Consider the following 72,089-nt stretch of genomic DNA (forward strand, 5'->3'; position numbering starts at 1 on the left):
CAGATTAAGGCTAGAGCTATTTGCAAGAGTGAGTCTGTGTTGCTACAGCCGTCGTTTCAACTTCTGTCGACGCACTTGTTGCCACGCGAGTCTCTTCTTTCAGCCTTTTCTTTCGGATCTCTCCCAACTCACTTCTTTCTGCACGTGGAAGTGATTTTCGCTACTTAGCCGGAGTACTTGGTATCGAACCCGGCCGCTGCGGCTGTGTTTCGGTGGAAGCGAAGCGAAAAGGCACCCGTGGGCTGCGCAATGTCAGGCCTTGTGAAATCCCGAGGAGGTCGAAATGCTGTTGCCCTCCGATACGGCACCTCTTTTCATCTTTCTTCTTTCGCTACCGCCGTCGTCTCTTCCGTCACGGCGCGTTCACTGAGAAGTGGGAGATAATGAAACTTTCATTTCCCCAAACATAATTTCCATTTTGTTCGCGATAGCTTCTGAGTTGTGAAACGAAAACCCCGCGGAGGTCCGAGACGAAATTCGCTGGCATCCTGGCCATCGGATTATGATCAATCCGCGCCTCTACAAAGTTGGGAATAAATATAATGATTAGTTGTGAAAGGCCAGCCAACCTTGTCCTATCATCACAACATGCCCATGGAGTTCTGAGAAACCTCTCTTTTAGATACAAACCTAGATCGAAAGTCAAAATCAAAAACCATAAAAACAACGATGCAAACGTTATGAATCTAAGAGAAAGGCGGATATCTGCTAAGGCATCTAGCAGTCAACCCGCTGCGGCAGCTCAGCGCTTCGAGCACTCAGCTAGTGAGCCGGAGTAGCCGGATGCGATCCCGACCGCGACGGCCGTGTTTCGAAGGAGGCGAAACGCAGAGATGCCCGCGTGCTGTGCGATTTCAGCGCACGTTAAAGGTCCCCAGGTGGTCGAAATTATTCCGGGGCCTTCCACTACGGCACCTGTTTCGCTAATTCTTCTTAACTGCCACCTTCTTCCCTTCCGTTACGGAGCGGGTCCGGTGTCCATCGAAATATGCGAGACAATAACTGCCTTATTTCTTCCTTTCAAAAACAAAATTTTAATTTTTTTCCAGCAATCAAATAATGGCGGTTGGCGTGCCCACGATTGCAAAAGAAGCTGCAACAAATGTGAAATTTATTCCTAGCGCCTTCCACTCTTGATGCCACTTAGCGTCTCCATGGCTTTTTAGCCTTCAAACGGTTCGAAATGAAGTCACGCGAATGCCGCTATTTTGCGTCCACCATACCTCGCGCGTTGTACGCGGTATCGGCTGGTTTTCAAAGCACAATTTCAGCACCGGAACGTCTTCTGCTATATACCGACTCCACACAAGTGCAGTAATAGCTCTACGACGCGTAACCTGGCCCCTGGGCATTGTTTAAAGGAAATCCGAGAAAAAATCATCATTTCAATTTTCGTGCTTGCATCAACCAGGATCATGGCACCAGCACCTAGCTCGTACAGAGGCGATAGATGAAAGGAAATTTTTCTAGGCGTACGAGATTGGGACGGCCGGAAAAAGAAATTTGTCAGCACTGAACCTTTCACCTTTTGGATATTGAACTGCATTAGCTGGGGTCGTCATGCTGATGACAGGAGGAGGGTGCAGTTTTTTCTTTTTTTTCGGGGCTTTTGGTTCGTTTAGTGACCTTAAAACTCGTGATCACTGCGTGTTTCGGTTTATAAACTTTCTTTTTTCAAAGGCGTTAAGTCATTTGTGGGTCCGCGCTTCGATACTTGAGTCGTTTCATGCTGTTTTTCTTTTCTTGTCGTGGCAACCAGTGCAGTGCGATTCCCTGGACGTTGAACAACCAACCAGCCCCGTTTTTTCCTCTCTACCTAGATGAACTCAATAGCGTAGGCTCCTAAATAGTCAAGCTGTTTTGGGGGGCTCTTTTTTAGGCTGATGGGTGCCGCGACACGCGGTCGTTTATGCTTTAAGACTTACATGCTTTTCTAAAGACGCATACAGAGGTTACTGGCGTGCCCCGTCTGCAGACCCACATCGTTTTATGCGCATATTACAGCACTTACCAGTGATTTTTTTAGTGAATTTAACTAGAAGGACTCAATGAAATCCCTTCGACCTCCCCTCCCGATGCCATGTACTCGGCGAGAGAAAGTTTTTGAGAGCAGCTAAACAGCTCAACTGAATCACCTCCACTTAATTCGTGAGCATGTTTCACCTCATAGCAGAATGTGATAAATTCTTCGCTCATCACTGGTTAAGCAAAGTGATGCTTCTGCCAATTTGTCACCTGAAGCGGGAAAGTGATATGCTCGATAAATTTTGTTTTTTTCTGAGCGCGTGCGAATATTTAAAAAAAAACAATTTAAACAAGTGCCACCCAATTATATGCAGAGCCGTGCGGAGCAAATGACCGAAATGTAAAGCAAACTGCCGATGACTCATATTCTTAGGTACGAAGGGCTAGAAAGCCAAGTTATTAGGGTTCTCTAAGGGAGCAACGCTGCGTAAGCTTTAAGATGTACTTCGCAATTTCCACATATTACGAAAGTGAGTGAAATGTATTCACTTTAGGATGCTCGACAAAAACCAACTAAATGCAGATAATTTCAACTATATGCACGGAGAAGTACTTGCTCTGAATGTTCGGACAATGTTTGGCCACTTTCAAAAAAGCATCTTCAATCCGTGGTTTGCTTTACGCAACAATAGAAGTGCGATCTAACCACAGCCGAAAAGGTTTTTAACTCTCCTGCTGCGCTCGATGGTAACAGCTGCTCCAGTGGCCGCGTTGCTTATGCGTCCGTTAAGCAAAGCGAGAGGACAATGGAGTGGCTGTTTTCGGACGTGCTTTGTGCGAATCGGCAATGAATACATACGCTCCTTTCCTCTAGAAAAGATTTCCAACATCCATATGCTCGATTTTGTCGACGTATTTTATTGTTAACTCCAAACCCGCAGTAACCGTTAATTCTGGACAGTTTTCTACGCATATCCTCACCCATGTGCTAAATGCCTTTTTTTTTTCTTCTCTCTCGGCAGTGCTATTATATTTAAGCCATACCCACTTCCAAGGTTTAAATGTAATGATTGGTGTTCGCTGTAAAACTGCGTAACCTAAAGCAAACTCCCAGGTTTAAGTTGGTTTATGCGTGACAAGGCAGCTTTTAGAAGTAAAAAACCGAACCGTAGACGCAGAAGAAGGCATCTTGCTAACAATAAAGCTCAGTCTCTAGTTGTTACATAACGAACCAGTGACCCTAAACATAAATTCATGATTCTGAGCAGAATTATTCAAAAATATTGTTCACGCAGATTGAATCATGGCAAGCTCAATAATCTGCATTATCTGCTTAGCAGGTCAAGCTCATACAGCTTTCGCTAGCATGCGATGTTTAGAACCTGCTAGTAACGGCACCATGCATGGTGTCGCCATCGCAATAGAAGGCGACCAGTCTCCTCTCGTCGGTTGTTCATTTTATACAGCCTGCCCTTGAATAAACTTTGTGAAGTCAACGACAAGAGAGATTACCCAGCGTCGAGGCATGCTTCAAACTATCAAGTTTACTGAATTCAGTAATAAATGTACAGTAGAGGGCATGGCTAAGTCATATGTTGGCTTGCGTGCCGACGGGGGCAGCTGCGAATTACGGAAGTTCTAAGCTTATGTAATAGAGGAAGAATTTGTAGCTGATGGCGTAAATTTGCAAAATGCTTAATAGGCATGATACTAACAATGATGTGCCCTCATTTTACGTTTGAATCAGAACACCTTCTAAGAGACATCGTTATCGCATAGAGAAATGCACCTACATAAATTTCATCGCTAACAGCCATCGTATTTTAAGTAGAGGTGGTTTCCGTTTTTTACAGAGCCCTTGAAGTAGGATGTTTAAGTGCGTTTAAGTGGGCTCGACCGTGTCATGTAAGGTGCAACAGGAAAACTAATTGTGTCCATATTACTGACTTCGTTATATTTCTAAAATATCCATTTCATTTTTAATCTAATTGCTAAGAATTATCAATATAAATCTTAATCTACTCAAGTTTCTGTAAAGTTTCAAGAAAACTCCTCGTGCACAGAGTGATATTTCAGGGTATACGCGGCTTTATGCATGAACCGTTTAGCACAAAAATAGAACTTAATTGAAGGAGAAACATTACTGCCACATAAGAGCTCGAAATGTACTCAGATAAACGAGCCGATGCCAAATTTTTTTGCCCTGGACTGGGTATGTGGCGAATGCACGGTAGTCCCCATGTGGTGCGATTTTCTGATGTTATAGCCTTAAACTGATCTACTTGCCATGAAAAACCAGCTTTCTAGAGAATAAAACCTATGTGTCTTCTAGTGCCAGTGCGTTTGGCAATATTGTGATTTAGCGCGTCCGTTCTTGCATATTTTCAGTGCTTTCTTCCACATCTGCCGAAGGCCACTCCTGTTATCATTTCCGATAGATGTTTCGAGAGGTTGGTCCCTTTCTAAAGCGTTCAAGCAGGGGGACCACCACTGCCGCCGTCACACCAGCACCAGCTTACATTAAACAAATAAAAAATACAGATTCAATAAAGATGTGTTATGATTTTTTTATTTCGGATCACTTTTGTCCTCTGGTATTGATCGCTCCTGTTTGGTGACGTAGACGCGGCTTTCAACCGTACGTGGGATGCGACCAGACGATTGGCTTGTAGACGTCCAGACCTTATTATTGGCTGCTTACCGCAGTAAATGGGTAACTGCTGAGTTCGGTGAGTTGCATGGCATTCGCTTACTTGGACTCCGGCTACCTTTGACTTGTGTGAATGGTCGCTAGCCGCTTTCATATGATGCTGCTGTGAAGCTGAGATCGTTCCAAATGAAATGCAAAATGGATATCGATTTAAAATGAGTCTTTGTAGGATACGGCCCCAGAACTGCTAACAAGAGGCAGGAAGAGGCCGGACTGACAAACCGCTCTAAACGAAGTGGTGTTAGTCTAATTTTTTTCAGGGCAATTTGATGCAATGATAATAGAGGTGAAAGCGAAACAAGCCGCAAAAAGCGGCCACTTTCGTTCGTTCTATTAATGTTTTCCAGGAAACCTATACTTACAGTATATAAACTATGGCCTTTATTAGCGGCTGCAATTTATAGAACCAAGCTGTTAGAACGAGAGGACGGACCTCACTGCCAATCATCGTATCTGCTTTATCTCGGAATCTTTTCTGCAGCTTTGATTTAAAGAGAAGGCTGGCACATGTCACTCTCTCTGTTAGCAGAGGTGACAACTGTCGCACTTCGAGAACGCTCCAATTGCACCGAAGGGAAAGGCTTTCTGCATTGCATTCGATCGCGTTGTTGTCTCTTTTTCGATTCAGCCTTTGTAGCCGGATTCCTGCCCTGTTTAGGTCTTCATCAAGATGTTTAACGAAAATGATGTTTGGTTATTAATATTCTCCCAATTTTCTTTTTAAGTTCTAAACAGTCCGCAAACTCGTCCTGATTACCTTTTCTCTTGTCGTGAAATTTTAGTCCTAAAACTCTACGAAGAGTGAAGAATTTCCCTAATAAGATCACTATCTTTTTTAGGGGAGGAAATGACGAAATAGATCGCTTCACGCAGATATCTTTGATATTACCAGATGCGAAAGGCCCCAAGGGTCGACATATCAAAAACGAATATGACTTCGTAAAAATTCGAGCGTTTACAGATTGCCGCGACGCCCATGGCCAATACTGGTAACTGGTGAAGTTGAAAATTTTGGGATGGTTTCTAAACGCGCTACATGCATAAATAATTTCGGGGAAACAGATATACTATTAAAAATCTACAATTATAACGGCTTCATCAATGCATAATATTTTGTGCAATTAGAAGGAACAGGAATTTCTATGGGTTGAGGTATTTATTGGTTGGTGTTTTATTGGAGAAGAATAGATAGCTTCGGTTACTGTTGTTTATAACGTCACGTGGTCCTTGCTTTGTTCATTTCAGCTTTGTAACGAAATTTTTCTGTCACTTTCCAATTAACCAGACTGGCAGAAGAGCAGCCAGAGTAGCACCAAAAAAAAATTCGCGGATATAAGTGAACCCTAAGCTTTAGTTTCTTTGGGTCGTTAAACCCCCTTAAAACTAAAACCAAGCGGCACACATGAACAACTCATCTTAGTCACAAGCAGTGAGCCTCTGTTATTCACCGGTCGCACATAGAGTTGCTGATGTATGCTGACTGACCGTGTCATCTGCATGCCGTTTGGTTTAACTAAGCTGATAGAGCGACTGTCCGAGGAAGACGGTAGTTACGGCTGCGATTTCCGGGCGAAGATGAGATTTTCTTCAACTATATAATGTCCGTGAAAGCTTCAGAACTTTCTTTTGCAACTGTGTGAATGGTTTGGGTGAATTTCCATAAGTAGTTATTTCAATATTCTTTTTCGAAACCTACTCCTACTGAAGTGTTTTGATGAAAAAGTCGACAACTCTCAGTTTAATGTCGTTTGGTACTTCTGTAGCGGCGTAAACAGTAGTGCCCGGATTGCAATAGCCATTTTAGTATCTGTACCAAAGGTGCGTCAAGAAGCGCGATAAGGATCGCACTCAAACTAGGGTACCTTCAAACTCAGTTTAGTTCAGTGTACTGAAAACAACCGCTGGACTGCTGTACATTTCTGTACATGTGAAAAAAGCAAATACTTGCCTCAGGTGCTCTCTATGAGCGCTGGTTTGATAATCATTTTCAGTGCCATGGTCAGGTACACAATGCATAGCAAAATTTTCAGCACGAACGGCAGCTGGTAATTTTGCATCCCGCTTTTAAGCGCTAAGTTTGCGAAAAAAAAACAAGTTGAGTACAATCGTCGCGTTCATGTCGAAATTATATTGTTCAAGGGTGATTCCATCAGTATGTATACTGCGAAATAACACGTTATTAATATGCCACTGACTGCATGGGGCATTAACTGCAAACGATCAATTGTACACTGAAATCAAAAACAATAAAATGTACTTTATCAGAGGCAACCACTTGAGCGCCGGTATGCCTATATTTTTCCGTTATTTACTTTCATGCTTTTAATAACAATGGAACCGTGAGATAATTTACAATAGTAGGCACGAGTTGGAAAGCGGCTTGCTGACGTGCTTCTAAACCCCACCGGCTTGCTTCTTAAGAAAAAGTACATGCTATACGTGAACACAATTCTCAAAACAGCTGTTTAAAAAAAATAACCGAATCACGCGAAAAGAACAGGGGCGGTAGCTGTCTTATTTTTCGGTGGATAACGTTCGCCGTGAGGGAAGGAATGAAAATGGAGTAAAATAAAGACGAGGGCGAGGTACCGTACTGGAGGGCTTCGGAAAAATTTCGACCACCTGTGGAACTTAAACGCGTGCTGACATCGCGCAACACACGAGTGTCTTCTGTGTTTCGCCTGCATAGCAATGTGGCCGGCGCGGCCCGTCTTTAACTGGGATACTCAGGCTCACAAGTCTAACGCATTAATCAGACGCACCGCGGCGGGTAGCTGTTTAAAACAGTAGCCATGCCACATTAACAGAAGAAATGACCTCTGTTTTCTTGTATGTTGAGCTTGTTCTTATCTGTTGGCTATTGTTCATTTTTTACTGGATGTATATCCAGATTTAACGCAGTTATCTGCACGTTACTTTCATGACAATGTCTTCACACATATACATCATTTTCGCTCCTTTGAAGCCGTACTCAAGTTTATTATTTCTTCAACGCTGTTTAAATGGCGTTTTGAAATTATGCGGATTACAGCACTACTCTTATAGCTTGGCAAGCCTATACCAAAAAACACGCGTGTAAGGACAGCATCCTTGAGAGTCAGTGAGTAATGGCGGTGGAAACGGCATCAATTGAAATGAAAGTGCCTTAGAGGTACGCAGCAAGACAAAGGTTGAAACAAGCCGTTTGCGACAGGATAAAAAGTTTCTAGTGAAATTCCATGCTTGTCTTCGTCAGAGATTGAGATCAGCGCAAAAGATTTCCTGTCCGAATGAGTTGTGGTGAACTCAGTTCATTGTGATTAGAAATAGGGATAATGCCACTACAATCATGAGTGTGGCGCGATGTGAATGGCATTTCAACCTATAGCATTATGGACTAAATGCTATAAATATTCCTTATTTAGCGTGTTTGAGTCACGCACGTCCAATGATTTTATTAAATACTCATTAAACTCAGTTCAAGCTCGTGTTCATGTTTACCTTCATTCTAAAGAATCGAACCTTTGGTATATGTTTTACTGAAAGACGTCCCGCAGGGGAAAACTGTGTGTGTGTGCGGGGGAGGGAGGGAGGGGGGGTTGGCCTTTTATGCGAAATAAGATATAATAGTATTCATACCCATTAAAAAATAGTAAGCAACGTATGCAGCTAAACAACATCACAAAACCACAATAGCACAGAAAAACCCAGTAGCAATGAAACAGCTTAGGACACAGAAATACCGACCAAGCAAGGAAATTCTTACATCAGATGTTGGTGAGTAAATAGAAGGTGGTCAGTGAGGTAGAATCAGCTACAAATCAGAAAACGTAACCACCGTTTCAATTACTAAATAGAAGATGGGCATCTATTAGCGAAAAATAAGATATTCTGATGACTAACTGCAGAGAATCAAGGTCGTCTGCTTGCCGTAGTTGTGCTGCTTTTGTCAGTGTAAATTTGCTATGGAGAAGAAGTTGCGTTTGGTTATGAACACTGAGGGTAACTACTTCCATTGTATAGAGCAAATTACCAACAGAGAGGAACTGAAACGTGGTAATACCCAAGTGATATTTCAATAGCAAATTAATAAGAAAATTGTGCGAGCCATTTGCGTGAAAATTTTGAAATGCAAAATTTTAATGACCTGCTATTCAATCGCCATTGCTTATCAGCGCGTACAAATTTTTACGCGACGACGTTAACGGCCCCGTGTCGCAGAAAAGCCGTCGTCGGCGGCATTGGCCGTGAGCGAAAAATCCCAGAAGCATTAATAAATGAAACCTAGTATGAAATTCATAGAGTTGGGGAATGTACAAAAAAAAATGTGTTTTCTCCGTGGTGGCTGGTGGTCCATAAGCGAAAATGCCGAAACAGCAGAATTTTTTTCTTTTGCACGGCTCTTCATCGTGGCATATTCAGCGCGAAAAAGCCGTCCAACCATTGAAATCCTCGACGGCTGCCCGAGGGCCACCCCACTATCTTTTAAAACTCCCTAGGGGTATGCGTTAAAACAACAGAACAGCCAACTGTCGTATATCATTTTTTCGCAGTGCTTCAAAGAACAACGCTAAAAAACAGTCCCGGACAGAAGCTCAACTTAAATGCGGCAGAATATGCTTGCTCATTAAATTTTATTTCTGAATGTCATGGGCGAAAACTATCCCTATGCTGCGACAATTCTGCAATAAAATTTCTTTTTTTTTAGGTGCATGCAAGAATAATCTGAACTCATCGCTTAAGTTGCCGTTTAATATGCTTCACAAAATGTTGAGTTGTAATAAATCGGAGAATGTTAGGCAGTGTGCGGATAATGAAACATTGACGAAATACTGCGTTATTTCGGAGAAGGCTTTATAAAATTCTTCCGAAGACCATGTCCTTGTCCTCAGGAGGGACGCAGGCGAAGTACGTAACGTTCCGCCACTTTTCCCAGGGCTTGTCGTGAACAGTTGCGTTGCACACGCCTATTGGCTGGAAGAGGAGTTAATGCAAGAATTGCGTTCAATACTGCTACGGAAACGTTAGCACACGGCATACCGAGAAAATATTTTCAACAAGAACGCACAAAAGAATGCTTTTGCTGGTAGCTGGAATTTAGAGGGAAGACTGTTGCCGCGATGACTTCGTTAGACGAGGTCTCAAGAAAAGGGATTATTGAGAAAGGCAGCGACAAAAGCCGTCTTTCATATGTGCCTATACCTGCACGGCACCCATGTTGTCGCCTTGCAATACAACAGCCCTAAAAGGCGATAATCAGTGAATACAAAGAGTCCAGGCACTGGCGCCTTTGCTGCGGTAAAGTCTACAACACATAAGGTTAATAGGAATATTGGAAAATGATTTTTTTTAGGTTGTGCGTAAGCTGTCGGCGCCTATTTACAAACTATGATCGCCACGTAGTCAATACGCGACTCATCATTTACATCTGTGCACGCCGTCACTCGGCATCAGACCTAAAACAACGCTACCAGGATTCCACAACTACCAGATCGGATAGTGGACACGGGTAGCGTTCATGTAAAGGCACAATGTTGGACGGCGTCGCAACGCTCATTGGAACGCTCAACTTCGGTGTTCGCAGTAAGACTGCCTTATAGGCCTTATGTGAAATGCACTGCCATCTAGCGGTCGCCGCGCGTGATCCGCCAAGTTGGAGGATAGCTGCCGGATTCACAGCGCGTACTGAAATACGCTCGTCGCGCGCACTCGAGTTTCACCGTCCTCAGTATGCCCACATATTGCTTAGTGCCTTGCTGTACGCAGAAGGGTCACAAAGAGCCCAGGGAAAAAAGACGCTTGATTTGAGCGCATTTCTATTTTTGGACTGCGATCCCCGACATCCACGGCACAAATGTTGCAGAACCGTCGCGACATGTCGAGACATCGCGAAACAGATTTCGTTATCGCCATGTAGCAAATGAAATTAGAAATAAGCTTTGTACCCACGAAGAAAATATCCCAAAAAAGTAGTTTTTCTCCTGCGATTTCCCGTGAAGTGATTTCCCGTGAATTCCCCGCGATTTCCCGTGAATTATCGGCCTCGCAAGAGAGTAATCGTGATCAGCTGTTCAGTGGTACGGGTCGCGTTTTGTGCGAACCGTCGCTCCTAGCGTTATCCGCCGCAGCGGTTACACGAGTTAGTTTTTAGTGCGAATATTTGTTTCGACGGAAACACCAGCAAGGGTCAAGTGCCCGTGGCACGGAACGTTTGCGCACTGCAAGTCAGTCAATCGTTTCTCTTAGACCATGGAAAGGTACCTATTTTGTGGAGCGACGGCTTGTATGCATGTAACGATTTCACTTAACCGACCGGTTTCCACGAAACCGTGTGTTGTGTAAAAAAAAAAAAGAAAGGACCGTAAGGGAAGCCGCTGAAGCGGTACCATAGTTCCAACTAGTAGCGGGAAGCGTATTCGCCAACTGCAGCCTGTACAGCCACAAGGCTTGAAACCACGGTGAATTGATCGCGGTGACTGAAGATTGTCACAACGGCTTACCTAAAAGGAATAATTATTCCCTAAATAATGCTTAAACGGCGTTATATGGCACTAAGCATCACGATTTGCGACCTAAAAGGGAAAAAAATTAAGAAATGAAATTTAAAAAAAAATAAAATTACAGTGCAGAGAGCGGAGTCGAACGGCCGACCTCCCATACGCAACACGTGCCTCTAATCCACTGCGCCATAGCTTTTTTTTTTTTTTATTTATTGCCTGACTTCGGCAAGAACCACAGTACACAAATACACTTACAGAGCGCAATGAGCAATAATTAACAACACATCATATTAAAACTCCTTAAGCGTCACCAAAGGCTCGACTCTTTCGAGCCACTCGGGAGCTTCAGGAGCAAGTTTCTGAACTTCAATATACTTATGCATGCACTCCCGAAAATAGATCCGTGCAGGCCTTGCATCAGGATCGCAATGATATCCTGCCATTCTGGAGCGCCAAATACAATGGAGGCCCATTAGCATAATGAGGTCGAATGGTGTCCCATCCTCACTCTCCACAGGCAAGTACCGAATACCATGAGCGTCGAGCGGAAATTCCTTTTTTAAAGTCCGTTGCAAAATGTCCCAAAAGTATACCCCCTCCCAACAGTGCAAAAAAACGTGGTCTATTGTTTCTGGTTGTTTACAAATTAAACAATGTGATCCCCAAGGTAGAAATAACTGCTTCCTTTCCAAGAATTCCTTTACTGGTAGTGTTCCGGTATGTAATTTAAAGAAAAAAGTTTTTGCACTTGGCGGCACCTGCATCGCCTTCACACGCTTAAGTACGTCGCGTCCCTGGCCTCCATTGTATAAGGCCCTGTACATAGGTTGTGGAAGAACTACATCGCACAAATCTTTATACAACTTCTTCCTGCTAACAGAAGATAAATATTCATACGAAAATCGAACAGACAGGAATCGAACACTCACGACAACCTCTCTAAAGTAACCAAAAATACGTCCCGAGAACCTTTCGGTTGTGACAACAAAGTCCGGCAGTGCATTTCCGAGCCTTAATTGGCACACAGTGCGCAAAAACGGATCGCTTACATCGCGCACAAAACAAAATCTGCTTACAATCTGCCGCAGAAATAAGTGACCCAGACTCAGGCCGCCATCCTTCACCCGCCTAAACAAATTGGTCCGGCTACAGCGTTCCCAGTCCGCAGCCCACACAAAAACGGCAAAGATCCGGTGCAGTCTCTGTACGTGCATCCTTGCACAATGCAACACTTGCATCACGTACCACAGCCTAGACATAAAAAACAGATTGCACACTGTGGCCCTTGCGAAAATTGAAAGGTGTCGCCCTTTCCACCTTTCCACCTTTTCACGCGTGGCTTGCGTCTGTGCTTTCCAGTATGAATCGCTATCGCGATAACCATCCAGTGGAACGCCTAAGTACTTTACTGGGGTCGTCACCCAGGACACGTTTGCAAAATTGCCGGGCTTCGTTGGCCATTCTCCGTGCCACAGCCCCAGGGACTTTGACCAATTCACTTTACTACCGGTGATCTTGGTGAATTCTTTTACGCATGCCACGGCCTCGGTTATACCTTCCCGGTTCACTGTGAACACCGCGACATCATCCGCATAAGCCAGCAGCTTAACTTCTGCTGCCTGTAGCTGGAATCCTCGAATTTTTTCACTTTCCATGATATTCAAACACAACGCTTCAATGTAAATGCAGAATAGAAGAGGGCTGAGGGGACAACCCTGGCGCACCGAACGCTGCAGGCTAATGGGGACCCCCAAACTCTTATTTACAATTAATCTTGTCGTGCAGCTCCGGTACGCCAAGGCCACTCCCTCACAAATAATGGACCCTAAATTCACATGGTCGAGTATGCAGAACAGGATATCGTGCGAAACACAATCGAATGCCTTCTCAAGATCTAGCTGAAGGATGGCTACACAGCTATTTGTGTAATCACAACATTCCAGCACACACCTCGCTTTATGAATATTGGAAACAATAGAGCGTCCCTTGATCCCACACGTCTGGTGGGGACCGACTATATCCTGAATTACTGACTGTAGTCTACAGGCTAAAATCTTCATGAAAACTTTATAATCCACGTTTGTGAGGGCGATAGGACGATATGCTGTGACCTGCTTTAACTTTTCTGCGTCATCGGATTTAGGGATTAGCACTGTATGGGATTTACCATAAGACGGGGGCAATTCATTTTCTTTATAGGCTTCGTTAAAAACTGCTGTCAGTACTGGCACTATTTCGCGTTTATGTGCTTTGTAAAAAGCGGCGCTTAACCCATCAGGTCCAGGAGATTTTCCCAGGTTCAAATTTTCTATCGCTTGCTCGACCTCCGACGCAGTTATCGACAGCTGCAGCCTTTCTTTCTGTTCGTCATCTAATCGCGGCAAAGCGCCAAGAAACTTTTCCTTGAATGCGCTCACATCCACTTCTTGCTTTGCAAACAGCGCCTGATAATATTCAAGAAATGCCTGCTGGATATGCCTGCTTTCTCCAGATAACGCCCCGCCCCATTCAATCTGTTCAATGTGGTTTCGTTGAGCATGCGTTTTTTCCATTCCTAGCGCTCGTTTTGAAGGTGTCTCCCCATCAGCTATATCTTGCGCCCTAGCCCGCACCAGTGCGCCACGATAGCGTTCTTCTTCAAAGAGTTCAATCTTATTTTTTATTTTCCTAATGTCATCCATCCATTTGCCAGGCTCTTCGCTTTCTCTTTCGAGAAGTCTAGCTAGTAAAGATCTTAAATTGTCCTCCTCACGCTTCTCCTCTTGTCGTATGCAACTTGACCTTTCGATTGCTGCTATTTTTATTTGTTGTTTGCAAAGTTCCCACTGCTGCCATACTTTCAGTTCCCCGCTCGGCTTTAATTTACTGATTTCTTCGTTTACTTTCCTGCTAAAGATGTCGTCTGTAATGAGCTTATTATTTAATTTCCACATTTCCCAAGAAAACTGATTTCCTCGTTTCTTTGTCCCTATCCCACACTTCACTAAACAATGATCCGAAAATGATACCGGTACTACATTGTAGCTATTGCATTTTGAAATAACGTTCGGTGACACATAAATGCGATCTAGCCGTGCATGGCTTGACCGTTGAAAATGAGTGAGTCTCACACAACGCTCGCCTTCTAAACATTCGGCCACATCATCGAGGTTGCACGTGTCTATAATTTCTGAGAGTACTTCAGTGCTTCTGTCCCTAAATGCCCTTGCACTGGTTTTGTCACAGCCCCTCAGGACGCAATTGAAGTCACCCATTACGATCAGGCATTTCTCGCAACTGAAGTGCTTTTGTACGCTTTGAAAAAACGCTGTCCTCTCATCCACCGCATTTGGGGCTTACACACAAATGATGCGCCAATATGTTTTGTCGTACAGGAGGTCAACCAAAACAAATCGACCCGAAGGACACGCCGTATATGCCTGAACCTCAAGTCCCGGTACATTCTTTACAAAGATGACACAACCCGCAGACGTTCCTACAGCGTGGGCGACAACTGCAAAAAACCTAGACGTGAAACGTCTCACCATGCTCCCGGTCTCCTCTTCCCCGTCAATTTTCGTTTCCTGCACTGCCAGGACGTCAATGTCGTGCTCAGTTAAAAGGCGGTACACCTGGCTCTGCTTCTTCTTACTTGCCAGTCCCCTGACATTAAGTGTACCGACTTTCATGGGGAACGCAGGAGCCATTTTAATGCAGAAGAAAGAGGCCGGGAACATGGTGCTTACCCTTCACGTCTAGCGCTTGGCTAGACGACATCGTTGACACCGGAGCCATCCGGTGCTGGTGCCAAGCCTGGCAGCGGGGGCGGCTTGTCAAGGGCTCTCCTCTCCGTCGACACAGTTGATCGTGTCCGGATGGACGACCGCCGTCCTTGGGTCGTTTTTGCCGGCGGCTCTTCGACGCTGGGGGCTTCCGCCTTGTCGTCTTCGGTTCCGGTCTGGGCGTGTGGCCGCTTCGCTGGGGCAGGGACGCCGGTCGTGCGGGCGCCGCTCTGGTCAAGGTTCTCCTCGGTCAGAGACGCTGGCTCGGTTTCTTGGAGCGCTGGCACGCTTACTTCACCGCTCGACGCCTCCGTCTCCTTTCTAGTAGGTTCTGCCCCCTCAGGCTTGCGTCCGGCATCGCTGCGTCCGGCAGCGGCTTGCTGCGTCCGGCATCGGCTGGCGTCCGGCATCGAAGAGCCCGTCGATCCTGCTTGCGTTTCGGGTTCCTCTATGCCTTTCGCAGATTCTTCAGCCTCTACTACATCCATCAGGAGTTCCGCAGAGTCGTCTTTCGACGCCCCGCCCGTAGCCACCGCATAAGTGCGGACACACTCATTATCCGCGTGGCCGTACCGCCGGCATTTCGTACAGCGGGGAACCTTGCATTCACGCCGCACGTGGCCTGTACCATGGCAGCGCAAGCACTGCATTGGACGCCCAGGCGCTACGACAAGAGCCAACTCTCCGGCGACACGTACCTGGTGTGGCAGGTCATCCACTTTCAAGCCGGGCTTCAACTTCAGTAGGACCGTTCTTGTCGTTGAGCTCTTGTCATTGACGCCTTGTATCCGCCACCGCTCACGCGTAACGTCGGTCACTTTGCCAAACGCCGCGAATGCCGTCCGAATGTCGTCGTCGGCCACACCGTGAAGCATCCAGTGTAGCCGCAGCTTTACCTGCTGGTCTTCCGGGTCGATAATGAGGCAGCGGCGTTTTTTAACTTGCAGCTCGTTGAAGGCTAGCAACTTCTTTGCTGCCTCCGTGTTCCGCAGGGTAACCGCCCACACGTGGTTGATTTGGTACGCCCCCAACGCGACCACGTCGGGGAGCATACCGGTCTCGGCCAGGGCGTCTCGGAAATCCTCGACCCGGAACGGCCTCGCTCGCACGTCGCCGTGAAGAAAAACGGTGTTGAAAACAACACGTCCTGTTGGCAGTGTCGGCAAAATAATCTTATAATCCTTATCACCGCAGTCATCGATCCTGTTTCCGCGGCCGTCAAAGGCCGCTATCGCTGCTCCGCTGGAGCCCATGACCCTGCGATCCGTTCAGCTCGGCTGCCGGAAGCAGAATAACCACTGCGCCATAGCGGCGATGCCAAGCTGTCGTTCTGAATGGATATTTATAACGAGCCTTACTGGTGGCTGCTACCTGTCGGTGGGCGGCGCTGTCATCGCTGGCTGTACCGGCTGCATTTGGCGAACACGCTAGCGGGAATGCATATGCATAACGCGTGTAGAATCCTCCAAAAATCTCAGTGCACAACTGTTTGCTCGTCGTGGTAAAACTATAGACACTGCTGCATACACGGGCTACGTGTTTTTAACGGCGATAGTCCAAGAATGGTAAACCATTTGTGTAGTGGGGTCGTGCGGGGATCTAGGAGTCCATGTGCCCGGTAATAATAATAACGTGTTTTCTTTCTCTGTCTAGGGCACTAGGGCAAACTAGGGGCTCTGGGCACTAGAGCACTAGGGCAAACAAACAAAAGCTGTATGAACTTTTCAAGGAAAATAAAAAGCGTCGCATGTTGAGAGGCCACTTTTTTCGACACTACCAACATGAGCGTGAAGTTTACTATCGTTTGCTTTCGGTGCCGACGCAACACACAGAAAACTCTACCACAACAACAGCAATTCAAGTGCCACGCCCGTTCGCGAAAAGTATCAAACCAAATAAAAACTGACTCAAACTAAACCGAAATGCGCGCATTTTTAGCAGTAAACGAAAACTACACTTGCTTCGTACATTTCTTGGTGTTCAGCGTCGGCAAACTGACGTAGGACTCCATAAAAAAAATTGGCCATGGCTTAGCTTAGATTAAGCCTGGATATCAGCGAAAAGCTTCGGTGAGCGTCATACTAGGAAGCTGAGCGGGCGCCGTTGCACACTCGGTAAACACGGCGAAGGTCGACCGACGGAGCCGCGCTCGGCGGCGGCTCCGCTACCACGTGCACCTCTCCAGTGACGTGACGCGGCGAACTCGCGCACGCGCAGATGTGGCTAAAATTGATCACGGCGCACGCCAGAACCGGTGTCGACTAGCCTAGTGAAGCTTTTCGCTTCAAAACTTGTAGCTCCGTACCCGGTGGCATTCGGAAAGTGTTTTCGACGCGTAGTAAGCGTATGCGAAGTCACTTGGAAACTTGGGTAGCAGAAACAGGTCGACTGACCATTCAGTCATGTTTACAGGCTCAAGTGACAGGAAATAAGATTTTCGAGTCAGCACAGCAGTAAGGAAGTTAACGCAGGGCAAGCCTAAATCCAGAGAGCAGATATACGGAACCAAAGGCGGAACGAGCATTCGTCATCCTTCAACATGGCGGCTTTCCACTGGTTCTTCTTTTCTCCGATAGATCGCAGCAATTTTGCATAAGGTCGATAGTTGCAGCAACTACGTAGAAAGCGGTAATATTGAGGTATACTGAACAAAAAAAAACGACATAATCATTGCTCTCAGACCTTCACTGCACCGCAGAATAACGCTGAGGCATTGTTGATGGGTTTTAGTTTTTTTCGCAGCTAAAAAAAGCACGAAGGATGGCAAGAAAGCAACCAAAGCTGAAGAAAAATAAATAATGACTCAAATATGGCTCAGTTAACAGCGAGAAAGCGAAGTTACAAGAATCTTTTTGTGTTGGTCCGAGGAGTCTTTTCTTTAAGAGAAAGTCTCTGAAATAAAGTTGCAGTTCGCATGACTCGTGTTCAGACCGGGAGTGTGTATTAACCACCTCTTAAAAACATTTGGCGGAGTGTCACTGTCACAATAAACGTTTTCTCTTTAAACTTAAAATTTTGTGCGCCCAATAACAATCAGAACAAGAAAATAGTCGCAACAGACGGCCATTACATGGGTTCTTTTAGAGATGCTGAGTTTAGCTCGGAGCAGTTTGACTAAAATCATAACGTAATTTTATGCAGATAACAAGACATCTGATGACTTGGCATGAAAGGTGCTCTTGCCTTAATCTAGGCGATCAGATATCATAGTTGTTGCCGTACCCTTGAATAACTTAAAAATATAGTGAAATTCTAAAGTGCTAAAGCGCAATGCCACTGTCACCAATCAAACCGGGGAAAAAATGTCCTCAGTGACGCTGTTTTGAGGGAACGCTGGGGAACATAATTCAGTATTGCTAAATCACTGTAGTTCGAAGTCTTCGATGTAAATGGTTTTCTAAATTGAACTCCTAAAATACGCTATGTGGGTTGTACGTCGGAAAACAGTATAAAGGATACATCTGAAGCACATACTGTATTGATGATGGGCTTGCATACGTCGGTATTATATTTTATACGAGCGTTGCAGTATGTGGGAGCTATGGTAAACAAAATGGAATAGTGTTTCCCGGCGTATTCCTGAAATATCGAGAAGAAAATTGTTTTCTATTCAAAAAGAAGCTCTATGAAGCACTCGTTTACTGTGTAACAGTCCTTTTCAAAGAGAGCTTCCTGGATCCCGTTAAGCTAATTGCGAACCAACTGAAAAAGCGGCATGATGCAATAACCTCATAGAGGCCTTCTCATAGAATTATCATGCAATTTTAATAGCCTTGCACCCGATTTGTATGACAAATATATAATCATTTAAGAATATATGGCATTTGTTGAAGAAACGTGTATGTGGTTATTGCATGATACAGGTTTTTCACTGAGGTCAATACATAAGGTAAATAATATAAATTTAACTTGTTCTTCAGCTTTTATTGTAGACTAGATAGAGTGAGAGCTTTTTAATAAGTACTTTATAGCAAGTTAGGACACCTTAGGAAGAATACACAACCTATAATGCACCGCATAATTTCTGTGCATTTGCGTTCAGCAGAGGTAAGTGAAAACAAGGCTAATAATGAAATCCCTTGTCATCTAGTACCCACAGTATAAGTATTCGAACGGATATCGAAGGCACACACCTGGCCAAAGCAAATGATACGAAATGCGAAATATTTGTGCATACTGTGAAAACGGTAAATTTTAAAAACTTGCACGCTACTAGTGAAGAGGAGCCAAAGCAAAACTAAAAAACACATATCCTAATCGATATCGTAATGATCGGAAGCTTGGAAGAACGATAACATTATCTTAATTCATAATAAAGCAGACCTTAAAGTTATAAAAAATTGCAATGCGATCAGTCTACTGTCCGTTGCCTACAAGGTAATTAATAAGGTAATCACTAGTAGCGTCAGCGCAACCTCACACTTCATTTACCAATTGATCCGGCAGATTTTCGTAAAGGAAATTTTATATTAGACCTTAAGTCCACAATGAATAAGGTGATAAAAAATGCGCAGACGAACAGACAAAGTCAACCACTAATATAGCCTTGATTGATTACGAGAAAGCATTTGACTCAGTTGAAACCTCAGCAGTCAAGCAGGCATTGTGGAATCAGTATGTAGAAGAGTCTAATGTGAAAATACTGGAAAATATCAAGAACATCTGCACAGATACCATAGTCCTCTGTAAGGTCAGCAATAAAAATTTCAATAAGGAAGGGTTTCAGGCCGGGAGACAAGATCTCGTCATTGCTATTCACCGCCTAATATTATGAGGTATTTCAATGCCTGAATCCAGAACAGTTGGGGATAAGATTTAATGAAGAATACCTGAGTAATCCGCGATTCACTGATTACGTTGCCCAGTTAAATCACTCAGGAGAATAACTTCCAAGCATTATGATAGATTAGACAGGCAGAGCAAAAGGGTGGGTCTAAAAATTCACATGCAGAAAACCAAAGTAAAGTTCGACAGTCTAGCAAGGGAACAGCAGTTCGCAATTGGTAGCGAGGTGTTGGAAATGGATACGCCTACTGTGTGAAGGTAGGGACAGCTGATCCGGATCATGAGAAGGAAATAACTAGAAGAATTAGAATTTGGTGGAGTGCATATTGCATGTTCTCTCAGATCATAAATGAGAGTTTACTATTATCCCTCAAAAGAAAGGTATACAAAAGTTGTATTTTATCGGTAGTCAACTATTGGCAGAATTGTGGAGGCTAAAGAAAGGGGTTCCGGTTAAGTTAAGGATAAGGCAGCGAGCTATGGAAATAAAAGTGCTAAATGTAATGGTAAGAGACCGCTAGCGGGTAGAGTAGTTAAGGAAACAAACGCTGTTTAATGACATCCAAGTCGAAATCAACATGAATAAATGTGCTTGGGCAGGGTGTTAGTGGGAAAATTTAAGGGAATTTTTTATCACTACGCCGGCTACTGTTAAGCTAGGTGAATTAAACAAGTCCGCTTTTCGCAATTTGAAATGTTAAAATGTAGACACGCTAGTTACACAACCAGAAGTACAAATTTTTCAGCTGTGGCAAAAAAAGCCTTCAGAAGGAGCTTATGTGTGCGTCAAGATCTCAAACCATATGCCCTGTTATCGTACGAAGAACTGTGCTTGTTTGAACCAGTAACTTTTAAACAATTATGTGTTGTTTACTGGTCAAAAATTACAAAACCTCAGAGAGATTTTTTCCTTCATCATAAAGAAAAGTTCAAGTATCATTACATTAATAAGATTCAAGTTGCGCAAAATTTGATATGTTCAGCCGTTATAAGTAGCAACTTTGAGAAGTGGAAATAATGAATTTTTTTTCGCCCTCAGCGGTGTACATTTTTTTCTCCTATAAAACTGGTGTTTCATGCAAAGATAAGGTTTCTTCCGCTGCACCTACGCAATTGTACCTACGCAGCATTGTGTGCTGCTTGTGTAACTATAGTGATATTTATTTTCAAGGTTGTTAGTCAATTCACATCACTCGATCTGTGCTGAAACACTATAGTGAAAATAGCTGCTAGAAGCTTTGACATCACTGATGTCATTTTATTTCATTTATTTAGGTAGAAGGCCTCTTTTCGGGTACAACATAACGGGTAAAGTAAACATCAAGTTGTAGTAGAAGTTGTCACATAAACATATGATTTTCGATATTGGCGTTGAGGAATGATTGCCAGATAACAGTCTGCGGCAGCTCGTGGAGAAAAAGAGATGCTCGAGGGTATAGTGGGAGTGCGTGAAGGAGTAAGTTGGAGGGGATGATCGATGGAATAGAACATTATTGGCATATCTCGCGCATATAAGGTTCTTGTCCAAGTGAAGTGGAATTAAATATTCGATAAAGTGCTAATGTCGGGAGATTGCAACAAGTACAAAGGCTTCAGATGTTGGCCTGAGTTTCATGCAGGAAACGGTGACTTCGAATGAATATCGGAATGCATGAAACACGAAGCAAATCTCGGCTGCTTAATTGCATCGATCAGAGAAGATTCCCTGGAGCTCCAAATGGGGGATGCAAATTCCTGTTGTGATCTTAACATGTTGTTTAAGAGATTAATTTTTGACTCAAAATGCGGGACATTAACAGTGTTTGGAAGAACCAAAAGTTTATTTGGTTATTAAAATACGTTAGTAACATGCTTGCCGAACAATGAGGCGTGACTTACGATGATACCCCAGTTTTGACAGAATGGAATAGGCCCTATTCGATTATTACCGCCTTAGTAGGCAACTGCACTTGGGTCATGCATCTCGTCAAACCATTTGAACTTGTTTTTCTCAGCAAAAGCCATTAGCTAATCACCGCATTACTTTTTATTCCGGTGAAGAGCCTCCTGAAGCGTGTTTTGGTTAGAAATGTAAGCACCGGAGCGGTAAATTTCGCATTCTCTGGCAAACTCACAGACATTCCAGTACAATTTCTGCAAGAAGCCGTTTATATATGTTAAGGACTGAAGAGGACCTATGAGAGAGTGATATGGTACGTGTGAACTTACGGGCCCTAAATTAAAAGACTGCCCGTTAATATCAATGCACTGGAAGCGGTGGGTCACACTTTTTTGGAGAAATAATGAGATGTTAGGGGAAAAGTTTAGTTGAGAAAGTTCGAATGTAAGCATCGGTGCGAAATTTGTTGGATGCTTTTGAAAGTTTAAAAATATGGCGGAAGTTTAGATATTGAGGCCAATGTTCAGATGCAGACCATGAAGATAAACTGCCTTGTGGGTGTTAAAGGAAAAGTACGAAGGGAATCAACGTTGATTGACACGAAAAAAAAAATTAGCATCCTTCAGAAGCTGCGTGAATTCAGAGAGGAAATGTTACATGACTTAGAGCGGTACACTTGCTGATATAGGAATGTATTTTAATGATGAAGCTCTGTTAAAGCATCTGTGGTTTAGCATAGCCTTCGGGGAAAGCAACTAAATACAAAGAAACCAGAAATTCACAGCAGAAACTTGATGCTCGTTAAAAAGTTTTAATTAGTTTATTACATATATCTACTATTACATTGATGTAAGTTGAATACCATCTGCTCGAGAGAGTGTTGCAGTTACAGAGAAAGTGGTGACAAAAATTCGGTGTCCTATGACAATAGGGAGAAAACGAATGGGAACATTAAGATCGTTAGTGAAGACGTCGAAAAGAGCGAATGAAAGATGATAGCTCATTATATATCAATGAATGGGTGTCCTGATGTTTTATTGAGGGTACCAGAATACCTGTTATGAAGGCTTAGACTTTTGGAACGTTCTGGCGCTGCTTATTGGTAAATGAAATTAGAAAACGTGTGGGTGACCTTTCTAAGTATTTAATTTTCGCAGGTGAAGAAGGACAGAGTTTGAGAATGGCACGGTGATGTTAAATCTAGAATATTTACTGATGAGTAAGGCTAAAGTGCAAATAAAATATTCATTTCTCGCTTTTCAGCTGGCTTAGTTAATCAGTATGCAAGTGTATGCTAGTTAATAATCGGCTGGTTGAAATTCACAGAAAAAGGGGTCTGAGCATTCAGAAGTGCATGCTTAACATAGTTTTGTCGCCATACCCTGAGCGGCACAAATCAGGGGCGTTGCGTGGTGGCCTCCAACTTAAGCTATCGAGTTGTACCACATCAAATAATTGCGGTAAAGCTCGATAGATCAGCCAAATGATTACTATAAAAATGTTTACGAGTGGTCATGACATGGTGTTGGTAGCAGTAACCAGTGCATCTCCTCCTCGCGAATTTTTGGATCACAGTGAAAGTGGTCAAAATTCAGCCGATTTCGAGGCACGTTGATCTCACACGTGTCATCTCTCAGCCACAGTTCCGTAAATATCAGCAAATACGTATCACCTGATAACATCCGGCTTGAGACGATTCCTCAGTTTGGCATGAAGCTGCGTATTAGTAAACATGCCGAAAAACAGTTTACAACGGGGACGCGGTGGGGACGGTGAAGTGTTCACTTTAGTTGCCGTGTTTTATTGATGAATTATTTTAGTGTTTCCGCAGACTGGTCGTAAAATTAGCGCTTTAGCCCTATAAGAAGCGTTTTCTACATTATAAATGAAACATATCTGGTTCCAGTAAATGCGTTTAATGGCTAGCTTAATTTCGAGTTCGTCAGGAAGAATCTTCACTAATGATGAAATCTGTGCCCTTTTGTTTGCCACCATTTGTGGTGATCATTTCTTTTCATTTGAAGTATGCCATTTCGCAACTAAAGTACGCTGCGGTGTTAAGGTGTCCTTCCCATGGTGGAGGGCACGCTCATTTTCTTTAACATTTCTGATAAATCTATGAATATGTCAGCGACAGCCGACGACTTCCTTAGATTAGCCAAATGCTTCGAATTGTATGGTTGGGAAGGCCATGAAAAATCTTTGTATACCTGGAAGCTCGTCTGTGTGCATCTTCATCTTTTGTCATTCGACTTACTTTTGCGCTGTTTCATTCACAGTCACCTGCTACTTACCTTCGCAGCCTATTATCACTGTTAAGGCGGATTCTTGGACGAGCTTCTACATCATACTGCGTTAATTTTTCTTTTACCTGTCATTTTTCTTTATGAACGGTTTTTAGCAGCATCAATTCGAAAATTTGTGTCTCCAGTCGACTAAGATCGCGGAGTATAAGAAAGGTCTAATATTACACTGACGGCGAAGAGCATTAATAACATTTCTGAGGATGTAGGCCGCAAATATATGTTGCACTAAAAAAGCCATGGCGAATGTGTCCAAAGGAGCCGAAACGAAAACAAAACAGCTAGTGCAACCGCATGTACCTATCCTGCCGCTTGCGACTATTCCATGTGGAAGCGTACATAATGCTCAATACCATCGTGTTGACGTTCAGTTATCGGTTTACCTTCATCTCCAATTGACACGCCCAGTTTCATGCAGCAAGATGGCAAAGGCACTCCGCCATAATTATAAAACAAACTAAATGAGGTCCCTGGCTACAAGATGAATCCTGGTTTTGTTAGCAACTGCGATTGTCGCGTTCTAACACATAGTTAAAGATTTGCCTTACTTGTCTTCTAATACATGCAACTCGTTTGCCCATGCATGCGCACAAACTCTGATAGGCTGGGATGAATCCTCGCCCCAGAAAGCTTACGCAGTTGCCGTCTGCAACATTCTCAGAGAAAAATTTTTAAAAGTTAAAATTTGTAAAATAATATGGAAATATTGAAGGTAATATTTCATCCCCCTGACATGCAAACAAACATTTCAGTAAACGTGTTTCCATCCGTAGCATCCAGCAGTTAAGACTGCCATAGAGAACGAATGGGAGGCCCTTTTCACGTTTCTAAAAATGGTAATAGCAAAACAAATTCAATGACTGTTATACTGTTTTATATGAACATATTGCGTTCTTAAACTGTTGCCACTCAAATATGCTTTGTTGACATTTGTAGGGTATGAAAACCTAAATTAAGATAGCGAACGCTTTTAAAACAGAAAACTGAATTTCGGCAAAGGCAGTTTTTTTTTTGCATAGAGTTTTTGAAACGATAGATATATAACGGTAGTACTATCCTCACAGAGCACAAATTCAAGAATTTCTGTTCTTTTGTTAGCTGAATTAATGATATTTCTTCACAACCACTTTAACTAGGTGCTATTCTATGAGTAGAAAACAAGTACATCAAAGTTACGCCATGAACTGTAATACGACGGAATCATGGCATCTTCGTCCACTCACGTGACATTTGCATTTTTACCGACGCACTGGCTCAGTACTTATGGGGCTCGGCTGCTGACGCGAAAGACGTGTTCAATCAAGGCCGCGGCGGTAGAATTTCGGTGGAGGCAATGTTCTAGAATACAGTGTACTGTGAGATGTCAGTGGAAGGTAGAGAACCCCAGGTGGTCAAAATTTGCGAGGCCCTCCACTACGTCGTCCCTCATAGCATGAGTCGCTTTGGGTCGTTAAGCCTCCATAAGCATAAAGTATTTGCAGTTATCTATGGCTTGGAATAAAGGGCAACTGTAGTAAGTGAAGTAACTCTCCCGCGAAATACATATATCGCCACTATGTCCATCTGCTGCTATTGTTAAAAGTGGGTGGAAAAAGCGTGTCTCTTCAGGGGTTGGGTCCAACTTTACTAGCTTGTGTGATACGCCCGCCAAAAAAAGAGGTTTTCAAAAAACGTGGAGCTAGTAGATGTTCTATACCTGGTACCCATTGTTTGATTTGGTTTATTGGTTTATTGGGGTTTAACGTCCCAAAGCAACTGAGGCTATGAGGGACGCCGTAGTGAAGGGCTCCAGAAATTTCGACCACCTGGGGTTCTTTAACGTGCACTGACATCGAACAGCACAGGGGCGAAAAGAATCCACTTTATTTGCTACTGCATAGCAACCACAAGAATATATTATTCACGAAGAGTGAAATGACTTGTTTTGCAAGAAAAAATAACAATGGATTGGATTGGTATGAAGTGACTAATTTTATGAGGATATCATATCGCAGTGTCAACGACCGTATCATGGATAAAGGAAAACATAGGATAGGCCGAAGCTAGAAAAGCTCGTTTGCTCGTTTGCGAGCCCTCTTGTTTTTTCGCAAGGAGCACTGGGATTATTTGCTAGTAGTCATGGGAAGGACTCCTTCTGCAAGCTCGACCGCTGGATTTCCCGCATTAGCTACTGTCGAAACTGTTGTGCGGAAGACCGGGCTCCGCTGTAGCAAAAGAGATGGTATAGCATCTCCGTTGCCCCCAATTCTTGGGAAAGCACATGAGAGACAGTTTGTAGCCCAGTAGAAAGAGATCATCACGTTAACGAAAAGAAAAGAGTACTGGAGCAATTAGCTACGAACGGCAAGCAAAAGGAAAGCCAGAAAAGAAAGAAGCCAGAGAAGACTGAAGGAAATTATCACCATTGTACGAACTTTCCTCAGCTCGAGCACGCTGTTGTAGAAACGGATGTTCCTTTGTTGAGAGAGTGCGAACTGCGCCATCAACAAGTAGTTGTAGTCATCGCTGATGCCCCGTTTCTGCCAGGTACCGAGTTCAGCTGGCCAACACGATGAAGGTGCGGCTAGTAGAAGCAGCAGGGGCAAAGGTGTGTCGTTCATCTTTCCTATGCGCTTTGTTTTGCCTGCAAAAGCGGAAATCCAAATTTGATAGTGCAATCCGCGCTTTGATTTAAGCCTGCTGGCACTCATACAAGTTTTTAAAATTTTCAGTTAACCTGGCGGTTTGTGGTCTAAAAGGGGAAAACGCTTCACTTTAGAATCTCGCTTAAGTTATCAGTGCCGCAAATTTTCCAGAGACAGGGTTTTCTCTGTTAAAAGAGGAGTCCAGATGTGAGGACGCTTTTTTACAGCGCTCGAGTGTTCTACTATGAAGCAAAAGAGGTGATATCATAACTGATTTCTTTTCTAGAGAAAAGTACTTGCGCCTGCACGGTTTGCCGGTCCAGAACCGCATTAATACCTGTAAAATTCAGTATCCGCTTTAAAAAATCACGTTTCTTTTCCCACGAAGACGACCGCCTGAGAGGGCAATACAAGTAAGCTCACCTCTGTACGTCCCCTTTTTGACAATATAAATTGCTTTGAGGCAATATGCACGGTCTAGCACAGTCTAGCTGTTCTCAAGACGTTAATAAGTTATTGTGATGTCGGCATCAGTTAATCCAAAACAACACAAACGACAGCTCCTGACAGTCGAAGAGCTTAGTCTTGGCAAAAGCATGCGGTAAGGACCGCCATTACCTTTTATGTGGCAAAAAATTCCCTCGAGATAAGGTAATGTAACTAAAAATGCATAGGCTCCTGGCACACAGCTGAAATGTATTCCTGTCGGCACTCTTGAAGGCAGCTTGCAGCGCGTTGTAGCAAGGCGATGCTAATGTCAAAAGGTCGGAGCGCAACTACAGACGAAAAAACGAAGAGCAACTGCAATCATTAGCTATGAATTGCTCATGCCCCCTCCCCCCTGTGATTGCTTTGGCTTCCACATTCTTCCGACAACTTTTATTGCGAAAGCAATACTACGCTAGGTTTTGAGCCATCTGCGTGGTCCCGGCGGTAACCACGTTTGATCTTTAGACGACCCCCGTAGTGACGTCACACCGAGCGGAGGAAAAACTGGAGACCAGCTCGGTGCGTCGGCGCGGTCCTAGGGTAACCACGGCGCGCCGCGCGTCTGTGCTGCGCGCCGCAGCCGCGAGGAAGCGCTCGCTGTGGTGACGGCACACCAAGCGGAGAGAAAACTGGATACCAGGGCGGCTCGTCGCTGCAGTCCCAGGGTAACCACGCCGCTGCTGCTCTCTCTCTCTCTGCTTCCCTTCTTCTCTCTGAGATAATATTACGTGTGGATGTGTATATATAAGGTGTTTCGACCGAAGCCTCGTTAGAAGCCATGCCGACCGACAAGTATAAGGAGAAGCTGAGATGATTTGCTGAAGCTAGGAAACAGCGACGTGCCCGAGAAACGGATGAAGAACGGGAAGAACGTTGAGCTCAACGACGTGCACATGATTTCTTTCGCAACCTACCGGGCTTAACCAAGCTAAGCCTCTGCCAATTTTTTGCTTGGGCAAGCGGAGCACTCATACGGAGGTATTGATGTTTAAGGCGTATTGCCTATTCTTTTACTACACGAATCGCAAGGTCTCGGCGCCTCATCACCTTGCTAACCCTTATGCAGTATCACGGCCTGAGCGGAGCCTGGTTACTCGAAGGCCTTTTTTATGCGTTCATATTTGACGCCATGAAGCCGACTAGTACACAGGTGCTGAAAGACAGCACCTACAGCCGCCCCGCGGCGCGCCAATTTTCTTGCTCAGCTATGAAAAAGGGCTGAATACAGGCAACCTCAGCAGCGTTCAGGTTCCCGCAGCCGGGCGTAAGTTCTTGTGACTTTTATCTTCCATTCACTAACCCCTCTTCTGGTGATAAAACGCATCGAGCGCGCTGCTGCCAATCATGCATTTGGCACTTCGATGTGGAATGGCTTAGATGTTCGCATTCGGGCTAACGTATCACAATCCTTAGTTATGTGACCTGCCGTTGAGAGCATTCGGAAGCATCTCACAACAGCACAGCAATGGATGCTGCATGACCTCTTTTATCTCAGGTGACATGTGGATTGTGCTAGCATGTGGGCGTATTTCATCAAGAAGAAGACGTACCAACTTCCATCTTACCATTGCGTGTACACCCAGCGAACAGTTTGCCAGACACTGTGGTTGCCATGTTCTGTTGACCATGGCCAACATACCTGCAGCTTTTCAGAGGACTGCAACAAGGATCTAAGAGAGCGAAGGCTGAATCGATATGAGTCCAGTGATTGCGGCAGATGCAGATGGTTAGAGAAGATTTAACCTTTACAAGAATGGGGTGTAGTGCATATTGTTATCACTCTAAATCATGTCAACAGCAGAGCACTACTCCCTTACGTCAGCACCTGAGGACTGCTAAAAGTTGCGATCATCTAAGCGATGTCCTCAAGAGGAAGACAGCCTAACCTAATGGTCTGGTGAATAGAATTTGGGGACACTACGTTTGGGGTAATGAAATGTCTAGAATTAAGGTTATCATGAGCGAAGTGACAAATAAAACTGCTGAAATGATTACACTGGACCAAAAATTCAGGGGAGCACATTGACGATCTAAAGTGCGCAGAGGCGAAAGCCTTCAACCGCCTCTGTCGGTGCCCTCTGCTTGACAACTTATAAGATCGTTTCGCGGCCGTTGCTACTGACTCTGTCAGTAACGAGACCTGTTTCGAGACCGTATCTTTATTGACACGTATCTATTGGAAGATAACGTTTGGTGCCAAATGTCTGCACCCATTACTTCGTGGTCCGAAAAATGGTTCGAGATATACTACAAAGCAAGCGTTGAAGAATGCGTCTCGAAGATCAAGTCCAGCCCTCTCGATAGGCGTGGGGTTCCGTCTCTTGAAACGCTTCCGTTCGACATTGCGAGCGCGTTTCGTAGCGGGTGACATTGGGGAGCGCTCGGGTGACATCATTCCTCGACCAGCATTCAGAGAGAAACTAAGGATTAAGTTCTGGGTGCTACGAATATTGCGCAATCTTGTGACGCCATTGCACATGCGCCGTCGTTAACCTGAGGATTGCGTATGCGCAGTGTGCTCGTTGAGTGGATGTGCGCGTTTACTGTGTATTATTAATTAGTTATTAGCTAATTAGCTAATTACCACTGTCAAAATAACTAAGTATCATTCAATAATTAACGCATTATAAAAAGTTAATTCCCTAATTATTATTAATTACTATTCATACATCTACTAATACACCATTAGCTATCATTACTGACTTTTCAGGTGAACATTAACCATTATTACTATCATACTGATTGACAGGTGCCGCGGACGCGTGGACGGACGGACACGCTGGCGAGTCATAAGCCATAAAAGGCTTTCGCGTTAAAAAATTGGCAGTGGCTTTGCATCGGCTATGCTAGGATATACGCAGCGAAAGGTAAGTCGCCGTCCATACTGCCGGCTCAGCAATGGTTGCGGCGCACGCGAGCTCTCCTTTTCAAGCCTCCGGCATGTTATCAGGCATGCAACACAGATGGCGAAGCGAGCGGAGACTAGCGCAACGATGAGGCAAGCGGTGTGACGTCATACCAAACGGCGGCGGCGGCTCCGTGGCAAGGCGCGCGGTGTGACGTCATGTCAGATGGCGCGGCGAGCGCACGGCGTCCACCAGCTGCGGCCGTTACTAGGCAACGGCTGAAGGGTGGTCTCTCTGCCTCCTCAGAGCACCACCACAGCAAAATCGCAAGTTCTTGGGCCAATGTAGCTTTCGCTACAACAAAGGCTCAGTATTACAGAACAATCGCGACGCAGAGGTAAGACACCTGGGGCTGAAAATGCGAATAATTGTCCACAAAAAAATTGTTTTTGTTGCGAAAGCACCACTCCAACAGCGAAAGCGAGACGTGGGGTGTCCGCCGTCGCGCCGAAGCTACGTTGACCTTGAGCCGTCGCCGCGCTAGCAGATGGCGCGCCGTTGCCCAGCAATGCCACAGCGTGCGCTCGCCCCCCTCACCGTCGCCTAGCAGTGCGCTAGAGGGCACTAGCTCGCCCTCTCTCCAGCGCTCACTCCGGAAGAGGAGGTGATGCGTCGGGGTGTATACCGGTGCGCTTAGGCTTGGCTGAACAATATCGCTATGGGTAAAGCTAAGGGGAGAGCAAGACGACAGACGGAGGTGAAGAAGAAGCAACGTGCTTTCACATTCCTTTAGGTAAACCAGAGTTAAACCACGGCCAATTTTTTGAGCAAAGGTAATGTCGTTGTAACTGTCTCACATCTCTGTGGACACCGCAACCGCGCCGTGACGGAAGGGATTAAAGTGGGTCTGCAACCGGAAAGAGATAAAGTGGTGCCGTAATAGAGGTTTGTGCAGAAATATCACCCACCTGGGGATCTCAAACGTGCACTGATATCGCAGAGCAGAGGGGTGACTTTTGTAGCGAAGGCTGCATTGGCCACCAACTTGCTATTCCGCTGTGGCGGGACTCCGACGACGCACAGAGGCCGACCTTCAGCCAATGAATAGCTTCGCCGCAGCTGGCGGCCGTCGCGCGCTCGCCTCGCCAACTGGCATGATGTCACACCGCGCGCCTCGCGGAGCCGCCGCCATCGTTTGTTATGACGTCACACCACTTTCCTCGTCGTTGCGCTCGCTTCCGATTTCGGTACGTATATCCTGGCATAGCCGAGCTAAGCCACTGCCAATTTTTGCGTTTGCTTCCAACAAAAAACGGCCGCCGTTGAATCCAGGGGAGTGAATGCAATGACGTCAAGCCATGAAAATGTGCTCTTGGACTCCCACACTGATTATCAGGCCAGAAGGCGTAGTCAAGGGCGAGCAAGTCGCCAACTTGATGTAATAACTAGCCTAGACATAGCAGAAAGGGCGAATAGCTGGAGGTATTATAAGGAGGCATTTTAAAGCAACAAGCAGTTATAGCAAGCTTAAGAAACATAGGCTTCAAAAAGCGATGGTTATGGATGGGGTGCACCCCTGCACACATCACGCTCTGCCTTCATTCTCTACAGCTGTGGCGTGCAGGCTCCTCCTGCTTGATTTGTAAACGGCGACGACGTGAACCGATGTTGCAGCGTTGCTGCTACCGCCTTTAGCTGGATGGAGACTGGTAGACGTCTAAAGTTATCTGAGGATACTGACATCAAATCTACATTAGACGGGATGCACTCCAGTCAAGAGTTTAAGCACACGAGAAGTCTAAAGGGAATAAATGGTGTAGCTTCTAGGATTTCTGTGTCGGCAGCAGCATATATGTTATAGGAGACAAAGCGGCCGTCACATCACAAAAAACCTTGGTCCGCTTTGATAGAAGTGAACGCGGTTTTATTTATTTATGTGTTCTGACTAGACTAGAAAGGCAAAATAGGCTAATTGGTTGAATAGCTAATTAACTAAATCAGACCCACTTATTTGGAGTGCCACTATACTATCCCTCTAATTGGTTTCATTGTTACTAGCAAAGTACAATTGGCCCCGTTTGAAATTCGCGCACTGTGACGTCACGACGATTTCAACCAATTGAAAAGCGTGATATTTCTGTCGACAACTCCTGATTACAACGATGAGCCATTAAAGGCTTCCGCCTTAAAAGGGCAAGGTGGCCGTTAGATGATACCCGGCGGCGACCTATTCCGCGCACTCGATGGCTCCCGTATAGACGGCAGGTCCGAGCTACACAGCACTTCTTCCCTGGCTTTTGATGAGGAAGCTTCTATAAGACCTTTCAGAGTAGGATCCACCGGACAGTCCTTTACATATGATCGTCATTGGCCGTGCCAAAGTAGTACATTTAGGTGAGCGTAAAAGTACGGATTCGGGTAGGAATGTGTCTGGAGACTTCTCCAAGCCACTTCTTATTTGGAAAGTGACTTGAGCGGGGGAGGACAAGTTCTTCTAAAGAGTCACTGGTTGGGTGCTTTCGGGTATTAAATCATTATCTCCATTTCAGGTTCCCTGTGACGAGAGCCCACCACTCGGTGGACAGAACCGTGAGCATGTTGGTAGGCTACTTCGTTGTCTGGGTTCCCTGAATGGGCGGGAGTCCATAAGAATTATATCTCTCTGTCTAGTATATCATTCTTTAGAATGAGTCTAGCAGCTAAGGATACTCTTCCTCGCGGGAAATTGCGTATTGCGTTCTTTGAATCGCTGAGGAATATGTAGGCGTCAGCACTGGCTATGGCCACTTCGGCTTGATCCGATTACTCGACCGCGACCGAGGCCGCCGAGATGCACTCGCTCCTTCTTATTATGAACTAAGACACAGTGATGGCGAACGCCTCTACGTTGAAATTATAATCGGTTGCATCGATGTACACTACTCCAGGATGACTGAGGTACTATCACGATGGAGAGAAACGCGAACAACGCGGCGTCTACGGGCTCCTGTCTTCGATTTTTTTTTCAGCGCGCTTTTCCCAGAGTAGGAAAAAAGTGACATCAGAGTCGTTCTTGAATGCATCACGGGCGACTCTAGCACGTTTTCCTACCACCGAACTAAAAGCGCATTAAAAAGAAAAGCATACAGTGGAGCGCCTAGGCTCCGTTCTGTTATCATTTCCTTTCCATCGCCCCAGTACTTTCTATATGCGGCCGGTGATCTGGCTGGTCTTTTACCATCATGCAATCGAGGTTTCGTATTTTGGAGACGGATTTGATAAATAGTTTGTCGTGCACTGCTGGCGTTAGTGGGCCCGGTCGGTAAGACATGTGTTACGCCTATCCGGTCTAGAATCTCTCTTCGTGCTCTAGTTTTGGCTATTTGGATTTGCATCTCCTTATGTGCGGCGAAGAGAAAAGTATATAACAGCTGTATCTTACCGGTACTCACCTATGGGGCAGAAACGTGGAGGCTAACAAAAATGGTTCAGCTTAAGTTAAGGGCAACGCAGCGAGGTATGGAAAGAAAAATGATAGGTATAACGTTAAGAGATCGAAATAGGGCGGAGTTGGTGAGGAAACAAACGCTGGTTAATGAGATCTTAGTTGAAATCAAGAGGAAGAAATGGGCTTGGGCAGGGCATGTAATGCGAAGGCAGGATAACCGCTGGTCCTTAAGGGTAACGGAGTGGATTCCAAGAGAAAGTAAACGTAGCAGGGGACGGCAGAAAGTTAGGTGGGCGGATGAGATTAAGAAGTTTGCGGGGATACAGTGGCGGCAACTGACAAAGGACAGGGTTAATTGGAGAGACATGGGAGAGGCCTTTGCACTGCAGTTGGTGTAGTCAGGCTGATGATGATGATGTGCGGAGATGAGTACTTCTTTTCTACAGTGTTGTGTATAATCAGGAATTAGTATGTGTCTCTAGGAAGCCCTAAACCCGCTTCAAAGCTTGCCTGATAAGCCTGTCCAATAAGTTTTAGTGCACCTTAAATAATTTCAGGTGTAGACGATAATAGGTGAGTTAGATATGGACCGAGGTTCCCGTCCTTCATGCCTCTCTGTTCAGCACTGATTCATCATATAAGCCTGACTATCTTGTTGACCGCTTTGCCGTGTTTGACGCATTATATAGAGTGACTTTTTCTTAGATACGTAGATTTAATGGAGACATACATGTATTTAAATATCTTGTTGCGAGGTTTTGTGTATACGTACAATGACTTTGTTTCCAGGGACACTTTTTGGGCCTTTGACAAGTTGTATTCGCATTTCTAATATTGAATTTTATCTTTCCACTTCTAATGTGTATTTTGCAGAACTCCTTGTTATAAATGTGCTCGCTTTTGCGACTAAAACTTCGGTTCAATTGCTCGCAATACATGGCCGGTGTCAGGTGCTGCTGTGCAGTAGGCTAGAATGAAGTACAGCGTCATTCAGAATTTTGTTTGGCCTATGCATATGTAAAAAAATGTAAAGGTTCTCGAACGACTAAAAATTCATTACAATATTTATCCTCTACTTGTTCATTTCATGGCCTTTATCTTTTTTCATTTCAGCGGCATGCACAGCTTTGCTTGTTTCGGACTGATATGCAATAACATGGAAGCACTGGTATCAGTTATGTCTGCCACAATACTTAACATATACGAATGTATTGTTTTATTTAAAACAATACATGTTTCACTTGTCTAGACAGTGCGTAGCGTTATCTAATACACAATGGCATTGTCAATGCCAATGAAGTTATTATTCTTGCGTTTGATCACTCCGCAAATCCTATGACGAGGCCGCGCTGCGACATGAGCTCCCCGAACAAAACTTCTGGCTACGCCACTGGCCCCGGTAAATTAAGCGTTTTCGTATCCTGTGTAGAGAGACCTTGGAATTTCACCTCTATGCAGTTCTTGTCGGTTCCTTCTGTATAACTAGGAGGAGTTCAGGCTTGCATTGCAAAATTTTGAGTCCTATGCTGCTCGCGTGCTCCAGGGCTACTTAAGCCGCTTCTTGAAGGATTTCTTCTATGTGAGCTCTCCGAAGAAAATCGGGGGCGGGGTCACAATGGGGGGTCACGCCAACCAGGAGGCGCACAATGACGGGGAACTGTATACAGTTACCAGACGACATGAAGGCATCTTTGAATACCGAAGAGCCATCAGTAGTACCTATCCACTCTCCCACAATGGCCTTAATGGCCCAATCTAAGTCTATTCTGCAAATCCACTCGGTAAGCTTTGAGAACAAATTCTCGCTATGCAGGTAACACCCAACCCCTTACCACGTTACATCGAACTCTGAAAAGCGCAAGCAGTGCCCATAAACCACACATGAAAACCGGAGCAGTGGGAGGCTGCGCTGCCCTGCTAGAGGCTTCAAGTACCGCTCAAACTGGCGCGGCGCTACATACCTGATAGCGCACAAAGCTGAACTCTCACATAGTCTTATCGGGAGCTTAAAGAGAACAAATGTATTGAAGGACTTTGGTTTTATTCTAGACATGTAGCTGTAGAGTTTCTTTGTTCGCATAGAGAAAGTGAAGTTTTCACTTCAGCTTTTGCCTCTTCTTTTGCTCACTTTTTCGCAAGCGCTGTTCGATCCTCATTATGGTTAGATGAAAGCTTCGATAAAAGTTCAGGAATGGGTTCGTTGTTTTCCGCAAAAAAAGAGGTGTAATGTTTCAATGAAAGTTTTAACTTAAACCTTCACATAAAATGGCCACACCTCCTTAACCGCTATGCTACTTTCATTGGCAAAAAAGTGTAGTTTTAGTGGCCTTCCTGGGCAGCGTTTTGTATATTAGGCTACATACCCACTTGAAATCATGATCTCGAGCCAAGTGTGAGCATGATAACTTTTATTAGAACCGTTGAGTCTCTACTTTCTTATTTCGCTCAGCACAAGAAAAGCTGCAGCCACAGCTGTTCTAACAGTAATAAAAAGGCGGGGAATAATGATTCCATCCTTATTATTTTCATTTGAGGAAAAAACACGCGATTCGGCAATGGGGTGTTCCTGTTATCAAAGATTTAAGAATAGTATTCGCGAAGAGCTGGACATGCAATATTTCAATATTTCAAAGATTTCAAATACTGAACGCAGCGATGGAGATGATCTGTAATCTGTCTACAATGACTTAGATAAAACAGTATGTATTACACCCTAGCGTGGCTGGCGCAGCGCACTTATTCCGGTTCAATTTGAGGTGTTAATAGTTAGAATCGGTCAACACATGCGCCTAATGGATATGATAAACGACTGCTTCATTCTTAGGTCACTGCCTACGGCGAAACATGACCTATTTCTATGCGAAAAGTCATGCCATGCGAGAAGAAACCTGAACATCTATAGAACACAAACTCGCGGGTCAATATGTCGAAACCGTGTGCTACCTTTCGAATGCTTTAGCTTCTTCTAGCTACAGGCTTACGGGCGGTTGCTTAAGGTTTAGCGCACTACGCATTTTTTACTAGTCCGCAAAGCATATCCGGTGTGAGCAAAAATGCTAGATTTCCTGCAGATAGTACATAGTCGGGTAAGCTCCCCGTACAAGAATCTTATATGGCGCTAGTCGCTAGAAGGGACGTTACGGTGAACGCCGATCTTTCTACAAGTATCGCGACTGTATTCGTTACCGCATATGCTGAACCGTTTTACTTCTCGTTTCATTTCAGATTTCTTGATTGTGCCGCAAAAGGAGTTGAGGTGCAAAGCTTCTGCCGGAGTATTTTTTCCGCTTTGAGGAAGGGCTTTTTTTGGGCATGCTCCACAGCCACTCTCCGGGAGAATTGAGGGGAACCCAGTGTTGTCGATAATGAAAAGCTTTCTGATTTTTGGCTACGAATGAAAAGCCGTAAAGACTCTCACTTCGCTCTTCATCCCCCGTAGATAATTCCTTGTTCGGTGCTTCATGTGGTCCAGCTACCTTCTTGATTTTGAAAAAAAAATTGTCTTGAGCGTCAGCTGCGGTTTTTCCGGGTGCTTGATCTTCAGAGTCATCATCTTTTTAGAGCGTTCGGTAAGAGAACGGACCAGCTGCTACTTTTTTTTTCCTCAAGTTGGTCGTCCCGCAGCCTCGCCAGATTAAAACGTGAATGGGCGGCCTTCGCAACAGTGAAATAAATATCGGGAAGCTGAATCGCAAACCTGGATAATTTAAAAGTATCGCATTGTACATATCCACGCATACAAGTCCCTCCTCAACGTTATTCTATACATTCTGTAAGTCAATGAAAATTACATGTTGTTCTGTTTAGCAAGGTATATAATGCACTTTCTACACTTATACTCGCGTAGAATAGTGTATAACGTTCCTAAACTTAATTACAAAAAGAAAAGCGCCAAAATGCAGTCACTGCGGCGGTGATGTCCGGGTCATCGTCAATGCAGAATAATAAGAGGGCAGCGTAAAATTACAAAAAGAAGACTGTGAGCGAACAGCGCTCCCCCTTTATCAGTTTTTCGTTCTGGTCTCGTCATTCCTCGCTACTAGTTCTGCCAGTGAGAACGACCTTTGAAGTTTTAATATGGTGTACCAGGTTCCTTCAACGTGATGCATAAATAAACCAGGATCTTCTTCTCCAGAGTTCGGCACGCACAATATTTTAGCACCACCGCACAAGGATGCTAACCACCACTGCATGCAAAAAAAAAACGAAAAATCTAGGTACACACTATACTCTGACATTCGATTAGCGATTTCCGGCTGTTACCGCACAGCAATGACGTCCTGACTACGTGCTCACGCCGCGCAGTTGCATCCGCTCAATTACGAACAGTAAACACTCTCTTGCTTTTGAAACGACGTTGGCCTCATATTCTTGATGTTATAGAGAAGACTTAGAGACGACGCCGATGTTATAGAGACGACACCGTGTGTCACTGCCTCGAGGAGTGACTGCCAATATTGCAGTAATTAGGGACTGAACAAAGACCGCCGAAGCAACCTTAACGTCGGAAGATGGGACCCTTTGTACTCACATTTTCTGGATTCAAGATGTCCAGGTGTGTAGAACTTGGAAGTAGAGCATGTCAGATAGGAATTGAATTAGTGCATTGCAAGATAATGTAATATATTTTCAATTTTTCGACTGCATTAAATACATTAAGAGCGTCTTGGCACTGCCTTTACATTCCGCGGAAAACACCCTCCTCATTGCGTTACATTGGCCTGTAAGGACATTTTAATCAGTTTATTATTTCAGTACTGCCACCAGAAAATAAAAGCCAACGTGCTGACGTGTACACTTCCAGGAAGTCTGGGTCGTCCTGAAGTATCCAGCAGATGTTCAACACGTCGGGAACCTTGTTGCGTGTTCTTCCCTCTTCTCGCATCCGGTCCAGGGTCAGTTTCAGCTCATTGCACAGGGCTCAGTCAGACAGCGTCCAAGTGTCGCTGCACAGCCTCTGATGCTATCGAAGAAGGTGGATGTTTACAATGCTCTGCAGATGTTCTGAACGCGCGTAAATGCTTGCCTGTATCGCACATCTTCCAGGTTTCGTTCGGCATCCTCAGTAACAATGGGGTTGCGCCTGTTCTTCGCACAGCGTTCATGTTTCAGCAGGCGTGCTTCTCCCGCCTCAGGAGGGCTATCCGAATACTCTGCTCACGTTAAATTGAGCATTTAGGTTAGACTTAGATACCTGAATGATTAGGAATAGCTTAGCGCGTTTTTGGCAATGCTCAGGGTGGTGGGGTTCAGAATTTCATATTCCACCAATACGCTTTGCAGTACTCGTTCAATGACATCGTAGCAATTGTGTGTTGAGGCGCTACATGCCAGCAAGGCGGATTTTCTCGTGCACTCTTCTACCATAAAGCGGATGGTTACACCGGAAAAACTCCTGAAAGAGACAAGCTTTCGTTTCAACTGTGTCAATGTCTGGTATGTGACAAAATATTCAAGCTTCTAAATTTTTTTAGTGGTAGGCTGCACTGTAAGCTTGCCAATCGACAAAAGGATGTCCAGCAGCCGTCCGTACAGCATGCAGGTGGTACATCTCGAAAGCGAACACGCAGTTTGCTCAGGCTAAAAACAGGGCTAACGGGGACGAAGCAGAGAGAGGGACACGACACATGCTACACAAGGGACAGCGTCGTGTCCCTCCCTCTGCTTCATCCCCGTTAGCGCTGTTTTTAGCCTCAGATCATGCACCAACCAGCCCAAATTTCCACCCTTTTGACGCAGCTAGACCTTCATTTCATTGTACATTTCTCTTACTTCCTCAGCTACTGGTATAGACTACACCTTTACACTAGTTTGATGGGTTTGGAAGAGGCCAATAAAATCCTGGTGTTGCACAAAGGAGGAGCTTTGGAAAGATTTGATGATGAACTTCATCATAGCGGAGTATACCTACTGCTCCGAAAGAGAGAGCGCAGGTTTTCCAACACAGCCTTCCAGTCTCGTCTGCGTAAGGGTATGCGAAGACTTTATCAGCACCATCAGCAAACCGCTTCTGTTTCTGTATATCCCGCTCTCTTAGCGTGCATGGGTGCTCCTTCAAAAAGGAAAAAAAAACCCATGACCTTATTATGCATTAACTTCACCGAAATGAATAACAAATAACTGAGTAGTAGGTACAGATGCGCCTAAATATAAGTATTCTAGGAGAGGATTTCAGGGCGAAATATTTTGGGCGGCTGGCAGCACCATGAGAACCCATCCAGGTCTCTGAAATTTATCAATCTCGTCCTCAAAGCATTCGCTCCTAAAGTCAATTCACCCTGCCTTAACGGTACCATTCTGAAGATTGTAAAAGCTTCTACACAGGTAACTATTTTTTACTAACTTTAATTTTCACCTGCACACTTCCAGTTGCTTTGAATCATTTTCAGCAGGTCCCGTCTTTATAACAGTGAAAGTAAAGAGAGATGGGACAATCTGCTTCTAAATGCATTTTCAGAATACGGCTCTCTCCCTAGGGTGTCAGGAAAAATTTTTTGCCCTTGCACTGAATGAACTCAGGGAAATCGGCACTGTGAGAAAATGTTGGACCTGTCATGCGCATCAAACAAACCGGAAAAGATTCTACAGGCACCGTCTAGCAGCAACGTTTGTAAGCTTAAAGCAGTCTATAAAAGCACCGAGACAGGTTACAGTTACCTCTCCACACATTCAAAATGCACAAAAAAGCGTTGTTCATTAATGGCAGGAAACGTTCTCTATGAACAAATTGCAAACATTGCACGGCTTTCCATTCTTACGACTTGAACAAGACTTCTATTGTCGGTGGTAACTAGGTATATGTTTATTACTTAGGGAGGTCCAAAGGTGCAGCCTCTGCCAAGACTGGCGCAGAACATTGGCAGCTGGACCCGGACAATGCTATGCTTCGCAACATCGTCATAATAAGCTTCACTATGTCCACTGCAGGACGAGTGATCTCCCATGTCTCTCCATTTAACACTGTCCTTGCCAGCTGCGGTCAGCGTATCCTCGCTAGCTTCGTAAGCCGATTTCTATATGTAACTCTCTGCCATACCCTGCTAAGCTTTCCTTCATTTGGAGTCCCCTTCATCACATTTAAGGACCAGCAGTTATCTTGCCTTCAATATACATGCCCTGCGCCAGCCCATTTCGTCTCCTTGACTTCTACTAGAGTGACCTTAACCTGTGTTTGTTCCCAGACCTACTCTGGCCGCTTCCGTTCGCGTAACGTTACTCGTGTCATTTTCCTTTGCCTGGCTCGCAGCGTTTTCCTCAAGAGAGAGAGAGAGAAAAACTTGAATTTAACAGGAATTCGGGGCACGCCCCAGGGTCCCCGCACGACCCCACTGCACTCAAGTGTTTATGTTCCTAAGGTTCATAACACTGGCAGCACGGCCGGTGGCGATGGTCTGCACGGCCGGGTCCTCCGAGCGCAGCAGGGTCTCTCAGTCCTCCCAGGTCTTGAGGTTCTCTAGGTCCCGCGGGGGAGGGTCCGCCGGGCAGAGGGAAAGGATGTGGAGGGAAGAAGCGAAGGGTTCTGGGCATAGGGCGCAAGCAGGAGTGGGGAAGGAGGGATGATAGTGGGTTAGGGTAAGGGGTGAGGGGAGAGTATGTGTTTGTAATCTGCGCCAGAGTGTTGCGTGTCTGTTATCTAGGGAGGGGTGGGGCGGGGGGTAGAGCTGGCGAGAGGCTCTGTATGCCTGGGTCAGCTCACTGAATGAGTGCATGCGATCCTTCGTGAATCCCCGATCCGAGGCCACCTGAGCCCGGTTTAAAGAACCTCGGGCTAAAAGGTTGGCGGCCTCGTTTCCGGGATTCCCGGAGTGCGCAGGCACCCATATCAGCTCCACTTGGCGGGGCGGGGGTGCATCGGGCGAGTCCAGTATGTCAAAAGCAGGGACGTGAACTCTGCCTCGAGCAAAATTTAGAATCGCAGTTTTATCGTCAGATAAAATATACTGGGATTCCTTAAGGGTTATAGCAAGTGCAATGGCGGCTTCCTCTGCAGCCTCTGGGGACGCGTCTGGAGGGAGAGGTAGTGAGAGGAGGGTGGATGAAGAGGAGTCCACCGCAGCTGCTGTCGCTTCATCACCCGTGCAGGCAGCGTCCACCCATACGGCGTCCGGCTCGGGGCCGTACGCTCGATGGAGTGCCTTCGCACGGGCTCTGCGGCGCTGCTCATGGTGGGACGGGTGCATATTCCTCGGGAATGGCCTGATGAGAAGCTCTCGGCAACAATACAGCGTTAAAAATACAAAAAGTGCGCTGATAACAGGCAACATGGTGGCTTTAGACTCTTGCATCAATGCTGGAAACGTGGGCAACCGAATGAGCCCATAAGATAGAGTATTGTTATGTGATGAAAAGGATGATGATTCGCCAAAACTTTAATGCATCATTGGATTTTGTAATTTCCCAGGAGCTTTTACGTAGGACAATCGGTGAACGCTTTTACGTGCTCGATACAGCAACTTTGACCCGCCCAAGCCGCTGCTCGCATCCTCAGCCCACGTGTTCGTGCGGGACATAGCAGGGAACTCGGCAAATGCGCAGCAGAGATGGCTACTGGCGGGCATTCTCTAGAGCTCGCAACACATGTGCGCGCTTTCCGAATGATGAAAGAGTTTGTCAGAATTCTTTGCAGTAGAGCGCCAAGCGTTATCGATTTTTAAAGATTAACAGAAATTTGGGGCAGTTGTCCTCGATAAACCCAGTATATGCAGTGTGAACCAGTTTGGGAGCCTCAGGGTCACGTGATACTGAATACATGTTTTTTTTTCAGGATCACGATCAACAACCGAGCGATCAAATGCTGCCGGCCCAGCTGAAAAACCGGGCCCCGGTTCCACTGGACCAGGTACAAACGGAGATGCAGCAATTCTGGGTCACTTCGGTGCATCCTAAACACACCTACAGTCGTTGAGATTGAACGACAGCAGAGTACACTGAAGTGTGAAGGTTTTGTTCGCACATTTCCTTTCCGCCGGGAAAAACTTCGTATACAGTTTGAGGAAAAACGAAACGCTACTTAGGGAGGCTGTCAGTCTTGCCATGGGAAATTAATTATGCTCTTTTCGGCATCGACGACTGCGGACCTGTCCGGGCTGTAAACATATAATGCAACTTCGAACGACTCTGCATAATTTGCCAAAGCATTCGCCGCTCTTTTATCTCATATTGCCGAAATCCAAATGAGCCGCGTTGTACGCAAATGGATCTACTTATTAATGCGTAAAAGTTTGAGCTAATTTCCGTGGGATTGAGAAGTACATTAGAAAAAAAGCATTTCATGGATGAATACCTAAGAAAAAAGAAGCAATTGTGCAGCGTACTTCATAACATAACTTGTAAACAAAGAACAGAAAAAAAAGGCATTTAAGAAAATCGAGCAGTCCGTAACTTCGTACCCGTTTTAAGCAAAGAATTTAGCCTGAGTCGCTTCGGGATGTTAAACTACAATAAACCAAACCAAACCAAAAAATTTTCCACCGGCTGGGGCTACATGCAGGAAAGGACGGGGGTATATGGTGTTGCAAGGCGCAGTTACAAGCGCTCGGCGTTTCACGGGTTGTGGACGGTATTATTGAGAATGTGCAAAAAGTGCACTGAAAAAAAAAGGCACCGGGAGTAAAAGGGACCACGTAAGAGAGCCCACCGAGAACGTTGCGCAGCAAAACTTACTACTGCCGATTATGTATATGTGTTATTCTGTAAGTCGTGTCTGCGCTCTAAATTCGGTTCTACAACATCCGAAGAGGTGGGTCCCATTTACAGAGCATCTAGTAAGCACACCAAACTAATAATAGTGTAATTTTAAAGATTCCAAGGTGGTCGAAATTTCCGGAGCCCTTCAGTAAGGCGTCTCTCATAGCCTGAGTTGCTTTGGGACGTTAAAACCCAATAAACCATAAACCATAATTAATATACTCGGTTTATTATCTAGGAACGTATGGCATGATTAGCTAATTGACTAATTTCGTCAAATAATTACTTACCAAAATCATAGCTTCCGGTATACTTGAATGCAACTAAATTTAATTATTTATTTATTATTTCATTGATTCATTACTTGATCAACAGGTATAAATTTCAATTAGTTTGAATTTATTGACTAATTAAACTGCTTAAATAGTTTTGTCCAGCTAACTGATTATCCATTTAATCCATAATTCTTGTGACTTAATTATTTTGCTGATGTTAATTACGTAATCATTCAATCCACAATTTGCGCTATAATGAATGATTCAGAGTTCGCGCGGACACGTTCTAGTGACACACACCGCCGACAGGTCCTGTACACGCACTCATGAGACAAGCAATGCTCCCCCTTAATAACAGAGCGAGAGTACGAGTGCGCAAGAAGCTTGTTTTTCACAAAAGATATGTGACTGAAAGAGATGACTCCTGAACACCCTACGTTCCTTAGTAGCGAGAATGCGCGCATTATCAGCAAGCGTTCGTTGACTGAACATGAGCACCTCGGTTCTTGGGTCGTGACCATGAATCGCAACGCTTTCCTGTCCCAAAGAACGTATTCACCGGCCGTGCGCTGCGTGCTGGGTGCTTGCTTGAAACATGATAGCGAATTTTTACGGCGCAAGGGCACCTGCAGCCAAACAGCGCCATGGCGGGAGGTATTTTCGTTTGCTCAAGGCGGGGTCAAAGTCGCATTTCCCAAGCATTTCACCCTGACTAAGCACAGCTCCAGACCAGGGGAAAGCTTGTACCCATTGTATCACCGGTGGGTACCCGGCAGCACTGGGGATCGAACCCCGCACCTACACCAAGCGAGGCGGATGCTCTACCACGAAGCCACCGCTGCGATGCTTGAAACAAGAAGAAACGCACAGATTATGCCAATGCAGCACAGGGTCTGCGTCATTCATGGACCTAACCCTTACGCTAGCGAGGCACGTAGAGGTTAACGTGGTCTCATTGACGCAGACCTGCCATTACGATCAGCCACTGTTAGTATTATGTTTAGAGAAAACAATTACCCCCCAAAAAACATACAACCTGCTTGACAGCAAGACCCGATGTATCCTCACGAATGGCAATGTGCTGGCTCTACTCGGTCGGTCGGTCGGTCTGCCTGCCTGCCTGCCTGCCTGCCTGGCTGCCTGCCTGGCTGCCTGCCTGCCTGGCTGCCTGCCTGGCTGCCTGCCTGCCTGGCTGCCTGGCTGCCTGCCTGCCTGGCTGCCTGCGTGCCTGCCTGCCTGCCTGCCTGGCTGCCCGCCTGCCTGCCTGCCTGCCTGGCTGCCTGCCTGCCTGGCTGCCTGCCTGCCTGGCTGCCTGCCTGCCTGCCTGGCTGCCTGCCTGCCTGGCTGCCTGCCTGCCTGCCTGCCTGCCTGGCTGCCTGCCTGCCTGGCTGCCTGGCTGCCTGGCTGCCTGCCTACTTACCTACCTACTTACCCACCCACCTACCCACCCACCCACCTACCCACCCACCCACCTACCCACCTACCCACCTACCCACCTACCTACCCACCCACCTATCTACCCACCCACCTACCTACCCACCCACCTACCTACCTACCTACCTACCTACCTACCTACCTACCCACCCACCCACCCACCCACCCACCCACCTACCTACCCACCCACCCACCTACCTACCTACCTACCTACCTACCTACCTACCTACCTACCTATCGCTTGCTCTATCACAAGTCCCTTGACGACACTCATGTAAGACATATCGTGCACCCACCCCTTATCTCAGTTCGGTGTCGCGCTTTGTGAGAAGCCCCGTGCGCATCCCGTGCCGTCACAGACTGCGGCTAGATTAGCTGCGGTAGGATAGGTACGCGTACCCGGCCCCGACGAGCAGACAAAAAATAGAGATGAGGTGCTCCTTATGTAATATGGGAAGGAAGCCCCCAAAACGAACGAATTAGAACCGAAAAAGGGGGCGCTAGTATTTATTGTAATGGTGTCTATTCGCTGAGGAATTTTTTTGCGTAAATATTTAGAGAATATAATTTACACCGACGTCCCACCGATGTGATCCGACCGCATGCCCTGCGGATGCGGTGCGCAATGCTGTAGCAGCTGAGCCACAGCGGCAGCCGGCACGCTCTCTTTCAGGGGTGTTTGTGCTACTCGCAGCTTAAACTAGTCAGTGATGATCAGTAACAGACTAAACCATAGCGACCAATGGCAGGGGGTCGGAGGTGGAAATCGGCAGCTGGGCACGAACACTATGATAATGACATATGACTCCAAGGTTGATAGAAGCAGGAGTCTCATAATGCAATGAGCCGCCAAGAACTATTGCACGTCAGGGACCCTTAGCTGCAGTACATTTGTTCTCTCACTATGCTTTGACGCCTCATAGCGATGGTCTCGCGTGTCTTGTTGACAGGTGGAGGTACCTCACAAGCCCCTATTCCACCCTCTTCTTGTCTCGCAGTCTTGTCTCAATACTGTTTGCGGTAGTCTCGGTGCCACGATGAAGGCCCCTAATGGACACTGATCTCGCTTATATTTCAGCGTCGTTATCATAGCAAAGGTGTCCTTTCTAGGCAAGTGAAGCCCTCTGGCGAGCTCCTGACCAACCCTATTCTTGTCTGTTGATGGCATAGCATTGATTTTGTTTCTAGGTGCTTTGATGGTATGGTGACGGCTCCAAGCAATTCCCTAATCTGGCGTACTCCTCTACTCACAGCTTGGTGCGTGTGTGCGGACCGACGGTATTGATTTCCTAGGTAGCGTAAAGGAGTGCGCCAACAGATACCGCTTTCGATCACGCTCCAAGATGTGCGCTGCTCGTCCGCTTCTGGGAATTGGTGCGGAGCCGCAGTGTATCACAGGTTCAGAGGTTGATCTGTGCTTGACTCTTGATCGGTCAGAGTTGATGTTACTCTTAAAAGTTTACTTCGGTTCAAGCTATCCTGTCAGTTTAGTGACGAAGGCTCTCTCAGCGGCTGAAACGTTAGCTAGCTTTGCGATGCTTGTACAAGCGAACTAGTCATTGAAAATATGCTCAATTATCTAGCCCAGGAACAAAACTGCGAGTTGTTAGAGGCATGACCCCTGTTCCCCTGTTTCTGCGCTTAATTTAACACTCGACTACTTGGAATGGAGAGATGCTATCGGGGCGAGGCGGAGGCTTTCGCTGGTGTTGTTTCACGTGCTCTCTAGCCAACCGCACATAGATGGAATTCTCAGCCTGGCGCTTGTGACTCCTGCGGTTATTCAAAACGGGATGGGATGAATATGTATGAGTAGGATATGGATATGTAGCCTCCGTGATGCCGTCCCCACCTTATGCCAGAGGCTGGCATCTAGCGCTTCGTAGTAGCTTCGTCATAGTCGAGCGAGGTGCGCGCTTTGACAATTATCCTCGTAGGCGAGTATAAGTCTTTAGGCTCGAACAGCTCTTCGCCGACATCAAATCAGTTAACTTCACTCTCAAAACCAACGCCTAGCAATCGACATCTTGAAACACGTGCAGCAATCTGAAGTTCGGAATTAAGATTCAGTTTATCGACATAGAAAAGAAAATGTAATGTCAAAAAGTTTTACTCCAACTCCTATGTCATTAAGTAAAATAGCAGTACATATACAAACGTAACAGCAGTATGGAAACTACCAATGGGTTACGCAAGTAGAATAATGTTGAATGGGTTATACAAGAAAAAAACAAGAAGCAGAAGGAGAGCAAGGAGTAAAGGATAAAGTTGCACTTTGGAACATGTAATGTGCAGTTCATGAAGATGCAATTCAAATCCAGGGGAGTAACGTCCATAATGTGCTGTTTGATTAGGAAACCAGCCTATTAATTGCGAATAATTGCTCTTTATGTCATTTTATTGCTGTATATCGGTTCAGTGGTTTTAAGTTTCACTGGTAAGGTATTTCAAAAATAAAATGATGAAAAAATGAATAATTAGCTGCCACTGCTGTGTAACGGCGACTATGAACCAGGGCGCATTTATCTCTGACCCCAGAGAGCCAGTATATACGGTGAACAACCGCAAGCATTCACGTAATGAAGTGCTTACGCAATAACCGACAAACAGAAAACAATCAGCGTCTAACTCAAGCACAATACGAATGCCAGCGTGACCCAGGTGTACATATTCCTTAAATGTTTAGGGTACTTTGTACACAAATTTTTCCAAAAGTGACTCGCAGGTTTTTTGAGTGTGCTGCACTTAGTAGTAATTTCAGCTTCAGGGAAATGGAGCATCATTTAAATCTGAAATGGGATATTTTAGACCGTCTTGTGAACGCAATAAATACTCTTTTAGCAAACAGTTAGCTTGGTAGCACGTCCTTCGTAATTCTCAGGCACACTAACTTTGGATCCGGAGGAGGTAAAAATCTTTTTTTTTTTACTTTTTGTACCATAAACCCCCTTTGACACAAGTAACCGAGCAATTGGTTTTTGCTTCTAAATGAGATACGGAGCCTATACGGCACCCCTCAAAGCCTAAATTTGTCAGAACATGAGGTCAAGGGCTGACCTTGCTTTACACAGAATCAGAGCTTAAAAAAGAAAGGAAGAAAGGAAGAAAGAAAGGAAGAAAGAAAGGAAAAAAGGAAGAAAGAAAGAAAGAAAGAAAGAAAGGAAGGAAGAAAGGAAGAAAGGAAGAAAGAAAGAAAGAAAGAAAGAGAAAGAAAGCAACAAAGAAAGAAAGAGAGGAAGAAATAAAGAAAGAAGGAAAGAAGGAAAGAAGGAAAAAAATAAAGAAATAAAGAAATAAAGAAAGAAAGGAAGAAAGAAAGAAAGAAAGAAAGAAGGAAAGAAAGGAGGAAAGAAAGAGAGAAAGAAAGGAAGAAAGGAAGAAAGAAAGAAAGAAAGAAAGAAGGAAAGAAAGAAAGAAAGAAAGAAAGGAAGAAAGAAAGAAAGAAAGAAAGAAAGAAAGAAAGAAAGAAAGAAAGAAAGAAAGAAAGAAAGAAAGAAAGAAAGAAAGAAAGAAAGAAAGAAAGAAAGAAAGAAAGAAAGAAAGAAGTATGTACTAAGGTGTGGAGTAGGGTTACCCCTTCCTTACACAGATTAAGAGCTTACATGCTGTCATCAGGGCCCTGATACACGGCTATGAAACACTCCGTTGCACGGTCACTTCTGGCAAAGACTGTAGCTTTGTAGACTCATCTAGGGGCATGGATCAGGCTAGCTGCATACTGCAGCTGAGAGTACAGAAATGAAGTATTTGTATTGTTTACAGGCGTGGTTTTCAACTCATTCAGAGCTGACTGTATGTGCCTGTTAAAAGATAGGCAGGTAGGCGACAACATAATAATTCCTGAAATAACCAAATGAGGGGGAGGGCAAAAGTCTTTGTCTTTAATAAACTATTTAGGCTTCAAGATAGTCGTTTCACCTCAAAAGGATTAGCTTCTCAATAGTAGCGCTAGTCCTGGCATTCGTCGCGCATGTGGGGTTGTCATTAGATACCTTCAGCATATCGCGTGCCGCTAGCGGCACCGCATACCGTGTACCTTGCCCCGCCACTACGCACGCGCTGATTGGTCCTGATGCGGCAGGTGGTCGCGCTGGTAACCGGTATGTGGCGCCCTCCGGCACCCTCAGGGTGATCCGCGCATGCGCAGCGCCGGGGCGTGGTACGCGCTAAGCGGTAGCGGTACGCGCTGTGCAAAAGTATGAGCGATTTTAACTTTTCTCTGCGCCAGCTTACTACAAGCTCAGCGCTCCTCCCGTGACACTATGCTGATTACCCTGAGTGCTGTTTTGTCATTATGTTGTGGCTTCATTGTGCTACTGTTTCACGTGGTTTGTTTTTGTCGGCCGGGCATTTTCTCTTTGGTGTTTTAACGGCTGCTGTTGTTCCCATGCTGTACTCGTGAGGTGACTTGCACCCACCAGTCGCAATGCTGCTATATGGTGACGTCATTTCCCTCCATTCAACGAGAATGCTCAGTTTCGGTGACATCAGTTCTCTCCAGTTAATGAGTATGCTCCTCTCTGCTGAGGTCATATTTCTGTAGCCAGTGGGAATGCGCCGGTCTGGTGAAGTCACTTTCCTGCAGCCAATGGGCGAATTTTATCACTGACGACGCTTTTTGACCTCATGGCAAAAATTCATCTAAAATGGCTTGTGCGAGTGTGTTGCGCCATGCGACTAGCTTTAATTGTCAAGTGAAGATTTCTTGAAACCGTTCCCTTTTGTTCATCTTTCCGTTGCCGTTAAATGTTCGCCCTTTAATAAATGAACGCCCTACGAGCCGACGCGCTGGTATACTTTCACCCTTTTAATTTCGTGACTAGTGTTCTAAGTGGTGACGTGATGCTCCCTTCTAATATAGATGACCTCAGTGCCTGGAGTTCAGTCCTTCTTTGATATCAGCAGGCCATAGAGCGGTGGATCTAGGAGGCCGCACAGCTGCCTGCTCTGGCCACAGGTCGGCTGGTCCACGTGGTTTGCGCTTCAGATCAAAGATCTGTACACTGCTATGTCGAGATTAAGCGTCATGCTGGACTGCTCACTTGACATGAATGTGTTCTTGCAGCTCGCCATCGTTATCGGGCTCGTGAGGACGATTAGGATGAAAGCAGTTTTTGTGCCTGTTTAGAAGCAATCTTACCTTTTTTTTTTCCGCACAGATCGGGAGGCCACGACTGTATGCCCGACAAGTAAGTTTTCCACTGCTCTCAAGGTGTCACAAAGGGCTTAAAAAATGTACTAACACGCTGGTGGAAGGCGTCAGTACGCCTACTATTTTTCTTTCCGGAGACGCTGAATTTCTCTGAACATAGTTATTTGCGAAGAAACATTGTTATTAAGCCACTATTGTATCAAGAATAGTGATGGATGCAGAAGCAAATTTGCGTAAAAATAAACGGTAGCTGCAGTTTCAAAATAGACCAGTCTTTTGCCTTGCTTACAGAACTAGCGTATTTTGTGTAGTATTGTGGAGTTTCCCGTCGGGCTGAGGAAATAGCTCTGGAGCAAAGACACTGCACTGCTCTATACAGAGAACGCTATAAAAGGCGTTTTATTTGCGACAAGAATTTTTGTTACGACGAAATCAGATTCCAGAATGCTAGACAAATACATGTTATGCCCTAATAATTAGGAGTATTTTACATGTTCTAAGCATTAGCGTATTGTCAGCACGGCAGTGATTGTGGCAGCACGAAAATAAGTTTCATTCAATACTACCGTATGGGGCGCTGATGTTAGGAACGAAATGTGGCGGAGCTAGAAGAGATTGCAAAAGTGACGACTTCCAGTTTCTGGCTAGGAGTACTCTGACTGAAGCCCGACTGCACACATGGCACACAACGTGCTCTTATTTTCCAGCTTGAAAGTAATTAGGATTCCTAACCCTTATATAATAAGAAATATGGGGAATCGCGTTTCTTCAACTGGAAGTTTGTTTCCAGAGATGTAATTTACCGGTACTTCTGACTCTGGCACATAGAGGCTTGAGGGGAGGGTTCTCACTCGATCTAAGTTTATTGAAACGCACACTCGTTACATGGATAAGGAAGAACGCTGTGAGCGCATGCGCAGTTATGACCATAGCATTCTAAATTAATTTAACTAGCGTGTGTTTCGGTAATTTTAGCCTGAATTAGCGCCCGTCCTGATTTGTCCGTCCGGGTGCTTGTCTTAAATGAGTAGAGCTGAATTACTTTTCCGGAAACAATGGACTGCATTTTTCGGTTGACAATTAATGGTTTGCTACCTACCAACCTACCTACCTACTTACATACCTACCTACCAACCTACCTAATAACCTACCTACCTACCTACTTACCTACCGACCGACCGACCGACCGACCGACCGACTACCTATTGAACCCTCTTTTCTCGCAGTCTTGTCTCAGTACTCTTTTCTGCAGTCTGGGTGCCACGATGAAGACCCCTAATAGACACTGATCTCCCTTATATTTCAGCGTCGTTATCATAACAAAGGTCTCCTTTCTAGGCAAATGAAGCCCTCTGGCGAGCTGCTGACCAACCCTATCCTTGTCTGTTGATGGCATAGCATGGATTTGTTTCCAGGAGCTTTGATGGTATGGTGATGGCCCCAAACAATTCCCTAATGTGACGTACTCTTCTCTGCTCATAGCGTGGAGAGTGTGCCGTGACCGTCAGTATTGATTTACTAGGTAGCGTAAGGGAGTTCGCCAACAGGTGCCGCTTTCGATCACGCTCCAAGATGTACGTTGCTCGTCCGCTTCTGGGATATGATGCCGTGCCGCAGTGTATCACAGGTTGCGAGGTTGATCTGTGATTGACTCTTGATTTTTCAGAGTTGATGTTAGGCTCTTAAACGTTTACTTCTGTGTCAGGTATCCTGTGAGTTTACTGACGCAGGCTCTCTCAACGGGCGAAACGTTAGCTAGCTTTGCGATGCATAGACAAGCGAACTAGTCATTGAAAATGGGCACAATTATCTAACCCAGCAACCCCACCGCTAGTTGTTAGAGGCATGACCCCTGTTTCCGCGCTTAATTTAACACTCGACTACTTGGAATGGAGAGATCCTATCGGGGCGAGGCGACGGCTTTCGCTGGTGTTTTTTCACGTGCTCTGGAGCCAACCACACATAGATGGAATCCTCAGCCTGGCACTTGTGGCTCCTGCTGTTGTTCAAGAAGTAGGATATGAATACGTAGCCTCGGCGATGCCGTCCAGACGTTATGTCAGAGGCTGGCTTCTAGCGCTTCGTAGTAGCTTCGTCATAGTCGAGCGAGGCGCTCTCTTTCACAATTTCCTCGTCGGCGAGCATCAAAATCTTCAAGCTCGAACAGCTCTTCGCCGTCATCAAATCAGGGGACTTCACTCTCAAAACCAACGCCGCTCAATGGACACCATGAAACACGTGCAGCAATCAAAGAGTTCAGAATTAAGATTCAGTTTTTCGGCATAGAAAAGAAAATATAACGTGAAAAAGTTGTTACTGGACCTCCTATGTCATTAAGTAAAGCAGTAGTACGTATACAAACATAACAGCAGTATTTAAACTACCAATGGCTTATGTAAGTAGAATAATGTTGAAGGAGTTGTACAATAAAAAAACTTAGGAAACAAGCTTAATAATTGTGAATTGCTCTTTGTCATTTTGCTGCTATATATTCGAATAGTAGTTTTCATTTTTTCTGTTAAGGTATTTAAAAAATAATATGATGAAAAATGATAAATTAGCTGCCACTGATATGTTACGGCGACAGCACACCCAGGACGCATTTATATGTGACCCCAGAGAGCCAGTATATGCGGTGATCAACAGCAAGAATTCATGTATTTATGTGCTTAGGCATCAAAACAATCAGAGTAGAAAATAATCAGCGTTTAACTTAAACACAATACTAATGCCAGCGTGAGCCAGTTGTAAATGTTCCTAAAAGCTTAGGGCACTTTGTAAACAAATTCTTACAAAAGTAACTCGCAGCTTTTTCTGAGTGAGCTGCACTTAGCAGCAATTTCAGCTTGAGGAAAATTCATCATCCTGAGTCTGAACTGAGATATTTTACACCGTCCTGCGAACGTAGTAAATAATCTCTTAGAAAACAGTGAGCTTGCTAGGACGCCGTTCGTAATTTTCAGACAAACGTTGGATCCGGTGGAGGTATAAATCTTTTTTTTTTTGGCTCTCTTCTACCCTGTACCCCGTTTGCCAAAAGCAACCGAGCAACTGGTTTTTGCTTCTCAACCACGTAACGGAGCTTATACCGCGCCGCTCAAACCCGAAAGGTGTCAGAACATGAGTACAAGGGCTCACCTTACTTTACACAGAATCATCATCATCATCATCATCATCATCATCATCATCATCATCATTTATTTTACCCTTAAAGGCCTCTGTTGAGGCATTACATAAGGCGGGGGGGACAAAGCAAATGCAACTGAGAATAATACGTTAATACAACAAAACATAATGCAATCAGAGCTTAAGGGTTGCCATAAGTATTTTGCTACGCGGCTAAGAAACTACCCGTGCTTGGTTACTTTGGGCAAACACTGTACACCTTCACGAAAGAGAAAGATAGTGGTTCCATGTTTCCTACGATGTTCCTGTCACTTCAATATTGAGATATTTAATCATTTCGGCGTTTCGTACGAAATATTGTGCAGTCTGGCCGGAATGAAATGCGAACACACATCCGCGGTATGTTTCTACTTTGGGACGAGACGTTTCTTCTACCTCTTTTGCCAAAAGTAACTGAGCAGGGAGTTTCTTCTCAGCCTTAGAGTGCAGGCCTTTCGGCAGACCTACGAACCATTGTACTCAGGGCTTATGTATATGCATGTGTTCATGATATCCTTGCGAAGTGTTTGCTAGGGTTTTTTGCACATTGTAAATTCTTTGTTTTGAAGCTGTTATCATATTCTGTTCAAACTTTTCTTTTGACAAATTTTCAAATTTCTCTGTTTGAAGACACCTTAACTTGTAAATTACGTACAGAAAGTTCATGTTTCTCACCCTTGTAGTAAAACCTGTATTGCCCTACCGAAGAAGAGTAGGGGAAGGGATCTTTGTCAAGCCCAATAATGCTGCTTTTTTCTGCCGTCTGTGTCTCGAGCACGTGTTGCTTCTTTGAAATAAAGAAAGGAAGAAAGCAGGAAAGAGAGGAAGAAAGGGAGGAAGTAAGAAAGCAAGAAAGGAGGAAAGAAAGAAAGGAAGAAAGAGAGAAAGAGAGAAAAGAAGAAAGAAAGAAAGAAAGAAAGCAAGGAAGAAAGAAGGAAAGAGAGAAAAGAAGAAAGAAAGAAAGAAAGAAAGAAAGAAAGGAAGAAAGAAAGAAACGAAGAAAGAAAGAAAAGAAGAAGGAAAGAAGGAAAGAAAAAAAAGAAAGAAAGAAAGACAGAAAGAAGTATGTACTAAGGTGTGGACTAGGGTTACCCCTTCCTTACACAGAGCTTATATGCTGCTATCAGTGCCCCGATACACGGCTATGAAACAATCTGTTGCACGGTCACTTCTGGCAAAGACTGTAGCTGTGTAGACTCATCTAGGGGCATTGATCAGCCTAGCTGCACACTGCAGCTGAGAGTACAGAAATGAAATATTTGCATTGTTTACAGACGTTTTCATTTCATTCCGAGCTGGCTGTATGTTTCTGTTACGATGGGCAGGTAGGCAACAACATGAATGATTCATAAAAGAACCAAATGAGGGGGATGGGAAAAGTTTTTATGTCTTTAATAAACTATTTAGGCTTCAAGATAGTCGTTTCACCTGAAAGGATTAGCTTCTCGTTAGTAGCGTTAGTCCTGGCATTCGTCGTGCATGTGGGGTTGCCATTAGATATCATTAGCATACCGTGTACCTTGCTCCCCTACTACGCACGCGCCGATTGGTCCTTACGCGGCAGGTGGTCGCGCTGGTGACCGGAACATGTCGCCCTTTGGCACCCTCAGGGCGCATGCGCAGTGGCGAGCCCTGGTACGCGCTAAGCGGTAGCGGTACGCGCTATGCAAAAGTATCAGCATTTTGCACTTTTCTCAGCACCAGCTTACTGCAAGCTCACCGCACTTCCCGTGACACTGTGCTGTTTACCCGGCGTGCCGTTTTTTCATTGTGTTGTGGCTTCAGGGAGCCACTGTTTCACGTGGTTTGATTCTTGTCGGCCGGGCATTTTCTCTTTTGTGTTTCAACGGGCACTGTTGTTCCCGTGCTGCACTCGTGATTGGTTTATTTGGTTTATTTGAGTTTAACGTCCCAAAGCTACTGAGGATATGAGGGACGCCGTAGTGAAGGGCTCTGGAAATTTCGACCACCTGTGGTTCTTTAACGTGCACTGACATCGCACAGTGCACGGCCCTCTGGAATTTCGCCTCCATTGAAATTGAGCCGCCGCACCCGGGATCGAACCCGCGTCTTTCAGGCCAGCAGCCGAGTGCCGTAACCGCTGAGGCACCGCGGCGGGGCCTGCACTCGTGAGGTGACTTGCACCCACCAGTGGCAATGCTGCTGTATGGTGACGTCATTTCCCTCCATTTATCGAGAATGCTCAGTTTTGGTGACATCATTTTTCTCCAGTTAACGGCTTTGCTCCTCTCCGGTGACGTCATTTTTCTGTAGACAGTGGGAACGCTCTGGTCTGGTGACGTCACTTTCCTCCAGCCAATGGGCGAATTTTATCACTGATCGCTTTTTGACCTCATGGCAAAAATTCATTAAAAATGGCTCGTGCGAGTGTGTTGCGCCATGCGACTAGCTTTAATTGGCAAGTGAAGGTTTATGGAAACCGTTCCTTTTCGTTTATCTTACCGGTGCCGTTAAATGTTCGCCCTTTAATAAATGAACGCCCCACGAGACGACGCTCTGGTCTACTTTCAGCCCTTTATTTTGGTGACTAGAGTTTTAAGCGGTCATGTGATGCTCCCTTCTAATAACCTCAGTGCCTGGAGTTCAGTCCTTCTTTGATATCAGCAGGAAATAGAGCGGTGGATCTAAACGGCCGCACAGCTGCCTGATCTGGCCACAGGTAAGCTGGTCCACGTGATTTGCGCTTCATATCCGAGATCTGGAGACAGTCATGTCGAGCTTAAGCTTCATGCTGGACTGCTCGCTTGACATGTCTTGCAGCTCGCCATCATTATTATCGGGCTCGTGATGACGATGAGTATGAAAGAAATTTTTGTGCCTGTTGATGAGCAATATTACCTTTTTTTTTCGCACAGCAGATGACGCCGGCTATATTGACCCGTCAAGTAAGTTTTCCTATGCATCACGGTGTCACAAAGGGCTTAAAAAATGTACCAACACGCTGGTAGAAGGTGTCAGTCCGCACAGTATTTTTCCTTCTGGAGGCGCTGAAGTTCTCCGATCATATTTATTTTGCACGGAAACATTATTTTTACGCAGCTATTAAATCATTGTTTGTGTCTAAATCGCGTACGAATTATGGTTTCCATATGCTGTGCTACGCTGAATTGATGTATACCTAGGCACTACCTACACTTTTACGTCATTGTGAGTTTTACTCGTTTTTTTTGCCTGTGTGCTGACATGTAATTTTATTTCTGTGTTCATGTATCTGAAGGTACTACAATGAAAGAATGATGCATGCTGTATGATACTCTATGAAACTTTTGTCAAGTCATTGTTGGGTGCATCGACCTCGGTGAAGCTTTCCTTCCGGCTTTATGTCTGGGTTGAACTGGGTTGAACTGACACCGCAACTTATTGGCTGTTTATGCGCGCACTTTTTTCGCATATCCAAACTGCACCAAACAACCAACATACTTGACGATCCTTTCACGGATGATTCTTGTTCACTGCACCTTATTATTAAAAAATGCACCCTGTTTATTTTCTATGGCAACTTTAACTACTCACTTCGTGCCGGAAGTTCTGACCATTCCCATCAATATGTTCATAACGGCAATCCACAGTTGCCTCATAATTTATATCCAAGGAAGCCGGACTTGACCCTGTAGGATGCCTCCTATGGCAAGGTTCGCTATTTCACAGGACAATCACTATCGGATTTGCCTATTGTAGCGCAGACTCGGAGGTAACACGTTGTCGCTGGAAGCAAATTTGAGGCATTCGAGCCATCGCAGGATTTGGCTGCCAGCAGCAGCAGGCATCACATTTATCATGAACTATGACTGGCTGCTTGACTGCCAACACTTGCTGCAGCAATTGGTATTGATTGGCATAGAATAGATTAGAATAGATTCACGAGTGGGAAAAAATTATCGCATTTGCTCCCTATCAGTCGAATTGATGGCACCTAAATATTTTTTTAACACGCCATCCCAATGATGTGAAATTTTGTGTCCACCTGTGAACGGGAAAGTGATCACTACATCGTCAGAAGTAAGAAAATGTTTATTTTTAGTTTCTGCAGAAAACTTTTCTGCCTGATTCTAAACGTGCCGCTTGAATGCATTTGGGAATGTTCTGAATGCTCCCCTAACAAGCTCTGAGTAAGCTGCTCTACCTGAGTTTAGTGTTTTCCTGGTAAACAAACTCAATTGGTATAGCTGCCCCCTGGGCTCCTTAACAATGCACCATAGCCTGCGTCTTAAAGCAAGTGACCGTGAGACCAGCAGTGACATACGTACTTGCTCAGCCGAAACAATGCAGATTACTCCGACTGAAAATTGTAAATGCATGCATACATACATCCATACATATACACACACATACAAACATATGTACACACGCACGCCCACACACACACACACACACACACACACAAACACGCACGCACGCACGCGCGCGCGCGCGTACGTACGTACGTACCTATATCGATGCCGTTACGCAGTTGATTTCGCGTAGACTAATTAAGGTGATGCCTGCTGCTGCAGTATTTGTCTCGAGATTAATCACGCACACACGAACACTCAGTTTATGCCGAAATAAAAGTGAATGGAATACACGCGCCTCCCAACCATGCTTTGAACCGCAATTTCTTAAATCTGCAAAGGACTGCAACGTATCTTGGATAAGCTTTAAAAAAATTAACCATCATCGGCGGCCTGAATAGTGTGTGCGACACACAGATGAGTCAATAGAGTTTTCGGCTCCAAATTTTTCTATAATCGACAGTACGAAATTGTGGAGGTGGTCTTAGCAATAATTGGTAATTAAAAGTAGCTGGAGGGGCGGAGGCATGCATATTATGGTAGACGATGACCAAATGGTCCGAGCGAAAAAGACGAAGGCAACATAATTGAAGCAGTTTGTGGTTGTTCTGGTCTCTTTCCTGTTGTGGTGGACTGTTTCTCTTCACTGTAACTAAAAATTGAATGACACTGACTAAAAATTAAATGTAGTGTCTCAACCGACTAGCGGGTTCTTGCGAGAGAGAACCTAATTACAGCTAGAACAGCGCAGCTTTTATGTCCTTTGAAAGGCCACAATTGCATTACAAATGTCATTTCCACTGGCCATTTTCTCAAAGAAAATTCGATAATAGCAATAGTGATAACATGTTGACGTCAAGAAAAAAAATCTCTCTTCTCTGTCACGGAAACCCTTATGGTCTAGCATTCCTGAAAAAAATATTTAAATATTGGAATATTGTAAGGTACACTGCTATGGTAGTGGTCCATTCTTCCGATGCTTAGCAGTTGGCTTATTTAATGTTTTCCATCGCCTGCATCGAGTGGTCAAGACTGAAATAAAAAACCAATCGGCAACGCTTTTTTACGATGGCGAAAAGTTAATGGCAAGAAAATGCAAGCCTTCCGAGAAGAGATCTGACAATATATTGATTGTTGCTATTAAATCTTATAATATATATGGAAAAATTGCATTTCCAAAGTATATCCTGTTACTAGGTATAGTGGGCCCGCCATCAGCACCCTTCAAATTTGAAAATGTGCGCACTCCCGTAATTTGGAAGAAAGTCCACTTGAAAAAAATTGCAAAAGACCCCTAAAATTTTGGAGGTAAGCCTAGCCCAGAAAATGGATTAAGATAAATTATTTAATGGCTTGAGGTGGATTAGTTGGTCGGATTAGTATAACCATGTGAGATGATCCAATGAAAGGTAATCGATCCTTCTAGAAGGTCATGACTTATACATATCATATAAAAGTAACGGATCCGGTTCTAACCAGAATTTTGGCAAGAACAGCATTAGACAAAGAAGTGGTTCAGTTGAACGCAAGATTTGTGCCGTGTGTTTCTGGGGTTCGACTGCACCGCCACCTATTTCGCAACTAGTGATCATGGAGTCAATATTGGTCGCAGCGTCATGAGTTTGAATACAGTGGTGACGAAGAAATATTTCATTTCGAACTTAAAAATTATCAGGAATAGATGTCTTTCGCCGCCGAGCTAGAGCCGGTAGAGCCTCCCCCCCCCCCCCTCCCAAAGAGCCGAACAGTCCCTTTTGACAATGAGCAAACGTCTGCTGTTGTTCTCAGTCCATGAAACAGCGTAACACCACATTTGCTTGCATCTGTGTGCTGTTCCGCTATTTTGATTGTAATGTGCTATTAACAAGCCCAGACTGCCACCTTAACAGGGCGGCTTGAAAGCGCGACCGAAGGCCATTGTGTAGAGGTGCCTTGCGAGATTTTTGAGGCCGTCTTGTTAAGTCGCACGTTGAACTTCCGCAGAGTGGACGTACTTCGGTGTCCCGATAGGCGACCTCGCAGGCAAGGCGAACGGCGTGGCGGGGAAGGTACGTATATGCGGCGACGGACACAATGGTCTGCATCATCGGTTTCAGCTACAACGGCGAAGGTGTCGGTAGGTATCAGCCAGTGACTCATTTGACCGGGAAGCCTCACCGCGGTGGCTCAGTGGTTACGGCGCTCGGCTGCTGACCCGAAAGACGCGGGTTCGATCCCGGCCGCAGCGGGCGAATTTCGATGGAGGCGAAATTCCAGAGGCCCGTGTACTGTGCGATGTGAGTGGACGTTAAAGAACCCCAGGTGGTCGAAATTTTCGCAGCCCTTCACTACGCCGTCTCTCATAGTCTGAATCGCTTTTGGACGTTAAACCCCAAAAACCTAAGCCTCATTTGACCGGAAAATAAAGCCACACTTGCACAGGGTTACTCAAAAGTACCCAGGCCACAGGGTGTGTTCATGAGCACTGCGGCGGGGCTGTGAGCGACATGCTTCGAGACTGTAAATATCCGGAGACCGAGGAGGACTCTCAATTCCACCTATAAGATCAAATGGCCGACTTTGCCGTTCAAAAGCAGACCTTTTGAACTTGGTATCGTACCTGCATGCGCATGTGGCGACCTACGTGCCTTCTTTTCTCGCTCAGTGACAATCTGTGGTTGGCTGCCACTTCCTCTGCGTGTTGGTGCGTCCACGAACGTACAGGCTTTGCCAAAAGTTGCCAGGCTGCTTGTCTCTCCTCTCAATCGTGTAGTTAAGTTATTACATACTAGCCTTCTAGCTCTCATCAAAGGTATGGTGAACCCTTGTCTTCACATTTCACAGCCTTTTCGATCTTCAGTGAAGCCGCAAGGACTCCACTATACTTTGATGAGCGGACCATGCATCCTGGTGACGTTTGGCAGAAAGCGTAGCCAAAAACGCCGTTACGGCCTCGCCAAAAAGATAGGTTGGGAGGGGCTCGCTTAATTTGACGTGATGTTAGGCCATTATGCAAGAGATGCAGCGGTTGCCTACTGGTTTGAGGTGCGGGTTCCATCCTCAGTGTCACCGTGTACCCATAGGTAACACAATGGGCAGAAGAATTCTCTTGGCCTGGCGCTTCGTTCCTCTAAAAGAAAATGATTGGAAATGGGGTTTCGTCTCGTGTGGCCACAAATATTTTGAAATGATACATAATGCATGCATACTGGGTTAACTGACACAGCAACTTGTGGGCTGTTTATGTGCGCACTTTTTTCGCATATCCAGATTGCACCGTAAAAATCAACATACTCGAAGATCCTTACACGGGACGATTCTTGCTCACTGCACTGTATTATTAAAAATGCACCATGTTTATCTTCAATGGCAACTTTAACTGTTTGGTTCCTGCCGGAAGTTTTGACCATTCCCATCAATATGTTCATAACGGTATTCCACAGTTGCCTCGTAATTGGTATCCAAGGAAGCCGGACTTGTCCCAGTAGGATTCCTACAATGGCAAGGTTCGCTATTTCACAGGACAATCACTATCGAATTTTCCTCGAAATATTGGAGCGCAGGCTCGGTGGTAATACGTTGTCGCTGGAAGCAAAAATGTGAGGCATTCGAGCCATCGCAGGATTTGACTTTCAGCAGCAGCAAGCATCACAATTATCGTGAACTATGGCTGGCTGCCTGACTTCCAACATTTGCTGCTGCAATCGGTATTGATTCGCATAGAATAGATTAGAATAGATTCACGAGTGGGAAAAAATTCTTTCCTATAAGTCGAACTGATGGCATATAATTTTGTTTTAACACGCCATCCCAATGATGTTAAATTTTGTGTCCACCTGTGAACAGGAAAGTGATCCCTACATCGTCAGAAGTAAGTGAAAGTTTGTCTCGTTTGTGCAGAAAACTTTGTACCTGATTGTAAACGTGCCGCTTGAATGTAAGGTCTGAGTAAGCTGCTCCACCTGAGTTTAGTGTTTTCCTGGTGAACAAACTCAGTTAGTATAGCTGCCCCCTGGGCTCCTTTACAATACACCATAGCCTGCGTCTTAAAGCAAGTGACCGTGACACCAGCAGTGACATACGTACTTGCTCAGCCGAAACAATGCAGATTACTCCGACTGAAAATTGTAAATGCATGCACACATACATGCATACATATGTATGCATAGCTACGTACGTACGTACCAACCTATACCGATGCCGTTACGCAGTTGACTTCGCGCAGACCAACTAGGGTGATGCGTGCTGCTACAGTATTTGGAGATTAAGCACGCGCACACGAAACCTCAGTTTATGCCGAAATAAAAGTGAATGGAATACACACGCCTCCCTACCATGCTTTGAACTGCAATTCATTAAATCCGCAAAGGACTGCAATGTATCTTGGATAAGCTTTAGAAAAAGTTGCCATCATCGGCGGCCTGTGTAGTGTGTGCGACACACAGATGAGTCAATAGAATTTTCGGCGCCAAACTTTTCTATAATCGACGGTAGTAAATTGTGGAGGTTGTCTTTGCAATAAGTGATAAATGTAGCTGGAGGGGCGGACGTATGCATATCATGGTAGACGATGACGAAATGGTCAGAGCAAAAAGAAAGCAACAGAATTTAAGCAGCTTGCGGTTGTTCTGGTCACTTTCCTGTTGCTGCGGACTGTTTCTCTTCAGTGTAACTAAAAATTAAATGACACTGACTAAAAATAAATGTAGTGTATCTTATTACCGTTGTCTTGCGAAAGAGAACCTAACTTCAGCTAGAACAGTGCAGCTTTTATGACTTTTGAAAGGCCACACTTTCATTACAAATATCATGGCCACTGGCCATTTTGTCAAGGAAAATGCTATAATAGCAATAGTGATAACAGGCACTCGTAAAACAAAAATCTCTTCTCTCTCACGTAAAACTTTATTGGTGTAGCATTCCTGAACAAATATTTTTAAATATTGGAATATTGTAAGGTACACTGTTATGGTAGTGGTCCGATGCTTAGCATTTTGCTTATTTAATGTTTTCTTTCGTCCGCATCGAGTGGTCAAGACTGAATTAGAAAACCAATGGGGAAATGTATTTCTACGATCACAAAAAGTTAATGGCAAGAAAATGTCAGCCTTCCAGGAGGATATCTGAGAACATATTTATTGTTGCTATTCCCGCCATCAGCACCCTTTAAATGTGAGCACTTCCGTAATTTGGAAAACAGTCCACTTGAAAAAAATTGCAAAGGACCCCTAAAATTTTGGAGGTAAGCCTAGCCCAGAAAATGGATTAAGACATATTATTGAATGGCTTGAGATGGATTAGTTAAATGGATTAGTATAACCATGTGTGATTATCCAATGAAAGGTAATCGATCATTCTAGAAGGTGATGACTTATGCATATCATATAAAAGTAACGGATCCGGTTCTGAGCGGAATTTTGGCAAGAACAGCCTTAGACAAAGAACTGGTTCAGATGAACCCAAGATTTGTGCCGTGTATTTCTGGGGTTCGACTGCACCGCCACCTATTTCGCAACTAGTGATCATGGAGTCAATATTGGTCGCAGCGTCATGAGTTTGAATAGAGTGGCGACGAAGAAATATTTCATTTCGAACTGAAAAATTATCAGCAATAGATGTCCTTCGCCGCCGAGCTACAGCCGGTAGAGCCGCTCCCCCCCCCCCCCCCCCCTCCCTAAAGAGCCGAACAATCCCTTTTGACAATGAGCAAACGTCTGCTGTTGTTCTCAGTGCGTGAGATACAAAAACGTACAAAACAGCGTAACACAGCATTTGCTTGCACCTGTGTGCTGTTGCGCTATTTTGAGTGTAATGTGCTATTAACAAGCCCAGACTGCCACCATAACAGGCGGCTTGAAAGCGCGACCGAAGGCCATTGTGTGGAGGGTGTCATGCGAGATTTTTGAGGCCGTCTTGTTAAGTGGCACGTTGAACTTCGGCAGAGTGGACGTACCTCGGAGTACCGATAGGAGACCTGATAGCCAAGGCGCACGATGCGGCCGGCAAGGTATACGCGGCGACGGACACCATCGTCTGCATTACCGGTTTCAGCTACAACGGCGAAGGTGTCGGCAGGTATCAGCCAGTGACTGATTTGACCGGGAAGCCCCACCGCGGTGGCTCAGTGGTTACGGCGCTCGGCTGCTCACCCGAAAGACCCGGGTTCAATCCCAGCCGCGCCGGCTGAATTTTGATGAAAGCGAAATTCTAGAGGCTCGTGTACTGTGCGATGTCAGTGGACGTTAAAGAACCCCAGGTGGTCGAAATTTCCGGAGCCCTTCACTACGCCGTCTCTCATTGTCTGAATCGCTTTTGGACGTTAAACCCCAAAAACCTAAGCCTCATTTGACCGGAAAAGAAAGCCAGACTTGCACAGGGTTACTCAAAAGTCCCCAGGCCACGGGGTGTGTTCATGAGCACTGCGGCGGGGCTGTGAGCGACATGCTTCGAGACTGTAAATATCCGGAGACCGAGAAGGACTCTCATTTCCACCTATAAGAGCAAGTGGCCGAATGTACTGATCAAAAGCAGACCTTTTGACCTGGGTATTGTACCTGCGTGCGCATGTGGCGACCTACGTGCCTTCTTTTCTCGCTCAGTGGCAATCTGTGGTTGGCTGCCCTTCCTCTGCGTCATGGTGCACCCACGAACGTACAGGCTTTGCCAAAAGTTGCCAGGCTGCTTGGCTTGCCTCTCAGTCGTATAGTGAAGTTATTACATACCAGCCTTCTGGCTCTCATCTAAGGTATGGCGAACCCTTGTCTTCATATTTCATAACCTTTTCAATCTTCAGGGAAGCCGCGAGGACTCCAGTATACTTTGATGATCGAACCATGCGTCCTGGGGACGTTTGGCAGAAAGCTTAGTCAAAAACGCCATTACGGCATCGCCAAAAAGAAAGGTTGGGAGGCGCTCGCTTAATTTGACGTAAGGCTAGTGCATGTTTTATTATGCAAGAGAAGCAGCGGTTGCCTAGTGGTTTGAGGTGCGGGTTCCATCCTCAGTGCCACCAGGTACCCATAGGTAACACAATGGGCACAAGATTTCTCTTTGCTTGGCGCTTCGTTCCTCTAGGAGAAAATGATTGGAAATGGGGTTTCGTCTCGTGTGGCCACAAATAATTTGACATGGTGCTCTATGTCAAAGCTGCCCTAGCGGCATTAAAATTGGGCACCATCGTCACCAGCATTAAGTGGAGACGAGGTCTTGCTAGAGAACCGGCGGCGATAGCCTCACACTCGCTGGAATGTTACCGCAAGAAAAACAAACTAAATGAAGTTCAGAGCTTCAAAAATATCTGCAATCTATCTAATAAGAGTAATTTTTTTCTTTGTAGCCTCATGAACTGTAAACACGTTACAGAAATACAGCTGGGGTAGAAAGACGCTGTGTTAGTACGGTGTTAGTTCGTTAACTATTTGTCTTGAAACTACTGCTTATCAAAAGGCGTTTCCATAGTGGCTTTCACCACGGCTAGCAATATTGTGAAGATTTCTGGGATGAATGTGGTGCCGTCGTTTAGCTCTAAGCTTATTAGCTGTATGCTAGGGGGCTGTGGACTAATTCATTGCCAGAGCCATTATTGCGACGAACGGCAATGGGTCACGTGAGCTTGGTATCTGACGGCGTCATTCAATGCGGGTGAAAAACAATATATCTGAAAGAGGAGGGGTTTCTGGCTGTAACAGGGGCTGACGCGTTCACGGCAATGGGCAGTCATGTTGCGAGATATACGGCCGTGCGACAGGAGTGGGCTTCGCCGCGGTACTCGTTCTTCGTGATCGCTGTTGGGGAGTGCAGCTGGCTCTGCTCTGTGAACAATGCGATGAGAGAAAGCTCGGGACATTGCAGCCAACCCTCACGAATAATGTTTGGTGGAAACAGTACCTTATTAAGCGATTTTGTGTTGCATCACTGGAAGCAGTGTTGGATGACACGGGCTGCTAGGAAGAATACACACGCACGCGACACTCACCAGACAACGAAGCTGCATTGGAGAAACGCTGCAGAATGAATACTGAAAACAATAATCTATCATTTCACTCTTACGTCCCCTTTCTCACATATCCCTTTAATTTTCGCCTTGCTATTTTTTATGCCAAGAAAACCATCATCATCATGGTCATCAGCCTACCTACGTCCACTATTGATCAAATGCCTCTCCCATGGCTCTGCGATTAAACCAGCTTTATGCCAGCTGCAGCTAGGTGACGGTTCTCGAACACTCCCCATGGTGGGATACAAATCAAGAATGCATCGGTGAAGAGAGATCTTCCGACGAATGTCGTCGATCGTTTTTCATGCATCGCGGCTAATCTCCCAGCATTTAGTCGCAGGTAGTTGCGAAGCGCCTCCGGGAAATGGGATTAACTTCATAGTTAAGATATTTGGTCAGCCCATTTCTGGAGATCCTCCTTTGAAGGATGTTTGCCGCTGCATTCTTCAGTTGCCCCAGTATGATATACGCCCACTTGATTTCTGTCGCCTCCTGCTATGCCTGCCTTCTTCTGGAATTGGCACAGTTACTGTAATCAAGATAATCATTATTTCGTCGTCGCATTGCAAGTCCGGCCCATATCTATTTATTCTTCTATATTTCTACTAGGATGTCGTTAACTGGCTGGCGTATGTTCACTGATCCCACTATTCTCTTCCGTTCTCTTCTATAGCTCACTCTGTAAACTTCAATTTAAGCTGAGGACTTGTTATCAGCCCCAACGTTTTTGCACACATAAATAGAGATAAAGCCGTTATAAACTTCCCTCTTGCGAAATTCTTATAAAATGCTATGCATCACCTGAGAGCTCTCGTCGATTACATTCCACCCCATTCTTAATATTCTTGTTATTTTAGTCTTTTGGTCTGGATCTGCGCTCACTACATGGCCTCAGTAGAAATTTTCTTTTAGCACTTCCTATGCTTCCATAGTCTAACAGCTGTTCCATTCCGAGACTTCTGAACATCATACCCACCTTTGCGCTTCTCCTGTCTAGGTCTTTGATCATGCTTCGCAGTTCATTCTCTGAGTCACTTAGCAAGGCGACGTCATCGGCGCACAGAAGATGACTAAGGCGTTCTCCATCCCCACCCAATTCTTAGCCATAAAAATCTCTGAATCTTTTATTCCTTACCAGTTACATTGCTGTTTGAAATACAAGCAATGCTTCTTTACTTCTTCTCGTTTCAAGAAATTGTAGAGGCCCGTGTACTGTGCGATGTTAGTGCGCGTTAAGGAATTCCAGGTTGTCGAAATTTCCGGAGTCCTTCGCTACGGCGTCCCTCATAGCCTGAGTTGCTTTGGTACGTTACACACCCATAAACTATGAACCATTTGAATAAAGTAGGCCATGTGAGTGTAATGCTTGTTGGCATTTAATCTTTTCCGCAGCGATTCTGGAATTGTTTTTTTTTTCTATAGTAGTCAGTACCGTGCGTGTGCCATCCTTCCCTCCATCGTGTCATCTAGATCTGTGTGCAGCGACTTAAGCGGTGACGGAAAAAACGAAGAGCAAATTGTTACTCCTTTTGAGATCGATAGGTTCTGGATTTTGCGAAAAAAAAACGTGTTTCAGCCTAAAAACATCTTAGGCCTATTGGCGTATTGAGTGTCACTGGCGGTCTTTATGAGAGCCTTGTGCCGCATTATAAGCCTCTCCAGATGCTTTTTCGTGCGCTCCGTGCTCTTTAAATTATTGTGTATTTGTTATTTGATAAAATTTCGAAGCGCACGAGCTTAGAAGAATATTAAATTTCAAGTTGCTAGTGGTAATTAAAAGAACCAGAAATGTATAAGGCTTCAGATCCATAACGTGCCCGTGGAATATGATTGAGAACTGACGTTTGATTCCCAAGCTCGCCAATTAAACATAACGGTGGCAAAGGAACCGGAACGAGTTGCACCAGGGATGGCTAAAAAAAACTGCCTGCTTAGTTTAGGTCGCAATCTCGCTGGCTGTCATTTTCTAATGCTAAACACTTACAGTAAAGTCTTATACTGTTTTGCAACTTGGTATCATAACGATCTCATGACCATCACTCGCCGCGTGGTCTAACGTAATCGCCATGCGGCCGGCTATTGACGGTCTAGGCCCTTACGAGGGGCGGGGAGAGGAAGTGAGGTTTCTTATAACAGCTTTCCTTGTAAAAAGTCCGGCCAAAAATGATAACAAGAAAGTTAGGGAAGCAAGAGGGGAATAAAAAGAACGCCGTTAATGAAGTCATCGAGAAAGCGTTAACAAGCAAAAAACAACATTAAAAAGTTACACCTGGCCAAGGAACGACTCAAAACCAGTGTCGGTTGGCAGAGAAATTGCATCGTCCAGACGAGCAGAACTGAACTGTTGGCATAAATTACGCACTAACCTGAAAAGTTAGAATGTCCCACAGCTAAAAATTACGCCAAGTCCAGCTAAGCGAAGGAAAAGCAAATCTATAGCAAGGCTAATTTTAAAAGCAGAGTCCTTTTTTCATTGCGCCGACACGGTGTTTGAGCTCAGTTTTTCGGTTCGCAATCTAGCGCCAGTTCATTTTCTTTGCGCGTATGTACGTACGTGCCTTGACTTAAGTTTTGGTTCACACTTGAACCACTACCCGCTCACAGCGATCTGGTTGCGAGTGATAAGATGGAAGGTGTGAGGGCTGTTTCCAGCTGAGTCAGCGCTTCTATTTGTCGAGGGAACGAAGGAAAGCGGGTTTGAGATTCTTGACAATACAAGAAAAGGGTCGGGAGTGGAGACTCAGTAGGTTGGCCAACGTTGGTACAAGGAGAGTTGTGTTCGTCTCGCCGACGTCTCCAAGACGAAGAGCCCTTATCGAAACTTTGATCAACGCGCAGAGGCTGCGCTCCTGATCCGCGCCCATTTTTGGTCGCATGCTAAATAAATGTTGTTATGGAAGCTCTATACTAGTTCCGAAAAATGCGACAGAGATCATTTTTGTCCTCCTGTCATAACGGCAGATTTTTTTTTGTTGCATTGCAAGGCTGTCTATTGTGACAGAACTGGATCTGTTGTTACGAGAGGAGACTGCTCAATACTGCAGAAAATCCCGTGCTCGTTACCAGAATTCCTTGCCAGGCCCCAAAATACTACGGTATAATTTGTTGTTACGCCATAGAACATTCTGTTGTGTATATCGGTAGGGAATGGTATAAAGTCACGTCGCATAGCCTACAAATCGCTAACACGGTCGCTCTCTTTCTTCTCTCTGTAGATGCACAAGTAATAGCCGGAACGACGGAACAACCAGATGGCAGCGGAGAAGTTTTTATGGACCTCAGATTATAAACTGGTGGACGCACATACGTTTTTTGAGGACATCCAATCTACATTAGACGGGCTGAACTCTAGTCACGAGTTCAACCACGCGGGAAGGCCAATCGCAATGAATGGCGTAGCTACTAGGATTTCTGTATAAACGGCGATATCAATTTTATAGGGGACTAAGCGGCTGCAACATCATAAAAAAATTTTGCCAACTTTCGCAGAAACCAACGCGATACTGATCAAATTGCGCTAGTGTTGGGTTTATTCGCTTAAACTGTCCTATTTCCAGCGGCTTAACACCCTGAAGGAACGGCTGGTTGCCCTCAAACTGTGGATTAACGGCGGAGTTCTGTATGGCATCTGAGTACCGGCGGGAAATGCTACGTGCCCGCAAACATGTAAATGTAAGTCTTTGAGTGTCTGGGTGAGTGAGTGAGAAAACTTTATTGTCGGAAAAGAAGGGTTCCTGGGTTCTTAGCAAAAGGCCAGGTGGCTGCGACCTATTCGCGCACTCGATGGCTCCCGTATAGACGGGAGGTCCGTGGTGCGCAGCACTTCTTCCAAGGTGTCTGATGAGGAACCATCTACAAGAGCTTCCAGAGAAGGATCCTCTGGAGAGTCCCATTAGCATATGATCGAGATTCGCACTCCTCACGCAGTAAATTTAGGCGAATGTAAAATCATGGGTTCGGGTAGGAGTGTGCTCGGAGTCTTCTCCAAGGCACCTCTTGTTGTTTGGACGCGACTTCTTCGGGGGAGGTCAGATTATCCTAAATCTGGATGCGGTGCTTTCGCGGTAGTAATTCACTACCTCCATCTTGGGTTTCCTGTGACGAGACCCACCACTCGGCCGAAAAACCCTTATCTTGTTTCTGGGCAGTTTCTTTGCCTGGGTTTCCAGAATGGGTGGCGGTCCAACCAATTTTTTTCTGTCTAGTCTATTGTTCTTTAGAATGATTCTAGCAGCTTAGAATACCGTACCTCGATAGAGATTCCGTATTCCATTTCTTCAATCGCTGAAGAATGTATCAGCGTCTGTACTGGCTATGGCTAAGGCTATGGCCGCTTCTCAGTTTCGATCCGAGTAACTGACCGCGATTAAGGCCGTACAGATGCACTTGCACATTCCTCCCAAGAATTTTGATACGCAGTTTGCGAAGGCTTCTACGTTGAGATTTCAATCGTCTGCATTGGCGCATATTACTCCAAGATGACTGAGGTACCTTTTATACAGGACCCGGGATCTGTCTTTTCTTCTGGAATCGTAGAAGCCGGGTATAATATTTAATTATTGCGGTCCATCACCTCATTACTTAAAATTAATAGCACGAGCTTTATTCGTTGCACATAGCCTGCATGCTAATATTCGAAGCGCACACATGACCGCATGTCATCACTCTTACTTTTTCTAGAACCCTACACCATGAACTTGTTCCGGACTAAACTCTGAAATCAGTCCAGGTTATTAGGTAGGCAACATGTTGGCGAATTGTGGAACACAACTGTCTGGTATCGAGAAGCCAATTTCGACGATTTTATTTTAATCTCGCAAGAATAAACCTAAATACCGAAAATGGTTCTTTCGCATGTTACACTTCGTAAAAGCCTAAATGGCATTGAAAGAACTCTACAGCCTTGCGAAGGAGTTTCCCGTCAATTTTCGTTGCCCTTCAGGATTCCTCACATATGATTAAAAATATGCAAGAGAATTCTCGTAAAAGCATAGTAGAGCAAAGTCCAAATAGAGCAAAGCAGAAAGAGACCCTCATCTCCCACTTTGTCCTGTCTAAGATTAAACGTACATGCGGTAATTTAAAATTTCGGTTCCAGTTTTAACTTGACTCCACTTGCCAAAATAGGCAATTTATTTATTCAGTGTCTTTCGTTCTTGCCTTCTGCTCTATCCAGTCAAATATTATTTTGCTTAGGTCCATGCATGCCCTCCACGTTCCCCTTGGTCATCTTTATGCCCAGTGCCGTTTGATGCCTTCCTCTAACACGGCTCATTAGAGAGTCTTGCGCTTCTCATCACATTACCTAACCAATGTAAGTAAAATATAAAATAAAGGTCGAATTTCAGACGTACCAGAAGATTACAAACTGTTGTTTTGTTTCCAATATGCATCAGCTAGCTCGCAAAAATGACGTGCAAGAACAGCTTATCTGTACGACTCATATTTTTACCTTAATTGTGAGCACCAAGTATATTGGATAGAGAAAATAAACTGAGTATTGAACAGTTTTTGTATAGGTCCTGATGAATAAAGGCACAATGCTAAGCCTGTAAAATAAGTTAAAAGTCGTAAGGGGTTTAACGTAGTTAAACCCCTTACGACTTTGCAGTGGTCACTCATGCTCTGACCTTAGGGTGTGATGCCAGATTATTACTTGGATAATGTCCGTAGTTAAACCGAGTAGGCGTGCAAAAGCAGGTGTTCGTTCTTCAATTGCAGGGGTCACTCATGCTCTGACCTTAGGGTGTGATGCCAGATTATTACTTGGATAATGTCCGTATATGCCGAACTGGTCATTCTCTACTTGACATTCATACATGGCTGCGAGTCCCCATACAACAATCAGCGCAGTGGGGCAGCAGTTAAGCAATGAGCAACTGTACTGGAAGGCGGCTGTTTCTATCACAGCCGCCGGCAGGAATGGTACGACCCATCTTAACCTTCCCTAGCCCTATCTCGCGACCAAAATGTGCTAACTGCCACCTGCCAGGGCAGGTTGTGATGCCGCCACAAGGCTACGTGATCTAAGCAGCGCGATGCCCTCTCCTCATTTGCTGCAGCTGGCGCGACGTTCCTCTGAACTTACCCCAGCTTACTCGGGCAAGCTTGTTCAGTTTAAAGCACTGGACAAGACAAGACAAGACGACAAAATTGTTGCTTTGGGCTGGCACGTCTGGAGCAGTGGTTTCGCATTAATAAACTTCCTCACATAGGGGGGTTAAACTCAGACAGCCCCTGCACGCTCCATCAATAACAATCTTTCTTAGGCGCATTACAGCTGTTTTTATTTCACCACATTAAAAATGCATAACATGATGGAAGTTTTTAAACAGCTTTATGTACGCGATGCATCCGGATGCACGGTGATTAAATTTTTATGTGATGCAAAAGGCTGCACCCAAGAAGTTCTGATTTCGCGTCCTTTCTAGAGTGGCTCAAATGTATACGACCGACGAGATATGGCCGTGAAGTAAATTATGCGCTTTAGAATTGGAAGAAAAAAATCTTTGCTGTGTTATCTCGTTACCAAGAGCGCTGCTATTTAATCAAGCGGATAGAGCACAGACGGCAATTCACGTTCTCAGGCTCTTGAACGAATTTGTTTGCCTATCCACAAAAATAATTTTTGGCAAACCCCCATAGCCCATGGTTTGGCTGATGAGTATATCTGGACCGCACATTAGGCGCGTTCATTATGCCAACGATGATACTCTCGGGGGCGTTCACTGCACAGTAGGAGCAATTATGGAGCCATGCTTTGAAGGGGTGCATCCGCGATTCAGACTTTTGTAACTCACACCCTTCGAATTGCTCATCTCCACTAGAAGCTTTTGCAAAA

At 45.1% G+C, this 72,089-nt stretch overlaps 1 protein-coding gene and 1 pseudogene across 1 annotated transcript; both read right to left on the reverse strand.

Annotated features, from left to right (window-relative positions):
- Positions 1–9,508: 9,508 nt before the first annotated feature.
- Positions 9,509–38,153, reverse strand: LOC149333490 (cystatin-2-like; annotated as a pseudogene).
- Positions 13,797–16,078, reverse strand: LOC149333491 (uncharacterized). The gene is made up of 2 exons (XM_089558694.1): positions 14,880–16,078; positions 13,797–14,796 (listed from the first exon to the last, which is right to left on the reverse strand). Exon 1 carries the CDS (start codon positions 15,965–15,967, stop codon positions 14,900–14,902), a length of 1,068 nt encoding a protein of 355 aa, XP_089414820.1. The 5' UTR covers positions 15,968–16,078; the 3' UTR covers positions 13,797–14,796; positions 14,880–14,899.
- Positions 38,154–72,089: the final 33,936 nt, after the last annotated feature.

This window comes from Amblyomma mixtum, chromosome 8 (genome assembly GCF_055824585.1).
Source record: "Amblyomma mixtum isolate Tamu chromosome 8, ASM5582458v1, whole genome shotgun sequence".
NCBI classification, from domain to species: Eukaryota; Metazoa; Arthropoda; class Arachnida; order Ixodida; family Ixodidae; genus Amblyomma; species Amblyomma mixtum.

Excerpts from the sequence above, each read along its gene's own strand:
- LOC149333491 (XM_089558694.1), bottom strand. The coding sequence starts at position 15,967 with ATGCTCCCCGACGTGGTCGCGTTGGGGGCGTACCAAATCAACCACGTG.